Consider the following 72,089-nt stretch of genomic DNA (forward strand, 5'->3'; position numbering starts at 1 on the left):
TTAAATTATATTTGTAAACATTTGTATGTTTTCATTTAATTTATAGAAAAATAGTTCATAACATAATTAAATTTTAATCATAAATTAAACATAAAAGATAAATATATTGTGTCATAATTTTTTTTAAAAAAAATATTAAGTTATCATTTTTAGAAATTTATTTAATAATAATTTTATATTTTTAATTAACACATTAATTTAAAAAAATTATTAAATAAAATTTTAATACAAAATTAAATTATTTTTTAAAAATTTAGATCTTATATTACACTATAAAATTTGATTTCAACTTAAGATTTTAATTCTTTGAGTATGTCAAATATAAAATTATAATTCTAAACCAATTCCAATTCTGAATTTTAGTTCAAATTCTATGTACTAAACAAAGAAGAGATAGAATTATAAATTCCTCAAATAATATCAGTTGTATCCTTGTACATGAATTACTATTTTCTCTCATTATTTATTAATTTCTTCTATTAATCTCTTATTTTCACCTCAAATCACCCCAGGAAAACTTCTTCGTGGTGCAGAAACGCATTAGTGGGAGTGGGAGAGAAATGGATTTTCTGCAGTGATTTTACATTGCATGAGATCCTAACCCTTCAATATATAGAATTAATATGATATATTTTATTTTAAACAAAAATATTTAAAGGAATAAAAGGTGAGATTAAAACAAATGGTAGTGTGGAAGACTTCATTTGAAGTTCTTCGTTCGATCGAACAAGTTGTTAAGCATGGACATGAGTTGCAGAATGTCACAAGGCATAGAAACTTGCAGGTTTTCAAGATAGTAACTAATTAAAAGGAATTACAAGAGAGAATTTTTTAAGTTCAGTGAGTTCCTCTGATGTTTACAATGAGCAGTTTTTAATCAATTTATACAAACTATTATCTTTGATTTTATTCATAAAACACAAGTAACAAATTTTTTTTAGCCTTGGTTTAATTATAAGAAATAAAAATCTTTTTTTAAATTTATTAATTACTTTAGAATATGTTTGTTTGCATTTTTAAAAAGAGTTTTTTTAAAAAAAAAATTAAAATGTGTATTTTTAGTTTTTAAAAATAAAAAACTTTTTAAAAATGCAAACAAAAATGATCTAAATTCTTTTATATCCTTATTCATTATGAAATTTATATTACCAAAAATCCTATTCTTTTTCCATATAAATGGATAATATTTATTTTTTTTAATATATAATTTGTATATAATATAAAATTGTATATAATTTTTTTATTAAAATTATAATATTTAATGATATTAATGTATTTAACTGTATTGAATTTTATAATCTCTAATAAAATTTTTACACGTATAATTTGTAATTTTATGTAATATTCTACATGTTAAAAAATTGAATAAATAATATATTAATTGGATTATTTAATATTATGAATATTTTTAAAATAAAATATAAATTCATGATATACAAGTACGCTTTATTAATTTTAATAAATAGAATAATTATTTTTTATAAATAAGATTAAAAAAATACAAAATGTTTTTTTTAGTGTTGAATTGACTGTTTGATGGTGTCAATTATTTTCCTTGTGCATTTTGCTTTTGATCTGGTTGTTTTTACTGTGGAAGATAGCTGCTTGACCTACGTACTTTTATTATTATACTTCCTTCGTTAATTCTTATCTTGATCGCAACATTCTCTATGTCATTCAAACGTTCTTCTAAGATAAGTCATCCCGTTATCATATTAAACGTATTAGTTGCACCTTTTTTTTTTTAATTCTTCTTAATTTTTACAGTGATTGAGTATAAATTTTTATAAATTTACTGATCCTTTTCATATATATATATATATATTTATTTATTTATTTATTTATGTATTTCTCTTGTAACAGCAGAGTCTCTTTTTTGTTTTGAATTTTTTACTTTAGATTCTTGCAACAAAGAAATTTTTTTAACCTTTATTTCTTTTTTAAATCCATGTTGAGTTTGTCCACCAATTTCTCTAGAAAATTTTACGGATGAGTAATCTCAGGACATGGTCCATATAATCTCTTCTCTAATAACAAAGTATATACGAGTCTATAGTTCGAGATAAAAGTGGTTTTAGTTTTTAAATGTTGATATATATCCTAGTCATCATGTGGAAATATGGATATAGTTAGTCGAAAGTAATTCATAAATTATTTTGAAAACTGTAACTATACTTCTTTTCAAGATTCAAAGGAATCATGTGAAGTATTTGGTTTTAGGCATTTTACAAGAGGGTTTGAAATTACACTAAAAGAGAGAGATTTATAAATTCCTCTCATAATGTGGGTTGTATCCTTGTTACATGAATTACTTTTTTCTTTCATTATTTGTTATTTTCTTCTATTAATCTCTTGTTTTCACTTCAAATCACTACATTAAAGCTTCTTTGTGGATATCCTAACCCTTCGTGGCAAAAGATTCCTTTAGTATTCTTTCGGTGCTGACACTTCTTTTGAAACGGTGATGTCTCCATATATGAATCTCATGCCAGGCTTTCAGGTGAGCAAGAACAACCGCTGGCTGGCCTAAACGGTGATGTTTATATATCATGCGGTCCCAGCCATTGTTGCCAAAATTGTTAAGCACAGGTAAATTATGCACTCTGTCCAAATCAGACTATAAAAGGCACATACCTTATTCTTATTATGACGTGGTGCCAATGGTCCAAGATCCCTCTGCCTATAAAAGGCACCGTGACTCCAAAACTTTCAAGCCACACCAAACACTGCACATCATCCGGTATTTTACTGAAAGTGGGATCAACAAGGTTCGCTCTACAGTTAGGTCTAGGATTATAAGCTTTCAGATTTTAGGAGTATGATGGTTTAAATTTGAATTACTTTTAGTTTTGATTTCATCTTGTTGCTAAAATTTGGTGCAACTGCATGCAGTTTCAAATGGACAAAGCTTTGAAGCTACTGATTTTATGTCTTGCATGGACTTGTTCATTCTCTGCGCTGAGATGTGTGGCAAGAACCGATCCTCCAGTTGCAACAAATGAGGACCGGCCCATTAAATTTACTACTGAAGGTGCCACTTCAAAAAGCTACAAGCAGTTCATTGAAGCGCTTCGAGAGAGACTAAGAGGTGGGCTGATACATGGCATACCTGTGCTTCCAGATCCAACAACATTGCAAGAAAGAAATCAATATATTTCAGTCGAACTCTCAAACTCGGATACGGAATCTATCGAAGCAGGTATCGATGTGAGTAATGCATATGTTGTAGCATACCGAGCAGGAAATCGGTCTTATTTCCTCCGTGATGCCCCAGCATCTGCATCTAGATACCTTTTCACTGGCACGCAGCAGTACTCGCTTCTTTTTAATGGTAGTTATATTGATCTAGAGAGATTGGCTCGTCAGACAAGACAGCAAATACCCCTGGGGTTACAGGCCTTGAGACATGCAATATCGTTTCTGCAGAGTGGGACTAATGATCAAGAAAGAGCGCGTACCCTGATCGTGATAATCCAAATGGCTTCAGAAGCAGCTCGATACAGGTACATATCATACCGGGTTGGTGTCAGCATTCGAACTAATACGGCGTTTCAACCTGATGCTGCCATGATAAGTTTGGAGAACAATTGGGATAATCTGTCAGGAGGCGTTCAACAATCCGTGCAAGATACTTTTCCAAATGCGGTCACCTTAAGAAGCGTTAATAACCAACCTGTTATTGTAGATTCCTTGACACACCAATCAGTTGCAGTTCTAGCATTGATGCTTTTTGTCTGCAATCCGCCAAATGCAAACCAATCACCTCTATTAATAAGATCAATTGTCGAAAAATCAAAGATTTGCAGCTCTCGTTATGAACCAACCGTGCGCATTGGTGGTCGAGATGGGATGTGCGTGGATGTCTATGACGACGGCTATCACAATGGCAATCGTATCATACTGTTTAAATGCAAAGACCGGCTTGAAGAGAACCAGCTGTGGACCTTGAAAAGTGACAAGACGATAAGGTCCAACGGGAAGTGTTTAACCACAGAAGGTTATGCTCCAGGGAATTATGTCATGATATATGATTGTACCTCGGCAGTACCAGAGGCCACTTATTGGGAAATATGGGACAATGGAACCATCATCAATCCAAAGTCTGCCTTGGTCTTGAGTGCTGAATCTAGTAGCATGGGAGGGACACTCACCGTGCAAACGAACGAATATCTAATGCGACAGGGCTGGCGTACAGGGAATAACACAAGCCCTTTCGTAACTTCAATCAGTGGGTATTCAGATCTCTGCATGCAAGCTCAGGGAAGTAATGTGTGGCTGGCTGACTGTGATAACAATAAGAAGGAGCAGCAATGGGCACTTTACACAGATGGGTCTATACGTTCAGTGCAAAATACAAACAACTGTTTAACTTCTAAAGACCACAAACAAGGATCTCCCATTGTCCTGATGGCTTGCAGCAATGGATGGGCTAGTCAAAGATGGTTGTTTAAAAATGACGGTAGCATTTATAATTTACATGACGACATGGTGATGGATGTGAAACGCTCTGATCCAAGTCTTAAAGAGATAATACTTCATCCGTACCATGGTAAAGCTAACCAAATATGGCTTACTTTGTTTTAATGGCTTCATGTCTGAGGAGGCAAATGCTATCTGCCTCTGTAATGTTTAAATAAGTGACGGAATCTATCGATTCCAGAAACAGTCATGAGCTTCATGCTGCCTTGTAATCTTTCCAATGTGCTTAAATAATAAATTTATGTTTTAGCAAGACCCTACGCCATCAAGTGATCAATAAAGAGAAACCAGATTGCTTCAAGTCAAAATATATTTTAGAACCTAACTGGATAAAATCAAAACAATTGGAAAGCTAAATCATAATTAGAGCCCGGGGATTTAGTTCCAAAGCTAGATCTTCATTCCTCCAATTAACAAATTATGTAGCAATTGGATATGCAATATAACAAACTGAATATGACATGAATATATCTAGTTCCTTCCAATTAAAATTTACATAAACCAAAATCAGTAATGAAAATCTACGATCTACGGTATAAATCTTCAATATATATACTAGATAAACCTATTTAACAGAACAACAAATTGGGGAAGGGAGGGTTTTATTCTATCCAGTTACAAAGAAAAATGCTTAATTTTCACTACAACTAATATGTTCTTTTGACAAATGCTTGTCAAGAGATAATTTTTGCATGTCATGTTAATTTACAATCTGTCATTTTTGGGAAGAGGTATAAGTTCCATCTTAAATCAAAAAAAACTTTTGTAACTCATTTATTTTTCTCTTTTACGTATATAGCTTTGATGAATTTTTAGAGTTAGAAATATTACTCTTATAGAGAAAATTTTTATTTAAATTCCTAAGACTTACTCAAAACTCCAATATATAAGATTGTTGAGTGTTAGTAAGTTTTCATTCTTAGAAAACGTGTATTTTAGTGTTTTGAGGATAGATATAAAGATTTTATTATTGAAATTAATTTTAAATACCTATTAAATATTATTGGTATTCAAACTTGTAGGTTTATACTTTTTTCACAGTTTTGGAGTAGTGCTGTAAAACAAATTAATTGGTTTTCATTGTTTATAAGTAATAATGATTATAGTAACTTATTTTTAAATACTATTCTAATTATTCATTATGTTATTATTGTCAAGAAATTTTTAACTTAAGAGAAACAAATCTTAAATTTATTTTTTGATCATGAAAAAATTTATTGGAATGTGCATTTTATCTAATTATATGAATTTATTTTAAAAAGTGTGAAATAAGTAATTTTTTAATTTTATTTTGATGATATCTAATTGTGAGATATATGTGTTGAAACTTTTATTATTGAAAATAAATTTGATTTATGTACGAGAGAGCAACTCTTCGTTATATAAATATTTTTGACAGGAGCTATATTAGAACAATGCGATTGTTAGCAAAAATAATAGCTTAGGTGCACTTAGTTATACTCCAAGAGGAGAGGGCTACCTATTCAATGGAAGAGCCCATCCAACAAGGTAGAGTTGCTCTGGTCAAGATTAATTATGACATAACTTATGACAAGAGAGAACTACTTGTTAGATGGAGCTATTCTTAAGGGATATGCCGCCCTTACGAGGAGAGGACTATCAACAAAGTGGAACTACCTTAAACTTTGGTTATTTTATGAGTGACTCTTATAACATTATATTAATGCCTACTTTGATAATGTTTTGAAAAACTAAGATTATTTAATTTTTGTATATGTTTACTTTATTATAGTACTCTTGATTAAAATATATTTTCTTAACAATATAAATTTATAAATTTTTGAGCATGACCAGTGTTAGGCCTGTGTTGGATACGTACCTATTTTCTTTTAGAATTGATGATGTATTCATGTAACTGCGGCATCTCTGTGCTTTGAATGTGATGTTGTATGTTGGTTGTGGTGTGAAATGACTTAAAAATTATGTATATATAAGCCGTATGGTTGATGTGTAATGGTTTGATGCATGTTGTGTGTGCGTTAGAGCATTTTAGTTGATGTTAAGTTGCAGGATATCTCGCTCTAGTAATATATCTCTTGTTGTAGCAAGAACGAGTTGTCTAGAATAAGACATTTTGTAGTCTTCTCGCTGTAGCGAGAGATTCTCGTTATAGTTAGGAGGTTTTCGCTGCAGCGAGAAAATTCTCGCTGTAGCAAAAATGACAGATAAAAAAAAGCCACTGCCTGGTATATCTTGCTGTAACAAGAATATTGCGAACTAAAAAGTATTTAAGGAGGTTTTGAGCTAAAAACCTTCATTTTTCACCAAACCATTATTTTCTCTCACTTCCCCTCCGTTCTCTCACTCTCTTCAGTAAAAAAACCCTCTTAAAGCAAAGCTTCTCCTAGATCTAAGTGAGAACCTCTACATAGTTTTTATGAATTTTATTTTACAAGACAGACTTGCAACTAATTAAGATGAATTTTTATCGCCGACTATGTTGATCAACTGAGGAAGAGTTATTTCAGTTTTTTACTGAATTTTATTGATAAAAGTTATATATTATTTTTAACACGATTACATTACATTATTTATTAATATAAGGGAACAAATTTATTTCTGGGAGCTCAGTTGCAAGCCCGGGTGGGAAATGAGAGGATGTTTTTTTGAAATAGGAATACAATAAAAGAAGCGAAAAAAATGCACATTTACCCAGTAAAATTTGAGTTTTAGCAGATATGAATTTAAATCCATTTTAACTGTTATTTCACTATATTTGTTTTTTTCGAAGTATCAATTGACATATTATGGTGTTAAATATGCTTAATGACAAATTTGGAGTTATATTGATTGAATTTATTGACAATTTTAAAATCAGGTTAATGACATTGATTTTAAAAGTGAGAGTTGTTTTCTAAATAAAATAAAATCATATTGATTTTATTTTATTTACAAGTTAGAATGTTTAATTTCAATGTATTAAACTTTAAACTTTTTTTATATAAATTCTGTTGCGATAGAAGATAAAATTACAAAACTTTTAATTTTGTTGGAAGTGTATTTTAGCCATCAACAGTGGCATCTCAGAGTGGGCGGTTGCTTGTGTTGTGGCTGCCAGTGTTTGTGTCCCTGCTGCCGGGCTAAGCGTATCTCTGTGTTGTTGATGCAACCACCACTGTTTTAAATTATTTTATTTTATAAATTGAATAATATAAATATTTATTTGGGTAAATGTAATTAGTAATCAGAAATATGTATTATTATTTATTTAAATTTATACTGGTATTTACAAAATTAAATATAATTTTTATTTATTTAAAATTATTTTTGTATTTAGATAGTTGTTAATAATTTTAGGTATGAAATGATTAAAATAAATATTATAGATACTTAAATTACAAATTAAATTAGTAAGAGAGAGTATTTGTAATAATTTTTCAAAACTTAATGTTACTTATATATGCGTGTTTATATTAAAATAAATTTTGAGTTTGTCTTATTATTTGTATGTTTTAATATTTTTTATTTTTATTTTAATGATAAAAATATAAATAGAAAAATTGATGATAATTGTAATAAATTAACATAGATAAATAAATTAAATAAACATAAATATTGATTATATATATTTTTTATATTTAAATTTTATTTTTATTAAAAGATTGTTAATAATTTTAGGAATATAATAATTAAATTAAGAATTAGTAATACTTAAAATTTAAAATTAGTAATGATAAAAAAGGATTAAATTATAAGTAAATATGCATTATAAAATATATTTATTTTAGCTAATTCATTAGTAAATAATGTTGATTTAACTAGAGTCTATAATATTGGAAGTAAAGTTAATAAGTAATGTATTAGTGCAATATTATTTTCATTATATAATTAAATAATAATATGATTACGATATTTAATATATTATTAAACATAATTATAATTATAATACATGTTCACGTGGTATTTTAATTTATTTTAATTATTTGTGGATTTGAATTGATTTTATTTGTATTTTATTGTTGTATAAATGTTATACAAATAAATGGATTTTTTAGTAATCATGTTGTAAAAAATCATTTGAATTAAAAATTAAAATAGTAAAAGATAATAATTGGTCTATTTTTCCATTACCTGAGCGTTCTAATGAAGTATTTCACGTACTATCACAATTTTCTTTCCATTCATTACATGACAGACCACCTATGTATTTCCATTCATCTCAAGCCACCTAACACCCTTCATAGGCTCATTAATCACCATTTAGCAGTACAAAAAGTGTAATATCCTCATTTTTATTCTTTTGTTTTTGCGTAGAAATAGAAGTTTAGGTGTAGGACTTCTCGCTCAAGCGAGCAAGACAGATATTTCAAGACTAGATGTTTTGGAGCATTCTCGCTCAACAAAGGTAAGTCTCGCTCAAGCGAGAAAAGATATAGTTGTCCCAACTGTCCTCTCGACTAGGCAAGGAAGGAGCTTGTCCAAGCGAGGAGTCGTAGGAAAACAGGGTGCTATTTGGACCCGTCCTCGCTCAGGCGAGAACATAAAAAAATCACTATCTAGTTAGCTCGCTCAAGCGAGAGCTTGCTCGCTCAAATGAGAACGCGTGAGTTTGAAGGGCATTTAAGGACTTTTGCATTGAGAAATTTTATTTCTCATCAAAACTACCTCTTCTTCTCTGATCTCTCTGTTCTCTCCCACTCCCATTTGACAGAAAGCCTTATCTTTGTTAGATCTGAGCTCAAACGTCTATTCCACTTGGATCTAAGTAAGTTTCTAGAGCCTAACCTTCAACTCTAGTTCCTATTCTTTGCTATTTCTCCTTCTAATAGTAATCTATTTTGTGACGTTAGAAAGAATTCTAGTTCTTAAGAAGTGTTGCCAGTTGAGACGTGGAGTTTCTCCCTAGAGCCCACGAAGAACCTAGTTTTGAGATCTATTTCCATGTAAGGGAAGTATTCTCAAGCTTTAGTGTTATTTCTATATGTAGTGATCTCAGGAGAATCAAAACAACTACTTTTAGTAATAATCTATAAAATTTTCATGGAACTATATGATAAAAAGTGGATTTTTGGCATAAAGAAGGGTTTTAGGTTTATTTGAAATCACTCAAAATTGAATTTCTACTAATAACAGTCATGAGCTAGAGCAAGATTAGGAAGTGTTGTAAATAAGTTACTCGAGGTAAATATAACCTTCGTAAAAAATTATATGTGTATATTTATGAATTGCGAGATTGGGTTAAGTTCGAGGGTGTCCAACTTTCGGCATATTGTGTTAAATTATATGATAATTTCTTACTGTGTGTGATTATGTGCTAAAATGATGAAATATGGTGATTATATGAATTTGATGAAATCTAGTTGGTATTGGGAAGAATAAACATATTTATTATAGATATGTGAATCAAAACCAGTTGGGATGTGTGAATTATTTAATATGTTTTAATAAATCATGTGTATGACTTTTGAAAAATTGTGTGATATGAAAAGTGATGAATATGTGTGGAGGAAAGAAATAGGGATATTAGTACGTGTGTTACAAATACATCGATTGGTGCGATTATGATATATGTATTGTAATATATCGACAGGTGAGATTATAACCCATATGTTGTAATACATTGATTAATATGTTTACAGCATATATATTAGAATAGTATAAAGTGATGTGCCATGGTTGAGACATGGTAAGGATAGTTTAGGGATACTTTGGGAGTATAGGATTTGGAGTTGATTGTGAATATCTAGGAAAAATGAGAGTGGTAAATACAGTTCAATGACGTGTACACGATGTAAAAGTGGGAAGCATTTATAGGCCTTACACTTATTTCTTGACCGAACTCCTAACTATACCTTTGGTTGGACCTATAATTGAAATTGTAATATGTTAATAGTAAAAATAAACATTACATGAAAGAAATACATTTATAAAAAAATTACCTAATTTTGTAAGATCTTTCTTCAAGTTAATGTTCTTGAACCTATAATTGAAATTGTTTCCAATATGAAAAATGCAATAAATATGATAGGCATTTGGAGATTTCCATCCAATGTGTGTAAATTTGAAACAACACTCTTAATACTTTGATGTTGATAAGATATTAAATATATTCCTATCTTTGAAGTAATGTGCACATGAATTGTAATGTCCCAAATTTTGAAATGATAAGTGCGTTATGAGTTTGATGTGATAATGATGAGAATATACGTGTAAATATGTGTATGTTTGTATAATGTGATGTGGATGCTGATTGTGCATTGAGATTAAATTTATGGATTGTCTGAAATAGGCTAAGTGTATGGTGTAGGGCGTTCTCGTTGTAGCGAAAGGATCCTTGCTGTAGCAAGAAGGCCTTGGGCGAAATGCATAAAATTGTGCCTTCTCGTTGTAGAGAGAAGGCACTGGGAGAGAGGGGTGAAACTGTTGCGTTCTCGCTGCAGCGAGAGGGCGATAGTGAAAGATGCATTTCTAAGTGTTGTCTCACTGTAGCGAGAAGGTCTCGCTATATCGAGATTCTGTAAAAACCAGAGTGCAGTTTCCTTTAAGATTTTTACTGTACTAGGAGAGGGTGTTGCTGCAATGAGGTACCTATAGCGAGAGTGTCGTGACCAGAGGGGTATTTGAGTGGTTTAAGATTTGGAAAAATCATTTTCCCACTTATCCCTTCGAATCCTTTGTCACTTTTCTCAATTCCTAAGTCATTCTTACCGATTAAATTGCCTCCAAAGCCGTTTGGGAGTAAGATTGACGGTTGAAAATGAGTTTGGAGCGTTTGGAAGTAAGTTTGTGAGTTTGGATTTTTGGGTTTTATCTCCTTTTCTTTGATTTCTCGGTTTCTTATAGGATTTTCCCAATATTTAGGACAAAATCCGTTTGAGGAGCACGTTTATTTTGAATTACGTCGTGGGTCTTCATTCGAGGTAAGGGGGGAGACTATACCTTATCTCATTTTTCTTGAAAATCCATTTATATTGTTATTTGTAGAGTTGTGATTGAAATAGCACGTAGAAAGGTGTGCATTTGGATGAAAATGACTTGCTTGTAATAGGGTATAGTGGAAGTCTTGTGTGGAACCTAGTGTTGTTGGCATTGAGAAATGTTGTATGTGATGAAGTAAATAATTGAAGAGAAATTATGATAAAAACTGTATGATTGAACCTTGTGTGGTGGAATATGATCATATGTGCCTTGTGTTATGAATGAATGTGGACTTGTGTGCCGTGTACGAATATAAATACTGGATGTGGCTTAAATGTGTGTGAAAGGGCATGTTAAATGCGGTTGTGAATATGCTGTGAATAGTTCAGCGATAGACTGAAGGTGTGGAAGATGGGGACGGTAGAAATACCTTGGGGAAGAGAGAGTGGTGGTGACACCAACAATGAGCACAAGTAAACCACAGGCCACACACTCTTCTCCTGACTAGACCTCTGACCAACACCTTTGCCGAGCGACTCGTGACCGCACATGTTGTATCGGTGAGGCGGGGGTAACCAGCGACCATCCATGGTGTGAAACTGTGATCACAATGCCACAGTGAGCGTGGCTACGTGCAGTGAGTATACGTGTGCGTGAAACGTTGTTGGTGTAGTGAGCGCACCGATTGTAAATTGAAATGAAATTATGATGAGTGTTGTTTGTAATTATTAATACTTGAGTAGAATATGTTAGAATACATGTGGGGTGTGCAAGGTGAGTCTCTATGTTTGTGTGTGTGTTGGATAGTGTGGAGTACTCATCCTTATATTTATTTTTCAGGTGACTAAGACGATCAATATTGGTTTCACTAAAGGGATGAGATGGATGAAACTACTATAGGACTAGAAATTTATTTGAACTCTGATGTAATTAAATTAATCTTATAGCAATGATTTGATGCAAGTTGTAACCCATCCTTATTTTAAAATATTTTAATCAACTATGCGTGGGAAAAATCATTTTGAATGAAATTTTATTTTCTCCCATTTTGTGAAATTTGATATTTGAAATTAAATTTAAGGTGTTACATGAATCATTGCCAAAAATCATTCTTATGTTGACAAAGTTTTTTCTTCAACAATAACTAAAGCTAGCTGAAGAATACAGTTATTCTCATCTTGTATTCTTGAAATCAATAATGTGTGACAATATTCACCATATAAGAACGTACGATTTACCTACACTACTACAAAATCTGCATATATAGACGGATAGAAACCGTTTATAATATTCTCATCGGTAAAAAATTACAGACAAATTTAACAATCTGTCTGTAATTTAAAGACAAAAATAGCCGTCTGTAACCTGTCTATGATATATTTTACTATTTTTTTATATACATAATTATTCTTGCCTATTCCTGATTATCACAATTTATAAACATAATAAAAATTACAAAGTTAAATTTAAAAATTCAAAAATAATTTATAAAATGTAAAATTTAAATGTCATTACAAATGAAGACAATAACATCCAAATAAATAATGTTAAAAATAAAATACAAATGTTCATCACGAATAATCTATATGATCATCATTCGAAGGAGCATCATCATCAGTAGACAAAAAGTCAAAAAAGGAATGATGGATGGAGTTGAAAACTGGTAGTGCTAGAGCTAGTGAAGGAAGAGGAAGAGGTGTGGAGCTGCTTGCTCTCATGAGCTCAAAATATGCATGCATCTGCTGCATCTGCATATGCTGTTGCTCCATCTGCTGCTGGACCTTCCTTTGCATCCTCGATGCCATCTTCTTCTCTATCTTCTCCATTTTCTTTGCCCATTTCTTCTTCCATGCACTTTCCTTACTCTTCCACATCTCCTCATTCTACTTTTGAAGTTCTTCATTGAAGGCATGGACCTGAGTGCGGACCATGTCCTCCACTTCCTAAGGTGCAAGAGAAGAAGCATCTCCGGTGACAAATGCAGGGGTATAGAGTCTACAAAGCAGTCCCCCATGCCATAAATGCGACCTTTATAAAGGCCATCCACTGTTTGTGACCACATACCATCCTCATCAACTGACTCTGGATCCTGAGAAGATGCCTCTTCAGGCCTTTGAACATAGTTATCCTACAGTTCAGTTTAGATAATTAGATATTAGTCTAGAGAACTATTTAATAAATCACTAATAATAACATATAGTATCAATAAGAATGACTTACATATGTGGCCTGAGATCGTGTATTAACCCATAGGTTTTTGTCTCCCCTGCGAGTGTGTGTCTCCTTGAACAGCTCTCCATGTGTAGGTGGCCTTTTCAATGACTTCTCCTGCAATTCCAATTAAATCACAATCTCAAATATGAAATTATAGATAGAGTAAAATAAATTTTAAAATCACATACGAAGTTTGCCTTAGTGCCAACCAAAGTCGTAGAGCCACCAGTATGCAGTGATCCCTTTTTATTATATGCTCTGTTTGTCTTGTTCTTTACGGAGAGATTTTTAAACTCATGCGTACCCTAATACTCCTGCAAGGCATGAAGAAAGTTGGGTGCTATCCAATTAGCAGTAGAAGGGTCTTGACAAGCCGCTGTGTATATCTGTCTTAGTCGCTTTGTAGTGCGACTCTTCCAGGCCTTGAAAATCATCTTTTCGTCCTGGGAGAAATGAAGAAGTTGCTCTACATAAACACAATTTCATTAGAAGAGGTACAAACAATCATATGTAATTATACTTAGTCAAAGTTAATACACTATTATTACCTTCCAATCTTTGAACCATTCCATCTTTGTATCCTTCAGCACCTTTGCAAAACTTGTGTAAGGCGCATCAAACATCTTCTTAATGGTATCTGTGACCTGGTGGAGACCTTTCTGTGGTGGTATCCAACTGATAACACAATAAAATAAAACAATTATTATAACATTCACATAAAGTACAAAATGTTAGGCATACTTTGAAGGAAACTTACCAAGTGGACCCATCCTATCTCAAAGTTTCTAACGATCTTGATGATGACTGCTGCCCACTTACAGCTGGGACATCAGTGGATCCCTCTCGTGTGCCTTGTGTAGAAGGTGACTGTATGGCTTATGTAGTAGGAGGTGCAGAGTGTGAAACTCACTATAATGGAGGGGAGGAGCAATATACCCAGGATTAGGTACCATGATAAATTGCTCCTGCCCCTTACTTGGGAGGTCTGCACTATAGCTGGTGTGGAAGTCAGAGTGGGAGCAGTAGGTGAAGAAGTGTTACCATGATCGGCATGTTGAACAATACCCTTCTTACCTTTACCTGCCATATCTGAATCAAATACAATATATGTTTAGAGACAAATACCATAATCTTTATAAAATATGGTTAATATTGGTGATAACTCAAACTAAATAATCATAGAAACATAGTAAATTGACAAATCTACTTAATTTACCTCATTTACTCTGATAGTTCAAGACTACCTTCATCATCATTCGATGAAATATCATCCATAAATCCTTCCTCCTCATCTTCAATCTTGTCATCCATTTCATTATCTCTTAAAGCTTGGGTAGGAGAGTCGATTATTTCAATTTCATTCAAAGGAGAAGATAAAATTGGAGGGATAATAGTGTCTATTACTACACGTGAAGGGATTGAGTCATCAATTTGATATGCACCTTCATCATCTACTTTATCACTTTCAATTTGACCCTTTAGTTTAGTTTTTATTACAATCCTCCAACTTTTATTACATGTTTTAGGGTAAGATAAAAAATATACTTGTCTTACATTTTGTGCAATGATGAAGGGGTCAAAGCCTCTGTATCTTTTGGTATGGTTAATCTCAATTATATTGTAATAGTTATGTTTACGTGTCCCTATTAGGCATGTTGGGTCAAACCATTCACACTTGAATAAGACAATCCTTTTTATGGTTTCATTAGTATATTCAAGCTCAACTATTTCATTAAGTTTTCCATACCAATCACAGTCACCATCACTTGAATTTCCTCTCACACTAACCCCACTATTATCTGTTTTTCTCCCTTTATATGATTCAATAGTTTGGAATTTATACTTGTTAACATAGTAAATTGGCCAACAATATGCTTTATTTTTTGCACCTTTGGACAAGTTATATAGGTCAATATCTGTGATACCATTACTGGAATTACGTACCTACAAATATCATTAAATATGTCAATTGATTGAATAAGAATAATATTAAGAAGTTGATAAACTAAAATGTTAGGAAAATTCCATGATGTACATAACTTTTGAACCACAATGGAAATTGATTAAGGCATTCGTGACCATATAACTGTTCAAAATATCTGTAAACATTGCAACATCATTGATTAAATTTGAATAACCATGATCGAAAAAAGTCATTAAAGCAATCATAAGTCACTTACGTTATGAATGGTTGAACTTCATCACAATTTAATAAGATGTGCAAGTATGCGACATCTGATTCATCATTTAAGATCCATCGTTCTTCGCATTTTCCAGTTACACGACCTGATTGGTTGAATATAGATAGAGTTGGCTCATTACTGCTTTCTCCTCCATCATCATTTCAACCAACCTAAGTCCTCTTAGATTAAACATGAGGTTTGAAATAGTATGTGCAAAAATTTGATGTCTCCTTTGATATATATGCCTAGCATATGGATCCTCTCACTTGAGCTCTATTTTTCACAGTCCTTTTGAACTCTCCGATTTCTCGTTCAAATGGATACATCTACCTGTATTGTATTGGTCCACATACATGTGCTTCATACGCTAAGTGTATAGGCAAGTCCTCCATGGAGTCAAAGAAACCAAGGGAAAGTATTCTTTCTATTTTAAATAAAATCACAGGAATATTGTTCTCCATCACTAATAGGTCTTCAACCCAAAGAATAGGTAAAAACAGGTCTTTAAAGTACTCACTTAACTCAGTCAATAACTTTCAAACATGGTCAGGTAGTTCCCTAAATGTAGCAGGTAGAGGACACTATGAATATGTGGCAATCATGACTTTTCATCCCAAAAAATCTTCCTTGTTCAACATTCACATAACGACCGAGGTTTGAAGCATAACTGTCAGGCATTTTCAAGTCCTTTACCCACTTACATATATCTTGTCTTTGTGGTAAAGTCAGAGTGTAACTTGCCTTTGGCTTTGACCATCGACCATCTGCAAATTGTTGAAACCTCAATTCTGGATGCCTACAATATTCTTCTAAATGTTGCCTTGCCTTTACATTATCTTTAGTTCGATCAATGTCCATTACAGTATTCATGATATTGTTAAATATTTTTTTTTCCACATGCATCATATCTAAACAATGACAATCTAAGTTATCCTTCTAATATGGGAACTCCTAGAATATACATTGTTTGGTCCAATTATGTGTCATCCCATAACTAGGAAACCTAATGGATTTTCCTGCTTCTATTATTTTTGGCAAGTGTCTAACTCTATCCCATACTTGATGACCATTTAAACGGACAGGAGGGTCCTCATTCTCAACAGTTGCTTCTCTAAATTTATAGGCTTGATGCCTATAAGGATGTTCCAAGTCTAAAAATCTCCTATGGCAATAAAACCATGAATTTTTCCTCCATGTTTCGAAGTAAATACTTTTGTATCCTCCATACAAATTGGGCATGCTAATTTTCCTTGAGTCATCCATCCAGACATTCCATAAGCAGGAAAATCATTTATCGTCCATATCAGTGCTGCCTTTATATTAAAATTTTGTTTCCTTGATAGGTCATAAGTTACTACACCCTCACATCATAACTCTTTCAACTCATCAATAAAAGGTTGAAGGTATACATCAATTTTAGCCTTTGGATTTTCTGGACTAAGAATTATACAAGTCAAGAATAAATATGGTTTTTCATGCTTATTTCAGGAGGAAGATTAAAAGGTGTAACCACAATAGGCCAACAAGAATATTGTTTATTAAATTGATTATTTGGAGTGAACCCATTAGCATATAACCCTAACCTTACATTCCTAGGATCAGATGCAAACTCAGGATACACTTGATCAAAATGTTGCCAAGCCTCACCATGAGATGGATCAGTCATTATCCTATCACTCCTTTTATTTTCAGCATGCCACGTCATGTAAGGAGCTGAACTCATAGACGTATACAACCTTTTTAATCTAGGAATTAAAGGCAAATAATGCATTCTAGTTTGCAGTACATCTTTATATTTACCATTTCTACCACCTCTTCTTAGTTTAAACCTAGGCTCTCCACAGAATTTGTAATTTGTCAAAACAGCATCATCTTTGTAATACATCATGCAACCTTTCAAACAACAATCAATTTTGACTTCTTTTAATCCAAGTTTGGAAGCTAATTTTTTTGCTTGGTAAAATTTTTTTGGGATTGAGTCAACTTGAGGACTAAGCTCACTAATTAATGTAGCCCATTGATTAAATGAACTCTGACTTTGATTACTTTTTGACTTTATGCTTAACATTCTTATTGCTAAAGATAACTCTGAATGCGCACACCCATCCCATAAAGGCTTGTTTGCTGCCTCTAAAATATTATAAAACTTTGCAACCTCTCCATTAAGTTGTTTAGTTTCAAAATCATAAAAAATTTCAAATTTAGGACCAATAGCATCATAAACCATCTCTTGATAACAACTATTGCTTTCTTCCTAACTTATATTACCTACATCCTCACTTGATTGCAATATATTTGAATTGCCTACTTGATTTTCCATATTAATTACTTCCCCATGCTCAGTCCATATCTAATAATCATGTTTAAATCTAAACTTATATAAATCATACCTAATTGAACCAATATCCAACTTTCTACACTTGCACGTAGAACATGGACACCTAAATTTTTGGTTGGTGATGAATTGCTGCGAATTATAATAAACACGTATGAATTCTTTTACACCGTCAAAGAATTCAGGTTTTGTTTCCCTCCGACTTGGGTGCAACCTATCATATATCCACTAACGATTTCCGAGAAACATCTGGATCAAGAACTATATAAACCTAATATAAATACACAATGTTGTATCAACTTTCTATTATACATTACACAAATTTTTAATATAAATTTTGGCAGAATCTCCCCTAATACATGTTAATTTTCTTACGTTTGTTTACCACTTTTTTACAAAAATCAAAATTTCACCACACATAACTAATATATTATATAACAATATATTAATCAATGCATAAAACATAAACACATCACAATCCTAAACCATTCTAGAGCACATCCCTTTATAATTCCACAACATACATATTCTACAAACTCCACAAACATAAACAATCTCACAACACACAATAATTAGGTTCGGAGAAGGACCTCTACGCCCTTCCTATCAGTCATACAATCTCCAATCCTATAAATCTATCTTAGAAATTTTAAGTCTCTAAAATACATCAAAAATAAAAAAATTAAACTAATTAAAAGCTAGAATATCGTACTAGGAACACAATGATGCAAATTATCTTTCAAATGAATGCTCAATAACTCGCAAAGGCCAAAAAACTGAAGCTCCTAGAGAGAGACAGAGAGAGAGAAAATTATGCAAAATGAGGAAGAATCCGTCTGTAAAGGGTTTAATGAAACGGTACATTTTAAAGGTTCAATTACAGACGGATTTATCCGCCTATGAATTCTTCAAATACAGTTAGAGACAGATTTCTCCATCTGTAAATTGCCAGATGAAAAGTCGGTAAAAAACAACAATATTTATAGACGAATTTTCCTGTCTATAACTCCCGCTCCAAATTTGGCTCCCATTTTCAAATTAGAGACAGAAATTTCTGTCTATAATATTTCGTGCTAAATGGTTATCCGTCTGTAATATAGACGAATTTTTTAGAGATTAAAAAAAAAAAAAATCCAAAAAATCATCTGTAAAGCCATATGTATTACATATCTGCTATAAATAGCGCTTTTCTAATAGTGTTAAATTACTAATTTACAAAAGTTGAAAGCTTCTTTACATTGATTGAGACACTAAAGTAATAGTTCAAAAACTTTAAATTTGTTGTCCACTTGATGCCCAACTACATAATCTTTTGTTTCAATCTTATAAATATATATAGTCAATATGTGATTGCATGTATTTTAACTATCTTGACAATGTAGCATACAATTCTTCTAAGTCACCAAATACACTTACAATCGCCTCTTGTTTCTCTTTCTAAGCTTTTTGTATGAAATTTTATATCCAAATTTAACAACAATCCTTTCTTGAATTGAGTTTTTAATGGTCTAGATATTGTAGGATTGACATATGTTTGTTTTACCACCCCACCTTGCTATTTTACCATTAGTTAAATTTTTAAGCAATGACACTTTTACTTTTCACAGACAACCATTACTACTATTCAAACACTTCACATGCAACTTTGTCAATTTTAACTAAGCCACAAAATAACTCTAATGTATTTTGATAATATGCTACTTTAATGAATTTTTAAGTTTCTCTTTAGAGTCAAATAACAAGCCAACATATAAAGAATCTCTTTGTACTTATGAAATTAACACATTTAATTCTTCTACTTTTACTTGACCTAGGTATTCCTAATTAATATACTTATAGTGTGGACTTACATTCTAAAAAGAAATTTCACCCTCACATGCATTAAAATTTTATCAATATTTATAATTCATAAATTCTAAATTCAAAAATATACCAATCATTAACAATATCTCTAATACTTTGTTGTGGTAAATTTAAGTTTGAACTAAAATCACACCATCTAAATCAGTATAAGACAATTTGTCTAATGAAACATGTCCTTCATCAACATCCTCATTGTCTGTATTGATCTCCTCATTTTCATATTCATATTGATCTTTACTTCCTTCAAATTACAATAACTTAGTAAATATGTGCTCTTTGTATTTGTACCTATTGTAACTTCTATATTCAAGATTTTCAAATTATTAGGCGATGACGTTGATAAATTTAAGTCCAACATATGCAATCTTACTATTTATATATAATTTTTTTTTATAATTGAGTGTAGCTACATGACTTTAACTAGAGGGTAAATATGCGTGTCACAAAAACAATGAATACTATACATGATACAAAATTTGTAGGATCAAGTTACGTGTCAAAATTGCAAAAGTTGTGTCCCTTTCAAAGACAAAACTTGTAGTATTGTGCCATGTGTATAAATCATGCAAGTTTCGTCACTGCAGTAGACAAAACTAAACTTTATGCTATGTGATACTTGTATTTCTTTGCAGGATACAAAACCTGCTCTCATTTTGACGAGTGTCATTTTGCTAAAGGTTTGTCTTCTATTGGGACAAAATTTATAGATGCCATTATTTGTAATTTGTTTTGTAAGAATAAAGCTTGTTGATTGAGGGAGACAATAGAGGCTGATGTTGCTGCTTGGCTAATATAGAAATAAGAACACAAAATGAAAAAGTAAGAACTTCTCTGTCTAGACAAAATTTTTTAATAGGGCAAATAGAAACTCATTACATAATTAATTTATACCAAAAATAAAACCTTCAAAATTTATAATTCAAGACCCTTTTAAGAATCAAAATTAGAAGAACAAATCCACGTGATACAATATTCACAACTAAGAACAACAAATAATAAACAAATTTCACTTTTAAAAAAAGAATTATTAGAAAAGTATTAATATGCCTATTCTTATATTATTATGAGAGATGAGGGTATATATAATATAAGATTCAATAGTAGTAGCATTAGAAAGTAATTTTCATGACGGTTTTACTTTATTTAATTGTCATCTTGATTTTTCAATAAACTTGGATAATGAAAAAATAACAGAAATTATAAAAGTTTTTATAAATTCTCCTACCAATGTTGCGGATGGGTCTATAGATCATTTTCATATAATTTGTAGGGTATGTTATAAAGTCTCAAAAGTAAATTATAATTTTAAAGTTTTAAAACAAACAAAGAAAATTGAATAATAACGGTAAAAATAAATAAAAAAATAAATCTAGTACAAACCTCCAAACAGCTTAATAAAAAAGAACTAAATAGAAAGATTTCAAAAGTACAGGGAATAAAAAAACACAGTAGAAACGTTTAAAGTATATAATCCAAATATAAGAAAAAATATTAAAAAAGCACCAACTATTCGTATTAAAATGGATAGACATAATTCTTAAAATCAAAGAATATGAACTCGTTCTAATTGATCCAACATATTCATTCTGAAAGGATCAGCTGACTTATAGGCAAATGACCCTAGCTTTAGCTAGTTCTATCTGTTTCTTTGGATAATCAGGTGACCAATCATTTTCAGGTGTTTGAGTTTTATTCTCACACGTGAAGGGAATATTGAGATATTGCTTAGAATTGGATCAAATCTCCAATACTGTTTTTTTGCATTAAAATGCAATTTTACTACAAAAGTAATGTAATATAAATAATCATTTTCATATTATTAGAAAATAGGCCTAATTCATTTTCAAAAACTAGTTGATAGGTCATGTATCGTATTAAAAAATCATAAAATTTAGGTGAAATTTCAACTCTAATCGGTGAGCCGTGTCAACTATACTACACTTACGATTTATTTATTGAAAAATTTGGTATCACTCGTTTCTCAAAATTAACTTAAAGGAAAAAATTTAGATATTTTGACACACGATAAAAAAAAATATTGGGTATCCATGTAGTTAATTCTAGCATTACTATGAATTGGTGGTTGATAACTGTTAATTAAACTTAGCTTGGCATCCCAATATTGGAATTCTAAGCAACTTGTAATATTCTTAGTACCTGTAACAAAACTAGTTGTTATGGATTTCGATCATTTATTTTGTTGAATAATATCACGTGGTTATGTTAGATTATTTTAATAATCTTGTTATAGTGGCCTATGTAACTTATAACATAACTCTAATTAATGATTTACTGTGATAGTCGTTAAATATAAAATATAGAGTCATTGAGGGTATAATTGTAAATACAATTATAAGGAAACCCTCCCCTCTCCCTTCATATAAATTAAAGAGCGGTTACCAAATAAAGGTTACGACATTCCCTATTTCTCACTTTCACAGTTTCTGAGTGAGCTCACGGTAAACGCATAAAAGAACTTTCTCTCAACCATCCGAGAGGAGCTAAAAGAAGAAGGAAGAGTTGGGGAAAATACCAAGGAATCAACAATATCAAAGAGAGAGGTAATATCAAGGAACAATGGATTCAGGTTAGTGCTCTCTGAACCCTTAATTGTATGAGAACCATATATTGTATTGTGAGAGTAACGTAATTCAAGATCTCAAAGGGAAAGGTAATTTCATAATAGTCATTACTTAATAGAAATTACATAATGGATTAAAGAAAATCCTAACAGTTGGTATCAGAGCTAGGTTGTGAATTTCGTTGATTCTCCATAAAAGATTGGTTCTCCATTAAAGTTTTCCCCAAATTACATGAACCCTAGGTATTTAATATGATGGATTGGCATTATTTTGATGTTGAATAATTGCTTTGGATTCAATAATTGAAAACCCTAAGATTTTGGAAGTTAGAAACATTGGATTTTGAATCTGTAATATGAGCAGGGCCATGCATCAGGGAGGGAGCAGGGCCACGCATCAGGAACAAGCACGGTCATGCTTCCACGAAGCACGACCTTGCATAATGGAAGCACGACCTTGCATATTGTGAGCACAGCCATGCATCAATTATAAGCACGATCATTCATCAGGAAGCACGGCCATGCTTCAGGAAGCAGGGGCATGCATCAGAGATGAGCATGACCTTGCTTCATCGAAGCACAACCATGCATTAAGTAAAAGCACGGCCGTGCATAGGAATTTTATGGCAGAATAAGGAATATAATTCCTAAAATATATAGATAATTTTAGAATTACATCAAAGTGAATTTTACTCACCAAAGTGATTAAATTCTCAAGTTAATTAATTCTAAATTACATTATCATAATGAGAACTTCACAATTTAGTGCTTAATTTTAAGGGTAACTTGTTAGTCACCAAAGTGGCCTAGTTTTAAAAGTTCTTTAAGCATTTAATTGTGTGTTATAAATTGTTCAAAATTGTTTGATGCTACATAGAAACAAAGAGTGAACAATTTAACTCATTAATTATAATGCTAGGATATCGCCCAAAGGTGGATCATTGCATATGATTAATGACATCAAGGAGACATGTAAGCACTTCATAATATGTTTGTATATCCAAAGATGACTTGCATATTGGTTTGAGTGACTGGTTGTCAATTAAAGTTGTTTATTAGCATCATTATAGATAAATTGTGTATTTAGGCGTTACCCAAAGGTAAACTTAGATGCATAATTGATGACGATTGACTGTCTGAATCTATTAAGTTTATTCAAAGCATAAATGTTTAAGCATGTGTTAAATGATTTAGTCCCTATGAATACGTATGACATGAGTAATGACGTAGTCAAGTTCAATGGGCTCAATTATGATGATTAGGCTGAACAAGTTAGATTCCAACTAGATGTTATGGACTTAGACCTAGCAATCATTATGGAACAAGAGCCCGCAGCCATCACAGATGTCAGGCTAGAGATTTATTATTGAGTAATCTATAATATTTTATACTTGTTCAATGTTAATTGAAGGATTATTTGGTATTGGAATGGATTTAGATGGAGTTTAAAATTATTTAAAAACAAAATAATAATAAAAAAATGAACAGTACCGTATGAACAGTGTCAGATGAACAGTAAAAATACCTATGAACAGTGCAAACTGTGTATGAACAGTAAAAACCGCGTATGTACAGTGACTGCTGACGTCATTCGTGACATCATCATGACGTCATGGCTGACGTCACATACGCGTACAGTGCGTGTACAGTATGCGTGCACAGTATTTTTTTGCGTGAATAGTACCCTGAACAGTGTTTTCGGCGTGAACAGTAAGCGGTGAACAGTGTTTCCGGCGATGAACAGTAAATTCCGCGCTGAACAGTGAATTTTGAAAATTTTCTATAAAAAGGGGGCTTCACACGAAATTTTCATTTCTTCACCCCTATCCAAGGTTCTCAAAGGTTCTAAGGCTAAATACCACCATTTCTCTCATACTAAACCTTCCTAAACTTAGATTTCTTGTCAGATCTGAGATTCTACGTCTATTCTGAAGGATTTGAAGTAAGTTTCTTTATTGAAGCTAGATTTACTGTTCGTTTCTCTTCTCCTTCTCTTTCTCATAGAAGTTCATGGTGTTCTTAGGAGAAACTTCGTTCTAAAGCCGAATCTTCAGTGAATCTTGCATTAAAACAAGTAATATTCGGTAAATTTAGTGTGAATCATCTTTCTAAGGTAAGGGGAGTTTACTTTAACCTATGAACTACATTTTGAACGATTTAATATGCTATTTCAAGATGTTTTGATATGATTTTGTTAGATCTTTTGAATAAAAGCTATTTTCTAAGCTGTAACTGCTGTTAATTGATTTAAAATGCTGAGATTTTGGCTGATCTATTATAAACTTGCCTTAGCTGAATTGTTAAATAATTTTGGCGGTGTGCATCATGCTGAGATTTATATTTTGCATCATTATAGAGCCGAGTTACATGTTTAGGTGGGTAGACATGTAATGGTAAGTTCATGCTGAACTGTTATGCTGTGCTGTCTGGATCCAGATACCGGAATGGGTCGCTCCCGGACCGGCTCGGTTCCTTCTGGATTACTTAGGCTGTGAAACCAGTTGGGAACCGTTTTCATGTTGTGCATTAGATGGGCTGGAAATGCATGGGATTATTGCTGTGAGAAATATTTTGCTCTATATATATGATTTTATTTTAAGTTTGGTAAGCTCACCCTTGCATTTCTTTCTATGTCGTTGTGTTGATACAGCTTTGTCGAACACTTATGAAATGCACAAGGCTTTCGCAATTATTTGTAGAATAATGTCAACCAAGGTCGAATTCTCGAGGACACGTTTGTATCTAATTCTTCTTTGCCGAATTGTTAAAATGAAACAAAAGATTGGGGAATTTTGAGAGTTTAAGTATAATCTGATCAAACGCATAAAATTTTGGAATAAAAGAGAAATCAAATGAGAATTAATTGATCCACAAGTCATAGGTTCATGCAAACAACATCCTTCATTGTTTCCATAATTTGAACATCTAATCCATTAACTAATTCAATCAAATTTGCTAACAAACTAGATTGCGAATTTGACTAATAGATCTATCAATCTAATTCAATTTCATGAATCAAATTACAATCACAATTCAATTCAATTCCTATCCCCAAACGTTATCAATATCTTGAAAAATGAAAGAGAAGAGGAGAAAAGAGAATTCAAACTTGGAGCCACTCTGAATCTTCCTTGCAATTCCCTATTCCTTGTGTATCAATCCAAGAAGCCTAGCCTTCCATTGAATCCAATGCTCAACCAAGTCAAGAAGAGAGAAGAAGAGAGAAGAAAATGAAAAGTCACACCAAGAGAAGAGAGAGAATTTTAGGAGCCAAAATCAAATTTTTAAAAGTGTGTCGAAACAAAAACCAAAAAAACCCCTCTGAAAAGTAGAGCCTCTAACAAATTAATAGGTACCACTAATGATCAGATCCAACACTAAAAAGAAGGGCTCACAAGTGTGATTAAACAGCCCAAATTACAAGCTAATGAAATGTTAATACAAATGAAATGAAATTACAAGAACAAAATTCGAATACAAAAATTCCTGCACAATTTTCCTAACTTCAAAAATTCATAGAAAATATAAAACAACTTCAATTTGGACGATCTGCACAAGAATTTTTAGCCCAGAAAATGAGGAATCCAATGCAACTGGAATCAGACCAAATGGACATCTGTGGAAAAAGTTACGATCAAAACAGTGAGTGGAGGTCTGAAAACAGAATTTAGACATTAATTGAAATTTAGTTCCTATCATCCAACTAACTAGGAAATGTCATAATTTGTGAAATAAGGGAACATGAAAGGTAATTTACACACTCTAAAGGATTGAAAATGTGCACAAATAATGCATGCTATAATGTGTGCGTGTGTACTGCGATGATCGTACGGTGGTACGTGAGCAGATGTAGCAGGTGTTGCATCTACTTCACAGGCTGAGGGGCTAGTGAAGAAATGTTAGAAGCTGGGGTTGAGTAATATTTCATCAAAGTCCTTTTTCCCTTATATTTTGAGACCTCATGTAGAGGGAACTATACAGTATAATTTTGGGTATTTTGAATATTATGAACTAAATGTAATATTATGTTGTTCTGTTGGATATTTGTTGTAAGAAACTTTGTTTTATTTTAATTGAGAAGAGAATTTCATACTTATATTCTCTATTATTTATTTATCTTAAATAAGTATGTGATGTATAAACAATGTTCTCGGTTCCTTACAAAAAGGGGTCGTGACAACAAAGACCAGTACTGAAGAGGAAAAGACTCTTAGTGAGGCTTGGGAAAGGTGGAATAGGCTGAGCTTGAGCTTGCTGAAGATGACTATGGCTGAAAATGTGAAGCCATAAATGCCAAAGACTGAAAATGCTAGGAAATTTATGGCAAAAGTAAAAAAGTATGCACAATCGGACATTACTGATAAGTCCATGACAGGCACCCTGTTGACTGAGCTGACTACTAAGAAGTTTGATTGGTCACATCTCATTCATGACCATGTGACTGACATGATCAATCAAGCAGCAAAGCTAAAATCAATGGGCATGGAGGTAAAGGAATTCTTTCTAGTACAGTTCATTTTGAACTCACTCTTTCCTGAGTTTGGTCAGTTCCAGGTGAATTACAACACTATTAAGGATAAATAGAACATACAAGAAATTAAGACCATGCTAGTTCAGGAGGAAGGGAGGCTAAAAAAGGTGAAAGAACACTCCGTCCATCTCACATTTCACGAAGGGGCTAGTAGTAGCAAGGCTAAGCCAGGTAAGAAGGACAAGAAGGATAAGACCTTATTAAAGGTTCGTGAAGGCCAAATCCAAAAGGGCCAGAGGTGCTTCTTCTGCAAGAAGATTGATCACTTCAAGAAAGATTGTCTGAAGAGAAAGGTTTGGTTCGAAAGGAAAGGTATATATTATGTTTAAGTATGCTTTGAATCAAATCTTATTAAGGTACCTAAAATACCTGGTGGTGAATCTCTGTTTCATGCTGAGAGTGCTATTAGTAGTAATTTGAATGTTTGTAATGAATGTTCTACTTTCTTGTGGCATCAAAGGTTAGGTCACATATCCAAAGAAAGGATGATGAGGTTAATGAAAAGTGAAATTTTACCTCAATTGGATTTTGTTGACTGGGATGTATGTGTGGATTGTATTAAAGGAAAACAAACTAAACACACATTAAAGAATCCAGCCACAAGAAGCAGTCAACTCTTAGAGTTGATACACACTGATATTTATGGTCCGTTTAACATCCCATCTTGGGGTGGTGAAAGATATTTCATTACCTTCATTGATGACTATTCACGTTATTGTTATCTGTATATGTTGCATGAAAAGTCTCAATCAGTGGATGTCTTATAGGTGTTCATTGATAAGGTGGAAAGGCAACTGGATAGAAAGGTAAAGGTTGTGAGGTCAGATAGAGGTGGTGAATATTATGAAAAATCTGATGAAAGTGGACAATGTCCAGGTCCATTTGCGAAACTTCTGGAAAGTCGAGGCACATGTGCACAGTATGCTATGCCTGGTACACCACAACAAAATGGTGTGGCTGAAAGGCAGAATCGTACTATCATAGAAATGGTTAGGAGTATGTTGAGTTTCAGTTCTATACCTATGTCTTTGTGGATGTACGCATTAAAGACCGCTGCGTATCTGCTTAATAGAGTTCCTAGTAAGGCAGTTTCAAAGACTCCTTATGAATTGTGGACAAAAAAGAAACCCAGTTTAAGACATCTTCATGTTTGGGGTTGTCCAGCAGAAGTAAGAGTGTATAATCCACATGAAAAGAAGCTTGATGCTAGAACCATAAGTGGTTATTTTGCGGCTATCCTGAAAAATCAAAGGGGTATAGATTCTACTGTCCTAACCATAGTATGAGAATAGTTGAGTCTAGAAATGCAAGGTTCATTAAAAATGGTCAGTTTAGTAGGAGTGGTGAAACACGAAAGGTGGAAATTAAAGAGACACGTGCGAAAACTCCTGTAGTTGGTGTCTCTTCTCCAGTTGTTGTTCCTCTTGTTGTATCACGGTCACACAACATAAGGAGACAACAAATTAATATTCGAAACCCACAAGAACAACAAATAGAGGATGAACCAGCTGAAAATGCATAAGTCACAAGTGAGCAAGAGGAAGGTGAACTACAAGAGATAGCATTAACGAGGTCTGTAAGGCAGAAAAGACTGACTATTTCGAATAACTATGTGGTTTACTCACTTGAGCATGAATGTGACTTGAGTATTGATGAGGATCCAGTCTCATTTAAGCAAGCTATGGAATGTTACAATCCTGAAAAGTGGTTGAATGCCATGAAAGAAGAGTTAAAATCAATGAGTGACAACAAGGTATGAGATCTAGTCGAATTGCCTGAAGGTTCAAAACGAGTCGGTTGCAAGTGGTCTTTAAGACCAAACGTGACTCAAAAGGCAACGTTGAGAGATACAAGGCTAGACTTGTTGCTAAAGGATACACTCAAAAGGATGGCATAGACTATAAAGAGACATTTTCTTCAGTTTCAAAGAAGGACTCTTTAAGAATTGTTATGGCTTTGGTGGCTCATTATGACTTAGAGCTCCACCAAATGGATGTAAAGACCGCCTTTCTGAATGGTGACTTGGAAGAGGAAGTTTATATGGATCAGCCAGATGGCTTCTTGACTGCAGGTAAAGAAAGTATGGTGTGTAAGTTAAAGAAATCAATATATGGGTTGAAACAGGCTTCCAGACAATGGTATCTTAAGTTCAATGATACCATCACGTCATACAGTTTTGTAGAGAACACTGTTGACTGGTGTATCTATATGAAGGTCAGTGGGAGTAAGTTCATCATTTTAGTCCTGTATGTTGATAACATTCTTCTTGCTACTAATGATGTTGGGCTGTTGCATGATGTAAAGGAATTTCTCTCTAAGAATTTTGAGATGAAAGATATAGGTGAGGCTTTCTATGTGATTGGAATAGAAATATTCTGTAATAGATCACAAGGATTACTGAGATTGTCTCAGAAAGGCTACATCAACAAAGTACTAGAGAGATTCAAAATAGAAAAGTGCTTATCAGGGGTAGTTCCAATTCAAAGGGGAGACAAGTTTAGTGAAATGCAATATCCCAAGAATGAGTTGGAGTAGAAAGCAATGAAATCTATTCCCTATGCATCAGTGGTCGGGAGTTTAATGTATGCTCAGACATGCACTCAGCTTGATATCAGTTTTGCTGTTGGAATGTTAGGCCGATATCAAAGTAATCCCGGAATGGACCACTGGAAGGCTTCAAAGAAAGTCCTTAGGTATTTACAAGGCACCAAGGACTACATGCTTACTTATAGGAGATCTAGTCAACTGGAAGTGGTGAGCTACTTGGATTTAGACTATGCTGGATGTTTAGACTCAAGGAAATCGACCTTTGGCTATATCTTCTTGTTAGCTGGAGGTGCGATTTCATGGAAGAGCGGCAAGGAGTCCATTATTGCTACGTCTACCATGGAAGCGGAATTTGTGGCATGCTTTGAGGCTACTATTCATGCTTTGTGGCTGCGGAACTTTGTCTTAGGGCTTGGTATTGTTGATAATATAGAAAAGCTACTGAGAATGTACTGTGATAATTTTGCAGCCGTCTTCTTCTCTAAGAATGATAAGTATTCAAAGGGAGCAAAGCATATGGACTTAAAATACTTATTAGTGAAAGAAGAAGTGCAGAAACAAAAAGTGTCTATTGAGCATATTGGTACTGATTTAATGATAGCGGATCCGCTAACTAAGGGATTGCCCCCTAAAACGTTTTCTGGCCATGTTGGTAGAATGGGCATTATAGACAAGTCCTTATTAGCATGATTGTGTGATTCACATATATGTGTATAGATTGTTTTGCTCATATTATTGTAGACATTTTGGGGATTCAATAAAAGTATTGTTTCTGCTTGTTTACTTGTTATCTGAATTGTGTTAATGTACATGTATGCATTGAGTTTGATAACAGGTTCAGTGTTAAAAACACATCAGAGTTACAGTCTGTAGTATGACTGATTAAAGCTGTTTTGATTTGAGTTGGTTCTGTGATACTTGGAAGGAATCATGTCGTCAAATGACTTGTGACCGCCATGATTCGATTAACTTAAATCATTAAAAGATGATGACTTGATATTATCAATGATATGCGCACTTACAGTTCATTGAATCTTCAAGTCATCACATAGGCCAAGTGGGAGATTGTTAGATTATTTTAATAATCTTGTTATAGTGGTCTATGTAACTTATAGCATGACTCTAATTAATGATTTAATGTGATGGTGGTTAAATATAAAATATAGAGTCATTGAGGGTATAATTGTAAATACAATTATAAGGAAACCCTCCTCTCTCCCTTCATATAAATTAAAGAGCGGTTACCAAATGAAGGTTACGACATTTCCTATTTCTTACTTTCACAGTTTCTGAGTGAGCTCACGGTAAACGCATAAATGAACTTTCTCTCAAGAAGAAGGAAGAGTTGGGAAAAATACTAAGGAATCAACGACATCAAAGAGAGAGGTAACATCAAGGAACAATAGATTCAGGTTAGTGTTCTTTGAACCCTTAATTGTATGAGAATCATATATTGTATTGTGAGAGCAACGTAATTCAAGATCTCAAAGGGAAAGGTAATTTCATAATAGTCATTACTTAATAGAAATTACATAATAGATTAAAGAAAATCCTAACAGGTTATTATGTAGGAGAAATAAAGATAATTTTTATTAAATTTATTTAGTAGGTTCAAAACTAATTTTAGTGAGTTCTTTTTAATAAAAATATAATTTTTTTTTAACGTGACGATCTTACCTTTTTTAATGAGATAAACTTCTTTATAAAATCTTACATACGATAAAAAGTTATCTAGTAAAATAAAACAAACTCATTTTATAAGTTAAAATTAATTTTTATTTTTTTATTTTTTTAAGTTTATATTATTTAATTTATTTAAAACAATGATAATTATTTTAAAAAAATTATTAATTTTTTATTTTAATTTTTTCGTCTATAAACTTATCTAGAAACTTACCCAAACTAGTGTTACTAACCTAAGAGGAGGCTACAAAATAGTGAATACACCTTTAATATTTGAAGTGTGACCCTTCTATCATTTAGAATATCACATGCAACTGACGCATTTCTTTCTATTGTTAATGTCATATAAAATAGATTTGGACTTCCGGCAACTAGTGAACCGGCTGCCAAAGGGAGCAAGTCTCATGATTCTCTCAGATTCATGCCATAGTGATGGCCTCGTTGACAAAGAGAAGGAACAGATTGGACCATCCTCAATGGTTAACAAAAATGGCGCACTGAAACTCAGCTATACCCCAAAAACAATCCCTTTTGAGTCCATATTGCAACACCTCTCATCATTAACAAAAATAAACACCACAGACATTGGAACCCATATGTTAGAATTCTTTGGCTCAGAAGCCAGTTTGAGGTTTCGGTTACCTTTATTTGATCATGATTTTTTGGAACCATTGAGGCCTGATGAGGGGATTCTGTTGAGTGGTTGCCAAGCTGATGAAACCTCTGCAGACATGAACCCAAATGTGCGTGGTGGAAAGGCCTATGGAACATTAAGCAATGCCATTCAGATGGTGTTAAAGGAGAATCTGTGTCAGCTAAGCAACAAAGAGGTTGTTATGATGGCGAGGAAGATCCTACAAACACAAAGGTTTTGAACAACATCCTTGCCTCTATTGCAGTGACGAGAATGCTAATGCTACCTTCTTGTGGCAACATCAGAACACAGATTTATGAGTGTCGACATTAACAAATCTGAATCAAGAATATCTTCTTGTGTGATGTGTCAGTGTCACTACTTTACTGTACTGTTGCATGAATTTTATATGAAATAAATGGAATAAAGGTATTAATTCTTGAACCAAATCGGTATGTTCACAAATGAGATCTAAACTATACCAGAGGTGCTGAGATCATAGTTAAAGCAAGAATAGCATAGATAAATAGAATTTTGATAAAAAAAAAGCTATATAAAACTGATATAAAATTTTAAATTGGTAAGGAAATTAATAATGATTAGGAGAGCTTTATTTTTTCTATAAATACAAAGAGAAATTTACAGGGAGAATTTTCAAGTTCAGTGAGATATTCTCATGTTCAGTGAGTTCCTCTCAAGTACAAAATATTATTTTTGATTTTATTCATAAAAAAATAACCATCAAAATATTTTTAGCCTTAGCTTTTATTTACAAGTACAAAAATTTTATTAATTAAGTACTAGAGATGCTTAGCCCATATCTATAAGTATTAAACACTAAGTAATAATTCTCACAAATTATCCCAAAACAGTCTCTTCTAAACCTAACATTTTCTTATGCAATAGGAAGGAAAGTATGCTTTCAAGTAATAGCTCTCTGTCATTATGCAAAAAAAAAGCAATTTCATGTTAAGAATGGGTTCAAAACAGTAAAAAATGAATGAGAAACATATTGTTTTAGCTGTAAGTGCTTGTCATGTCTTCAATTTAATCACCTCTATAACTTTTAGGGAATCCAATTCATGATTAGAAAAAATAATTTTATTTTTATGTTTGTAAATACACTACAATGTCAAGTTCCAAATAATTAACCAAAGTGACAACTTTCCATTGTTTTCTACCCGATAGCAACTCAGAAAAATCAATGACATTATATACTAAGGAAGAATAAGAGCATAGTAAACAGTTCAACTAAGCTGAAATATCCTCCTAAATGGACTTTACAAAACTACAATTTATGAATAAATAGACAATATTCTCTATCTTCTTTTTACAAAAAATACATTTATTGTTTTTAAAAATATGATTTAGTCTCCTTCTATAATAAGATTAGCTTTAGAGAAAAGAGAATCACGCTTCACCTGTGGTGTAAATACTTAAACTTTATGTGGAATCCAACTGCACCTAAACCTAGTTCAAAATTTAAATGCTTAAAAAAATTATATTTTTAACCTTAGCTTAATTATAAAAAATATTTTTTTTAAATACATTAATTGCTAAGTTCTTTTATATCTCTATTTATTACAAAATTTATATCCTATCCTTTGTCCAATATAAATGGATAATATTTATTTATTAATATATAATAGTTTTTCTAACATTTACAACATTTTATATAATATAAAATTGTATTTTTATTAAAAATTATAATATTTAATGATATTAAATGCATTTAACTGCATTGAGTTTTATACTTTCAAGTAAAAAATTTTTATTTATAATTTCTTATTTATGTAATTATGTACATGTTAAAAATAGTGAATAAATAATATATTAATTTAACTATTTAATATTATTAATATTTTTAAAATAAAATATAAATTTATGATATACAAGTACGTTTTATTAATTTTAATGAATAGAATAATTATTTTTTCATAAATAAGATTACAAAAAAAAAAAAATACAACTTTTTTAATGTTGAATTGATTGTTTGCTGGTGGCAATTATTGTCCTTGGAACATTTTGTTTTGATATCGTTGTTTGTCGCTACATACTTCCACTGTTAATACTTTCTTTTTTAATTCTTATCTTTATCATAACACTCTTTATGCCATTCAAATATTCTTCTATCACACTAATTCAATCATATTTTTTTTTATTTCTCTTGTAAAAGCAGGGCCTCTTTTTCGACTTGATGTTTTTATTTTAGATTTTGCGATAAAAATAAATTTTTAATCCATTCAATATTTGTTTATTTCATTTTGAAATTCATGTTGAATTTTGTCGACCAATATCTCTAAAGGATGAGTAAACTCAAGACGTGATCCGTGTAATCTCTTGAATAATAGCAAAGTATACGAGTCTATAGTTCGAGATAAAAGTGGTTTTATTTTTTAAATGTAGATATATATCTTAGTCATCATGTGAAAATATGGATATAGTTAGTCCAAAGTCATAAAATTATTTCATAAATTATTTTGAAATCTGTAACTATACTTCTTTTCAAGAGTCAAAGGAATCATGTGGAGTATTTGGTTTTAGGCATTTTACAAGAGAGTTTGAAATTACACTAAAAGAGATAGAATTATAAATTCCTCTCATAATGTGGGTTGTATCCTTGTTACATGAATTACTTTTTTCTTTCATTATTTATTATTTTCTTCTATTAATCTCTTGTTTTCGCTGCAAATCACTCCATTGAAGCTTCTTCGTGGATATCCTAACCCTTTGTGGTAAAAGATTCCTGTTGTATTCTTTCGGTGCTGATTTCTTTCGAAACAGTGATGTCTATATATGTATCTCTTGCCAGGCTTTCAGGTGAGCAAGAGCAACCGCTGGCTGGCCTAAACGGTGATGTTTATATATCATGCGGTCCCAACCATTGCTGCCAAAATTGTTAGGTAAATTATGCACTCTGTCCAAATCAGACTAATGCTCCAAAAACAGGCTTTATTTTTATGCTGAGGTAGTACCAATGGTCCAAGATCCCTCTGCCTATAAAGCGCACAGTGACTCCGCACCTTTCAAGCCACACCAAACATTGCACAGCATCCATTATTTTACTGCAAGTGGGATCAACAAGGTTCGCTCACAGTTAGGTTCAGGTTTAAATTTTGAATTACTTCTTTTAGTTTTCGTTACATATTTTGCTAAAATTTTTTGCAACTGCATGCAGTTTCAAATGGACAAAACTTTGAAGCTACTGATTTTATGTCTTGCATGGACTTGTTCATTCTCTGCACTGAGATGTGCCGCAAGAACCAATCCTCCAGGAGCAACAAATCAGGACCGGCCCATTAAATTTACTACTGAAGGTGCCACTTCACAAAGCTACAAACAGTTCATTGAAGCGCTTCGAGAGAGACTAAGAGGTGGGCTGATACACGACATACCTGTGCTTCGAGATCCAACAACAGTGGATGAAAGAAATCGATATATTACAGTCGAACTCTCAAACTCGGAGAGGGAATCTATTGAAGTAGGTATCGATGTGACCAATGCATATGTGGTAGCATACCGAGCAGGAAGTCAATCCTATTTCCTTCGTGATGCCCCAGCATCTGCATCTACCTACCTTTTCACTGGCACGCAACGGTACTCACTTCGTTTTGATGGTAGTTATGGTGATCTAGAGAGATGGGCTCATCAGACAAGAGAGCAAATAAGTCTAGGTTTACAGGCCTTGACACATGCGATATCGTTTCTACGAAGTGGGGCCAGTAACGATGAAGAAAAAGCTCGTACCCTGATCGTGATAATCCAAATGGTTGCAGAAGCAGCTCGATACAGGTACATATCAAACCGGGTTGGTGTCAGCATCCGAACTGGTACGGCGTTTCAACCAGATCCTGCCATGTTAAGTTTGGAGAACAATTGGGATAATCTGTCACGAGGTGTTCAAGAATCCGTGCAAGATACTTTTCCAAATGCGGTCACCTTAAGACGCGTTAATAACCAACCTGTTATTGTAGATTCCTTGACACACCAATCAGTTGCAGTTCTAGCATTGATGCTTTTTGTCTGCAATCCGCCAAATACAAACCAATCACCTCTATTAATAAGATCAATTGTCGAAGAATCAAAGATTTGCAGCTCTCGTTATGAACCAACCGTGCGCATTGGTGGTCGAGATGGGATGTGCGTGGATGTCTATGACGACGGCTATCACAATGGCAATCGTATCATACTGTTTAAATGCAAAGACCGGCTTGAAGAGAACCAGCTGTGGACCTTGAAAAGTGACAAGACGATAAGGTCCAACGGGAAGTGTTTAACCACAGAAGGTTATGCTCCAGGGAATTATGTCATGATATATGATTGTACCTCGGCAGTACCAGAGGCCACTTATTGGGAAATATGGGACAATGGAACCATCATCAATCCAAAGTCTGCCTTGGTCTTGAGTGCTGAATCTAGTAGCATGGAAGGGACACTCACCGTGCAAACGAACGAATATCTAATGGGACAGGGCTGGCGTACAGGGAATAACACAAGCCCTTTCGTAACTTCAATCAGTGGGTATTCAGATCTCTGCATGCAAGCTCAGGGAAGTAATGTGTGGCTGGCTGACTGTGATAACAATAAGAAGGAGCAGCAATGGGCACTTTACACAGATGGGTCTATACGTTCAGTGCAAAATACAAACAACTGTTTAACTTCTAAAGACCACAAACAAGGATCTCCCATTGTCCTGATGGCTTGCAGCAATGGATGGGCTAGTCAAAGATGGTTGTTTAAAAATGACGGTAGCATTTATAATTTACATGACGACATGGTGATGGATGTGAAACGCTCTGATCCAAGTCTTAAAGAGATAATACTTCATCCGTACCATGGTAAAGCTAACCAAATATGGCTTACTTTGTTTTAATGGCTTCATGTCTGAGGAGGCAAATGCTATCTGCCTCTGTAATGTTTAAATAAGTGACGGAATCTATCGATTCCAGAAACAGTCATGAGCTTCATGCTGCCTTGTAATCTTTCCATCAAGTGATCAATAAACCCTACGCCATCAAGTGATCAATAAAAAGAAACCAGATTGCTTCAAGTCAAAATATATTTTAGAACCTAAGTGGATAAAATCAAAACAATTGGAAAGCTAAATCATAATTAGAGCCCGGGGATTTAGTTCCAAACTTGTAGACTTGCACTTTTCTTACAGTTCCAGAATAGTCCTGTGAAGCAAATTAATTGCTCTTCATTGTTTGTGAGTAATAATATCATAAATTGGTGTTTATTGTTTGTGAGTAATAATGATCATAGTAACTTATTTTTAAATATTATTTTAATTATTCATTATGTTATTATTATCATAAAATTATAACTTAAAGAGAAACAAGTTTTAAATTTATCTCTTGATTATATGAAAATTTAATGGGATGTGTATTTAATCTAATTATATGAATTTATTTTAAAAAGTGTGAAATAAGTGATTGTTTTGATTTTATTTAATGATATCTAATTGTGACTTGTGAGATATATGTGTTGAAACTTTTATTATTAAAAATAAATGTAATTTATGTACGAAAGAGTGACTCTTTGTTATATAAATATTTTTGAGAGGAGTTATGTTAGAACCTTGTGATCGTTAGTAAAAATAATGGCTTAAGTTCACTTAGTTAAACTCTAGGAGAAAGGGCTACCTATTCAATGGAAGAGCCTGTCAAGGTAGAGTTGTCTCGGTCAAGATTAATTACAACATAATATATGTTAACCGAGAGCTACCCATTAAATGGACTTACCCTTAAGGGAGATGACACTCTTAGGAGGAGAGGATTATCAAGAAGGTAAAATTACCTTAGACTTTGGTTATCTTATGAGTGACTCTTATAATAATATTATATTGATGTCTACTTTGATATTTTTAAGTAACTTATCTATGCATCGGTCGTGATTATTTAAGAGTGATGACAATTATAATGCCTCAAATACTAAGGGTGGCATGAATTGGATTTTCAAAAATTCAATCTAAATCTATTTAAAATTCAATTATATGAATTGGATTATAAACCAATCTATTTTAATTTTTTTTAAAATTGGTTTAAAATCAGATTTAAATCTGATAAAAATATACTATAAATATTTTTATATTATTATTAAATTGTTATATTAAAAAAGTTTAAATTTTATAATAACAAATATAACATTATATTTGCATATATATATATATATATATATATATATATTAAGCATTAACATTTTATTAAAAATAATATTTTCTTAACAATATAAATTTATAAAATTTTGAGCATGACCAGTGTCAGGCCTAAGTTGGATACATACCTATTTTCTTTTAGAACTGATGATATATTCATGTAACTGCGGCATCTCTGTGCTTTGAATGTGATGTTGTATGTTGGTTGTGGTGTGAAATGGCTTAAAAATTATGTATATATAAGTCGTGTGGTTGACGTGTAATGGTTTGATGCATGTTGTGTGTGCGTTAGAGCGTTTTAGTTGATGTTGAGTTGCAGGATATCTCGCTCTAGTAATATATCTCTTGTTGTAGCAAGAACGAGTTGTCTAGAATAAGACATTTTGTAGTCTTCTCGCTGTAGCGAGAGATCCTCGTTGTAGTTAGGAGGTTTAGGGTTTAGGGTTTAGTAAGAATATCGCGAACTAAAGGGTATTTAAGGAGATTTTGAGCTAAAAACCTTCATTTTTCACCAAACCATTATTTTCTCTCACTTCCCCTCCGTTCTCTCACTCTCTTCACTAAAAAAAAACCCTCTCAAGGCAAAGCTTCTCCTAGATCTAAGTGAGAACCTCTACATAGTTTTTATGAATTTTATTTTACAAGACAAGACTTACAACTAATTAAGATGAATTTTTATCACCGACCATGTTGATCAACTGAGGAAGAGTTATTTCAGTTTTTTACTGAATTTTATTGATAAAAGTTATATATTATTTTTAACACGATTACATTACATTATTTATTAATATAAGGGAACAAATTTATTTCTGGGAGCTCAGTTGCAAGCCCGGTTGGGAAATGAGAGGATGTTTTTTTGAAATAGGAATACATTAAAAGAAGCGAAAAAAATGCACATTTACCCAGTAAAATTTGAGTTTTTGCATATATGAATTTAAATCCATTTTAACTGTTATTTCAGTATATTTGTTTTTTTCGAAGTATCAATTGACATATTATGGTGTTAAATCTGCTTAATGACAAATTTGGAGTTATATTGATTGAATTTATTGACAATTTTAAAATCAGGTTAATGACATTGATTTTAAAAGTGAGAGTTGTTTTCTAAATAAAATAAAATCATATTGATTTTATTTTATTTACAAGTTAGAATGTTTAATTTCAATGTATTAAACTTTAAACTTTTTTTATATAAATTCTGTTGCGATAGAAGATAAAATTACAAAACTTTTAATTTTGTTGGAAGTGTATTTTAGCCATCAATAGTGGCATCTCAGAGTGGGCGGTTGCTTGTGTTGTGGCTGCCAGTGTTTATGTGTCTCTGCTGTCGGTGTATTTTAGCCCACAAAGAACATAGTTTTGAGATCCATTTCCAAGTAAGAGAAGTATTCTCAAGCTTTAGTGTTATTTCTATATGTAGTGATCTTAGGAGAATCGAAACAACTACTTTTAGTAATAATCTATAAAATTTTCATGAAACTATATGATAAAAAGTGGATTTTTGGCATAAAAAAGGGTTTTGGGTTTATTTGAAATCACTTAGAATTGAATTCTTAGTAACAGTCATGAGCTAGACCAAGATTAGGAAGTGTTGTAAATAAGTTACTTGAGGTAAATACATGTTGTGTGATATAAGGTAGAGAATACTGGACTTTAGGTTAGAAGACTTTATTGAAACTGAGGGAATATAACCTCCGTAAAAACTTATATGTGTATATTTATGAATTACGAGATTGGGTTAAGTCCGAGGGTGTCCAACCTTCATCATATTATGTTAAATTGTATGATAATGTGTTACTGTGTATGATTATGTGCTGAAATGATAGAATATGGTGATTGTATGAATTTGATGAAATCTAGTTGGTATTGGGAAGAATAAACGTATTTATTATAGATATGTGTATCAAAACCAGTTGGGATGTGTGAATTATTGAATATGTTTTAATAAATCATGTGATGGTTAATATGGATGAATGTGTATAACTTTTGGAAAATTGTGTGATATAAAAGGTGATGAATATGTGTGGAGGAAAGAAATAGGGATATTAGTACGTGTGTTACAAATACATCAATTGATGCGATTATGATATATGTATTGTAATACATCGACGGGTGAGATTATAACCAATATGTTGTAATACATCGATTAATGTGTTTGCAACATATGTATTAGAACAATATAAAGTGATGTGCCACGGTTGAGACATGGTATGGATAGTTTAGAGATACACTGGGAGTATAGAATTTGGAGTTGATTGTGAAAATCTAGGGAAAATGAGAGTGGTAAATGCAATTCAATGATGTGTACACGATGTAAAAGTGGGAAGCTTTTATAGGCCTCACACTTATTTCTTGACCGAACTCCTAACTATACTTTTGCTTGGAAGGCTGTGAACATACGCGTTATATCCGTGTGTAGTTTAGCTGACCATCGACTATTTATGCTGCGTAAGCCCTTTGTAACTAGAGAGAATACATTGGTAGCGATTTAGGGGCCCGAGAGTACCTAGAGTACCATTGAATGATGGAATATTCAAATTTGAAATGAATAAAGTGACACAGCATTATGGATTGAATAATGATAGCTGGTCAAGTGTGAATTGATGTGTTTTCTTGTTTTATCATTGTATGTTTGACTGAGAAGTTAAGTATTTGATGGAATCGATGTAAATAGATTAATCTTCAAATGACAAAAGATGTCTTGTCACATATGTGAACTAGATGAAGTAGGAATACATGTATTTTTGGATATAAATGGATGAATATTTTGGAATCAAAATGATTAAACTGACATGAATTAGGGAATTGGATGACCACTATAATAAAGGAGAAATTGATGCCAATTTATTGAGTAATGAATAATGTATATGAATAAATTTATTAAAAATGGAATGTTCCTAACTTACTAGATGTTGCTTTAAAAAAATACTTTCTGCATTGATTTGATTACTTTATAAATTAAAAATTTTAGTGGGCAAGGGATGCTCACCCTTACAAACTTTTCTGATAATGAAGAAGTAAAATGGGGATTTATCAGTTCTAGAATCATGCTCACAAGGAATGGTAGGAAGAAAATTTGTAATGCCTTGGGTTGTATGTGTTGAGAATGATAAGACTTGAGTGTAATGCTTGCCATGAATGAATGTGTTTACCTTGTTTTATTGCGTTGATTGTTGAATTATAACTGAATGTGCTGTGTGTTGAGCTGATGTGGATGTATATATATATATATATATATATATATATATATATATATTGGGTAGTGGTTGAATTTGAAATGAGAAGGAATAGCCTGAGTTCTGGTGCAGGACCTTCTCGCTGTAGCGAGGGGATTCTCGTTGTAGCGAGAGGTCCCAGGGAGAAAGGCATGCGTCTGTCGCCTTCTCGCTGTAGCGAGAGAGCGACAGTCTAGGCTGCATTTTTGGGTGCGGTCTCGCTGTAGCAAGAGGACCTCACTGTAGCAAGATTCTGCAGAAACCAGAGTATAATTTCTTCTGAGTTTTTCGCTGTGGCGAGAGGGCATGTTGCTGCAGCGAGGTCCCCTTGCTGCAGCTAGAACATGTCGCTGTAGCGAGAGTGTCGCGTTTCAGACTGTATTTAAGGGTTCTAAGAGAGCTGTGCGAGGGTTATTTGAAAACCCTCGACCTCTCTCTTCTTCCCTTCGTATTTTCGGCTGATTCCGGCCCCAAATCACTAGAAAACCCCAACCTCTTGCGTGATTCTAGGCCAAGGGGAGTGATTGAAGCCATTTTGGGTAAGTTCTATGGTTTCCTTTGAGATTTCTTGAATTCCTTCAAATCCCCATTTGATTTTCTGAGCTTGGCTGCATTTGTAGGGAAGTTCTTGCGAATTCTAAACTTGAATAACCAAGACCACCTTGAAAATCACCGGATTGAGGTAAGGGGAGCTTGCCCTAGGTCGTTTTGATGATTTGGGAGTGATGAGAGGTGTTGAGAGAGGGCTAGAACTGCGTTTTTGAAATGAAATTGTTGTATTGATGTGATTGATTGTTGTTGAACCCTAGGAGAAGTAATTTGATAGCCGAATGATTGAGTATTGTGGTTGTATGCTGTGAAAAACCCTAGGGAGGATGACCCAATGTGTTGAATATAACATGTAGTAAATTGCTGGGCTGTTTGCTGAGTTAATAATGCTGTATATTGCTGAAAATTTGCTGAATTAGCTGAGCTGTTACATAATTACTATTGCTGAAATTATTAATATGCTGATTGCTGCATCATATTAGAGCTGAATAGGGCTTTCATGATAGGTGCTGTGTCACATGCTAGGTGGGTAGTCATGTGGCTTTAGAAAGTTGAGTTGTACTATCTGAATCCAGATATCGGAATGGGTCGCTCTCAGACCGGCACAGTTCCTCTAGACCTGCTGAATGTGCTGATAAAGGCCAGATGGACACTGTTCCGTATTTCTGCATGAGCATGAGCTGGGTTGGGCTGCATGGGCTGAAAATGGTGTTTCTTACTGATTTGTTGCGATTATTTTACTTGATATGTTGTTTCTTTCGTAAGCTCACCCTTGCATTTGCGGTTGTTGTGATGTTTATGCTGCGATGATCGTACCTCCGTACGTGAGCAGGTCAGGCAGGTGAGGCTTCGGCTTCCCAGGCTGACAGAAGTAGCTGATGGAGAAGCGAAGGTTTAGACCTTAGGCTATGTTAGAACTTCTCGTATATTCGACTTTTGTTGTAAGTATTAATTGTAATGACAAACTAAGTCATATTTTGTAATACTTTTATTGTTTAAGAATTATTCTCAATTCAATACATGTTGATTTCCTTGATGATTATCCATGAATGCCTAATTAATAGTGATTATTATGTATTGCTGAGATTTAGGGGATTATGTTTATGACCTTGCCTTGGGGTCGTGACAGAATTGCTCTTTAAAAAAATGCAGTTTATTTAAGAGGACTGTAATAATATTATTGACTAACTTTCTATTCAAAGTTGACTACAATATGTAATTATTTTAAATAAGAATTTAATGTACATATGTAGTATTTTGAGATAGATCGTTAATATAAAAAAATTCAGTCTTTCTTTAAAATGTGAATAGAGAATCCCGAAATATATATATATATATAAGATTTTAAATGTTACACATTTTCATTGATTTAGAATCTACATACTTAGAAATCTTTTCTACATTCATCTATCTTTCACTTATCTTTCACTTATTTTACTCAAATTGTGTTGATGTTTCTATATTTAAATGAGGAAATTATATAATAAATAAGAGATGTTACAAAGAGTATATTCCATGCGCAGCTTTGTTGATGACTCCACCTTCGTATGATGTATTTATGTTTACACCTTGCACATTGGACTAGATTTTGGGGATGGAACATCGTATGATACAACATTTATGCCTGACATTGATTTGAATGCTGACTTTGGAATCACTTTATATGTTCCACCTCCACAGGTGCATCAAAACTCACATCGTGGAACAAGTGATCGACCTAGAAAGTGCATTTTGATGCCACATCAGGAGCATCAAGAGGACCATCGTTGAGATTAACTAGTGGTCATGTTTTGTAGCGTTATATTTGATACTTTATTTTAACTATGTATTTACATTATATGTTAACTGTGTATTTACATTATATCATATTTTATACTTTTTGTTGATTGTAGTGGTCTATATTTTTTTCTTTAAATGTAATACATATTATATTGAAGGTACTGATAACCACGTCACAATGGTATCAAACAAACTAGATTTTCTTAAAAATTTTGCAATACAAGGAGTAAACCTAGGTCATCTCACAAGGACATAAGATACATTCTGTTTCTGGTTCCATCATGTGATTTCAGATTAGCTTAGAGAAGGATTGTTTTGAATTAAATTGTAAACAACAGAAAAGAAAAGAACAAGGAATAATTATAGCGAAACGAAATATGAAATTCAACCAAATCAAGATCTCAATCACTACAACGCAATTCTCATTGTTACACGAATATAATTCCAATGAATTTCCAATCAACACTAATTCAATACGACATTAATAGCCCAAAATCTAAATCTAGATTATGAATTTCATCAAAACAAGAACTGCAATAGCAAATCCAATGCTCTAACAAAATTCAGAACAATTGATTTATTAAATTAGGTGAATTCATTTATTTCAAATCTAAAATTCTCATTCTCTGTTTAGAATGCAAACAAAAAATAATATCATGAAAAACGTAATTATCCTAATAAAAAAAGAGGAGGAAAAGCGCGAATTCGATAGAACCTAACCCGAAACTCAAACGCAATGTTGTTCTTGAAATCTTGAACCGATTGATGGATTAGCCTTGCTTCATGATCATGTTTGCTTCGGCCAAAACCAGAAAATATGAAAAGATGGAAGGTAGAGAGACGAAAATAAAGGAAAGAATTTAAAACAAAGACTTGTAATTCTAAAAAAAATTGCGGGAAAAGAAAAACAAGGATCCGTACATAGAGTCATAACCTCTATTTAAAGATAAAATAATTGGGCTTAATTAAGGCCCAACTCCCTAATTAGTTTCCTAAACACCTAACTAAGTAAAAGACATAATAATTGGGCTTAATTAAGTCCCAACTCCCTAACTAAGTAAAATCAACAATACAATCAAATTCTGAAAATTTTAGTGCAGGGCCGCAACATTGTGACGCAATTTTGGACTTGAAGATGATCGGATTGGGATTTTTTCCCAACAGAGAAGTTGTAGATCTCTGTCTTATCTTTCCAGGGACACTAATTTTGTCCAATTCCGAGTAGTGTAACTCTAGATATGGTCTTTCCAAGAAAATGTGTCAAAATAAGAAATTATGGCGGGAATTAAGAAAGATTTATATTTAAATCCTAAATTACTTACTAACACAAATCTAAACTAACACATCAAAATAATGCACTAATGAAGCACAATTAAACCAAAAACATGGAGAGAAAGATGTACTAAAATATGACTATCAGGTACCATTGTTGGTGATAACATACAATCTATCAATATTTAAAAATGCATAATCCAATTCAAATGCATGTGTCATTCGCTATGTCACAATCTTATAAAAGATGTACATATTACTCATTTGGGTTTTGTTAAGGATATTGAGGTATATTACAACCATTCTACTGACAATTCTTACATCTTTGCCTAGGCTGTGACTCAACCTAATCCATTTCATTAATAGTATGAGTTGATTTTAGTCTTCTCTTACCTTTTGTCCTTTCTTCATTAAGAATTAACTTCCACTCATATGTTGTAAGAACGTTACTTTCATTTTCCAAGAGATATCACTATGATTAGTATGCATTTATCACATATTGCACTGAATAAACAGGATCAATATATTGTCAAAAATCAATGCTTACAATTGCACAAGTAGCTATAACATCTAAGCATGGAAATAAATATGTCCCACATTTACAATATTTTCTACATAATATCATAGTCCATTTGTTACCACCCTTTTTTGTCACTAGATTAAATGCATCTTTAACCTCAAATCTTGTTCATTAATGTACTTGATGTGAATATGTTTTCTCTTGATTTTTCTGCATTTGTACCATAAATTTATGACAAAACCTTTTTCCATTATTAAGGTCACTCATTGCTTCCTTTCCACACTTGACAAAATATTCAACCATCTATGAATAAGTGATTTTACCAAAACCGTTATAGGTAGGTTTTTGACCACTTTCAAAACTTTGTTGACAGCCTCGAACAAATTTGTGGTAATGCGTCCATAATGATGCCTTTCGTCATTGTAATTCTTTTCCATTTTTCTTTTGATATGTTATTGATCTACCTTTCTATTTTTGGTGACTCATTGTGAAATCTTAACTTATCCTTAAAAATAACTTTTGAAGGTGTATATGTTGCAATATACATTTGTATTAGAGTCGGCAAAATGGGCTAGCCTGATGGATTAGGCCAAAAAAATCAGTTAAATGAGCGGGTTTGAGCTCTAAAAACAAGACCCAAAATTACCTCGGGCCATTTTGGCCTGGTCTAGATAAGCCCGATACCCGATAGGGCTTTAACCGGGTTGGCCTATGCAGGCTCGAGTAGCCTGTATATATATATATATATATATATATATATATATATATAGAGAGAGAGAGAGAGAGAGAGAGAGATTAAACCTGAGTTTAGGGAGTTTGGGAGGGAATATATTTTAGTATTAGAACCCTAAAATTAAAAGTCTCAACTATTTACTTTTGCACCGCTTCTTCACTTCTCTCCCCACATTGGTCGCTGAACACAAATTGCAAATTACATTTGAATTCTAATTTCCACACGTGCTAGTCACTAAATGTGTGACATTTGCAATTGCAAATTGTATTTGCATTTAAGTATTCCATTTCCACACCCAAACACATTGAACAAGCTGCTTTATTTCCATTCCAGTATTCCATTTATGTAACTAAATGTTTATTTATTTTTAGGAAATTGAATTTAGCTTGATGCTCATTGATTTATTTATTTTTAATTAATTCATTATCTTGTTGGTTTCCCATTCTAATATAGAAGATTGTCAAATAGTGGAAAGCAATCTAACACCTAAAACTTAACCAGATTTAGATAGTTCACAAGTAGAAATTAATGACTCAAAGTTAGAAAAACAAACCAAAAATCCTAGGACTCTAACATCTGAAGTTTGGATTTATTTTGTGAAAATTGGTGTTGAAGATCAGAAACTAAAGTGTAAATGCAAGGCATGCGAAAAAAAATTGGGGTGTGACCCTAAGAATGAGACAACTCATTTAAAATGTCATATGAATAGTTGTAAGCTAATTCTTAAATTTCAAGATGTAGGAAAGATGATAATTGATACACAAGAAAGATTGCAGAAAAGAAAATTTGACCCTGTTACTATTCGTCAAATTATCTTTGAGTTGATTATTGAGCATGGTGCTACTTTTAATATTGTTGAGTGGAGAAAGTTTAGAAAGTATTAGAAGTTTTTAAATAAAGATTGTATCCCTATTAGTAGAAACACTGCTAAAGGTGATGTGTTGAAAACTTATGAAGTTGAGAAATCGAAGTTGAAATTATAATTGGCTCATATTCTTGGGATAGTTTGCTTGACTTCTGATGTTTGGACTGCATACACCAATCATGTTTTCATTTCTTTAACAACTCATTATGTTGATTCAACTTGGAATTTGAATAGTAAAATTTTAGCATTTACTCACATGAAACCTCTACACACTGGACACGAATTGGCATTGAAGGTATTGGAATTTTTGAAATATTGGGGCTTAGGAAAAAAATGCCTTTTCTCTCACATTGGACAATGCATATTCAAATGACAACTTGTCCAACAATTTGTTACTTAATGGAGAGTTTTTCCACATAAAATGTTGTGCTCACGTCTTAAACCTAATAGTTCAAGATGGCTTGAAAGTAGCTCATGATGCATTACATAAAATTAGATAAAGTTGAAATTATGTGAGAGCATTGGAGGCTAGAACAAGACAATTTTTTCAATATGTTGAAGATGTTCGTGGGATAAATACAACAATTGGGTTAAAAAGGGATGTGAATACAAGATGGAACTCCACCTATATAATGCTTGAAAGTGCAATTAATTATCATCGTGCCTTTCATAGCTTAGCATTATATGATACTAATTATAGAAAAATTGGACAAGTATTGGAGTGAGTATAGTATAGTTTTGACATTAGCAGCTATTCTTGATTCAACAAAAAAGCTTAATTTCTTGACTTTTACTTACTCCAAAATTGATCCAAACGACTGTGAAAAGAAAGTTGAGGAAGTTAAGATGAAGTTATATAATCTTTATGCTGAGTATGTAAATATTAGAACTCATTCCAATATGGATTGTTCATCATCACAAGTATTATCTGAAAGTTCATCTTCTTTGGGAGGAGGAGATAAAGGAAAGACAATTGTGTCAAATTATTTATATGAGGTAAGTTGTAAAATTCATTTGAGATATTTTTATAATTATTACTTATATAAATATTCATTTGTTGTTTCTTTGGTAGGATTTTGAAGAATTTGAGAGCACAAGAGCTATTAATGCTTAAAAGTCTGAACTTGATATATACTTGGAGGAGCCAAGAGTTTCCATCTTCAAGTGTATTTGACATTTTATCTTATTGGAAGGAACGTAGTTGCAGATGTCCTGATCTTGCAAGATTAGCTTGTGATATATTGAGCATTCCTATAACCACTGTGGCATCAAAATCTGCCTTTAGCATTGGCTCTTAAGTGATAAATAAGTAGAGAAGTTCAATGACAGATGAAATGGTTCAAGCTTTCTTGTGTACACGTAGTTGGTTATATGGCTTTGAAGATATTTTTTTTTCTTTTTCTTAGAATACAAAATTGTCATATCTAAGATTTAAATTTACTTTATATAAATTTACTAACATAGTTAATTTTTTTTTTTTTAGAATAAGATAATGAAGATGATGTTAATGGAAAAGACACTATTACTCTTGATGATTTGAAGCTTTCTCAAGAAGCTTCATGTTCTTAAATTCTAATATTTAAATCTTTGATGGACTTTTTTAATCTTTGTGAACTTTTTTATTTATATTGTGAACTTGTTTTATATTTTTGTGGACTTATTATGTGTATGTACTTTTTGCCTTAAGAACTTTGTTTAATTATGAACTTATTTATATTTTTGTGTACTTATTATGTGTATAAAAATTAAAAAATGGTTGTTACGAAAACAATAAAAAAAGAACCAGTGGGCTTTTACAACTTAAAAAAAAAAAAATCAAATAAATGGTCTAATACAAAAATTGAACAAAAAAAAGAATGGCCTATTAGGCTCTTACATAAATAGCTTAAAATGGCCTGCTACAAACACTGAAAATAGCAAAAAAAATAATGGCTTGTTGTTAAAAAACAATAAAAAAAAAAATGGCATGTTACAAAAATAAGAAAAAGAAAATAAAAAACATTATTCGAGCTGTCGAGCCGACTCGCAGAAGCCCATAGCCCGCATAGGGTAAGGCTTGGAAAGTGAAAATATAAGCCCATTTTTACCTTGGGCTAATTAAGCCTAACCCGTTTGAGCCTACTACCCATATCGGGCTGGGCCGGTCCGCCCGTTTTGATAGCTCTAATTTGTATTATGTTAATAGTAAAAATAAACATTACATGAAAGGAAGACATTTCTAAAAAAATTACCTAATTTTGTAAGATCTTTCTTCAAGTTAATGTTCTTGAACCTATAATTGAAATTGTTTCCAATATGAAAAATGCAATAAATATGATAGGCATTTGGAGGTTTCCATCCAATGTGTGTAAATTTGAAATAAAACTCTTAATACTTTGATGCTGATAAGATATTAAATATATTCCTGTCTTTGAAGTAATGTGCACACGAATTGTAACGTCTCAAATTTTGTAATATTGATTGTTATATATATATATACATACATACATATATATATATATATATATGTATATATATATATATATGGATGTTTAAATGTGCACTTGAGTACGTTATGAGTTTGATGTGATAATGATGAGAATATATGTGTAAATATGTGTATGTTTGTATAATGTGATGTGGATGCTGATTGTGTATCGAGATTAAATTTTTGAGCTGTCTGAAATAGGCTAAGTGTATGGTATACGGTGTTCTCGTTGTAGTGAAAGGATCCTTGTTATAGCAGGAAGTCCCTGGGCAAAATGCATAAAACTGCCCTTCTTGCTGTAGAGAAAAGACACTGGGAGAGAGGGGTGAAACTGTTGAGTTCTCACTGTAGCGAGAATTCCCTCGCTGCAGCGAGAGGGCGATAGTGGAGGGTGCATTTCTGGGTGTTATCTCACTATAGTGAGAGGGTCTCGTTATAGCGAGATTCTGCAGAAACTAGAGTGCAGTTTCCTATGAGATTTTCACTGTAGTGAGAGATGGTGTCACTGCAGCGAGGTCCCTGTAGTGAGAGTGTCGCAACCAGAAGGGTATTTGAGGGGTTTAGGGTTTGGAAAAATCATTTTTCCACTTATCCCTTCAAATCCTTTGTCACTTCTCTCAATTCCTAAGCCATTCTTACCGATTAAATTACCTTTAAAGCCGTTTGGGAGTAAGATTGAAGGTTGAAAATGAGTTTGGGGGCGTTTGGAGGTAAGTTTGTGAGTTAGGGTTTTTGGGTTTTATCCCCTTTTCTTTGATTTCTTAGTTTCTCATGGGATTTTCCCTATATTTAGGATGAAATTCGTTTGGGAAGCATGTTTATTGTTGAATTACGTCGTAGGTCTTCATTTGAGGTAAGGGGGAGACTCTACCCTATCTCATTTTGCTTGAAAATCTGTTTATATTGTTATTTGTAGAGTTGTGATTAAAATAACACGTAGAAAAGTGTGCATTTGGATTAAAATGACTTGATTGTAATAGGGTATAGTGAAAATCTTGTGTGGAACCTAGTGTTGTTGGCATTGAGAAATGTTGTGTGTGATGAAGTAAATGATTGAAGAGAAATTGTGATAAAAATTGTATGATTGAACCTTGTGTGGTGGAATATGAGCATGTGTCGTGTGTTATAAATGAATGCGGGCTGTGTGCCATGTACGAATATAAATACTGTATGTGGCTTAAATGTGTGTGAAAGGGCATGTTAAATGCGCTTATGAATATGTTGTGAATGATTCAGCGATAGACTGGAGGTGTGAAAGATGGGGACAGTAGAAATACCTTGGGGAAGAGAGAGTGGTGGTGACACCAATAGTGAGCGCGGGTGCACCAAAGGCCACACACTCTCCTTCTAACTAGACCTCTGACCAATACTTTTACCGAGTGACTCGTGATTGCACATGTTGTATCCGTGAACCGACGACCATCCATGGTGTGAAATTATGTTCATCGTGCCACAGTAAGCGGGGCTATGTGCAGTGAGTGCACATGTGTATGAAACGTTGTTGGTGCAGTGAGCGCACCGATTGTAAATTGAAATGGAATGTATGATCAGTGTTGTTTATGATTATTAATACTTGAGTATAATATGTTAGAATACATATGGGTGTGCAAGGTGAGTCTCTATGTTTGTGTGTGTGTTGGAAGTGTAGAGTATTCATCCTTACATTTATTTTTTAGGTGACCAAAACGATCAGCATCGGGCTCAGTGAAGGGATGCGATGGATGAATCTGCTATAGGACTAGAAATTTATTTGAACTATGATGTAATTAAATTAATCTTGTAGCAATGATTTGATGCAAGTTGTAACTTATCCTTATTTTGAAATATTTTAATGAACTATGTATGTGAAAAACCATTTTGAATGAAATTTTATGCCAAAAATCATTCTCATGCTGACAAAGTTTTTTCTTCAAAAATAACTAAAGCTAGCTGAAAAATACAATTATTCTCATCTTGTGTTCTTGAAATCAACAATGTGTGACGATACTTACCATATAAGAATGTACAATTTACCTACAATACTACAAAATCTGCATATATAGACAGATTTACAGATGGATTTTTGAATCATTACAGACAAATTTTGAAATTACAGACAGACAGAAACCGTTTGTAATATCCTCATCCGTAAATCTAATTTACAGACGGATATTTTCGTCTGTGATATATTCTACTATTTTTGTTATTTTTTGTTTATATACATAATTATTTCTGCTTGTTCCTAATTATCACAATTTATAAACATAATAAAAATTACAAAATTAAATTTAAAAATTCAAAAATGATTTATAAAATATAAAATTTTTAAATGTCTTTGTAAATGAAGAGAAAAACATCCAAATAAATAAATGTTAAAAATAAAATACAAGTGTTCATCACGAATAATTAGTATAATCATTATCCGAAGGAGCATCATCATCAGTAGACCAGGAGTTGGAAGAGGAATGATGCATGGAGCTGAAAACTGGTGGTCCTGGAGCTGGTGGAGGAAGAGGCAAAAGTGTGGAGCTGCTTGCTCTCATGAGCTCAAAATATGCATGCATATGTTGCATTTGCATATGCTGTTGCTCTATCTGCTATTGGACCTTCCTCTGCATCCTCGATGCCACCTTCTTCTCTATTTTCTTTGCTCACTTTTTCTTCCATGCACTTTCCTTGCTCTTCCACATTTCCTCATTCAGCTTCTAGAGTTCTTTATTGAGGGCATGAACTTGAGTGCGAACCATGTCCTTCACTTCCTCAGGTGCAAGAGAAGGAGCATCTCTGATGATAGATGCAAGGGACATGGAGTCTGCAAAGCGGCCCCTTATGCCATAAATGCGACCTTTATAAAGGCCACCTAATATTTGTGACCATATAGCATCCTCATTAATTGACTCTGGATCCTAAGAAGATGCCTCCTCAAGCCTTTGAACATAGTCATCCTACAGTTTATTTTAGATAAGTAGATATTAGTCTGGAGAACTATTTAATAAATCACTAATAATAACATATAGTATCAATAAGAATGACTTACATATATGGCCTGAGATCGTGTATCAATCCACAGGTTTTGGTCTCCTCTGCAAGTGTGTGTCTCCTTGAACAACTCTCCATGTGTAGGTGGCCTTTTCAACGACTTCTCCTGCAATTCCGATTAAATCACAATCTCAAATATGAAATTATAAATAAAGTAAAATAAATTTTAAAATTACATACCAAGTTCGCTTTAGTGCCAGCCAAAGTCATAGAGCCACCAATATGCAGTAATCCCCCTTTATTAGATGCTTTGTTTATATTGTTCTTTACGGAGAGATTTTTAAACTCATCCATACCCTAATACTCCTGCAAGGCATGAAGAAAGTTGGGTGCTATCCAATTAGCAGTAAAATGGTCCTGACAAACCTCTGTGTACATCTGTCTTAGTCGTTTTGCAGTGCGACTCTTATAAGCCTTGAAAATCATCTTTTCGTCCTAAGGGGAATGGAGAAGTTACTCTACATAAATACAATTTCATTAGAAAAGGTACAAACAATCATATGTAATTATACTTAGTTAAAATTAATACACTATTATTACCTTCCAATCTTTGAACCACTCTATCTTTGTATCCTTCAGCACCTTTGCAAAACTTATGTAAGGCGCATCAAACATCTTCTTAATGGTATTTGTGACTTGGTGGAGATCTTTCTGTGGTGGTATCTAACTGATAACAAAATAAAATAAAATAAGTATTATAACATTCACATAAAGTACACAATGTTAGGCATACTTTGAAGGAAACTTACCAAGTGGACCCATCACATCTCAAAGTTTCTAACGATCTCGATGATGCCTAGGTTTGTGATGACTGCTGCCCACTTACAACTGGGACATCAGTGGATCCCTCTCCTGTGCCCTGAGTAGAAGGTGACTGTATGGCCTGTGTAGTAGGTGGTGCAGAGTGTGAAACTCGCTGTAATAGAGGGCACCATGATAAATTGCTCTTGCCCCTAACTTGGGAGGTTTGCACTATAGCTGGTGTGGAAGTTGAAGTGGAAGTGGTGGGTGAAGGTGTGTTACCATGATTAACATGCTGAGTAACACCCTTCTTACCTTTACCTACCATATCTGAATCAAATATAATATATGTTTAGAGACGAATACCATAATCTTTATACAATATGGTTAATATTGGTGATAACTCAAAATAAATAATTATAAAAACATAGTAAATTGACAATCCTGCTTAATTTACCTCATTAACTCTGATAGTTCAAGACTACCTTCATCATCACTCGATAAAATGTCATCCATAAATCCTTCCTTCACATCTTCAGTCATGTCATCCATTTCATTATTTCTTAAAGCTTGGGTAGAAGGGTTAACTATCTCAATTTCATTCAAAGGAGAAGATAAAATTGGAGGGACAACAGTGTCTATTACTACACGTGAAGAGATTGAGTCATGAATTTGATATGCATCTTCATAATCTACTTCATCACTTTCAATTCGACTGCTTATTTAAGTTTTTATTACAATCCTCTAACTTTTATTATATTTTCCAAGGTAAGATAAGAAATATACTTGTCTTGCATTTTATGCAATGATGAAGGGGTCAAAGCCTATATATCTTTCGGTATGGTTAATCTCAATTATATTGTAATAGTTATGTTTACATGTCCTTGTTGGATGTGTCGGATCAAACCATTCACACTTAAATAAGACAATCCTTTTTATGGTTTCACCAGTATATTCAAGCTCAACTATTTCATTAAGTTTCCCATACCAATCACAGTCACCATCACTTGAATTTTCTCTCACACTAATTTCATTATTATCTATTTTTCTCCTTTTATATGATTTAATGGTTTGGAATTTATACCCGTTAACGTAGTAAATTAGCCAATAATATGCTTTATTGTTTGGACCTTTGGACAGGTTATATAGGTCAATATCTGTGATACCATTACTGGGATTACGCACCTACACATACCATTAAATATGTCAATTGATTGAATAAGAATAATATTAAAAAGTTGATAAACTAAAATGTTAGGAAAATTTCATGACGTACATAACTTTTGAACCATGATGGAAATTGATTAAGGCATTCGTGACCATATAATTGTTCAAAATATTTGTAAACATTGCAATATCATTGATTAGATTTGAATAACCATGATCGGGAAAAGTCATTAAAGCAATCATAAGTCACTTACGTTCTGAATGGTTGAACTTCATCACAATTTAATAAGGTGTGCAACTGTACGACATCTGCTTCATCACCTAAGATCCATCATTCTTCTCATTTCCCAGATACACGACCTGGTTGGTTGATTATAGATAGAGTTGGCTCATTACTGCTTTCTCCCCCATCATCATTTTGACCAACCCAAGTCCTCCTAGATTGAACATGAGGTTTGAAATAGTATATGCAAAAATTTGATGTCTCCTTTGATATATATACCTGGTATATGGATCCTTCCACTTGAACTCTATTTTTCACAATCCTTTTGAACTCTCCGATTTCTCGTTCAAACAGATACATCTACCTGTATTGTACTGGTCCACATACACGTGCTTCATATGCTAAGTGTATAGGCAAGTGCTCCATGGAGTCAAAGAAACCAAGGGGAAGTATTCTTTCTAATTTGAACAAAATCACAGGAATATTGTTCTCCATCACTCATAGGTCTTCAACCCTAAGAGTAGGTGAAAATAGGTCCCTAAAGTATTCACTTAACTCAGTCAATGGCTTCCAAACATGGTCAGGTAGTTCCCTAAATGCAGCAGGTAGAATACACTTGATGAATATGTGACAATCATGACTTTTCATCCCAAAAAACTTCCTTGTTCAACATTCATACAACGACTGAAGTTTGAAGCATAACTGTCAGGCATTTTCAAGTCCTTCACCCACTTACACACGTCTTTGTGGTAAAGTCAGAGTGTAACTTGCCTTTGACTTTGACCATCGACCATCTGCAAGTTGTTGTAACCTCAATTCTAGATGCCTACAATATTCTTATAAATCTTGCCTTGCCTTTACATTATCTATAGTTCGATCAGTGTCCATTACAGTATTCATGATATTGTCAAATACATTTTTTTTCCACATTCATCATATCTAAACAATGGCGAACTAATTTATCCTTCTAATATGGGAACTCCCAGAATATACTTTGTTTGGTCCAATTATGTGTCATCCTATAACTAGGAAACCTAATGGATTTTCCTACTTCTATTATTTTTGGCAAGTGTTTAATTCTATCCCATACTTGATGACCATTTAAATGGACGAGAGGGTCCTCATTCTCAATAGTTACTTTTCTAAATTTGTAGGCTTGACGCCTATAAGGATGTTCCATATCTAAAAATCTCCTATGGGAATCAAACCATGAATTTTTTCCTCCATGTTTCAAAGTAAATGCCTTTGTATCCTCCATACAAATTGGCCATGCTAATTTCCCTTAAGTCATCCATCTAGGAAACATTTCATAAGTAGGAAAATCATTTATCGTCAGCATCAGTGCTGCCTTCATATTAAAATTTTGCTTCCTTGATAGGTCATAAGTTACTACACCCTCACACCATAACTCTTTCAACTCATCAATCAAAGGTTGAAGGTGTACATCAATTTTAGCCTTTGGATTTTCTGGACCAGGAATTATACGAGTCAAGAACAACTATGGATTTTTCATGCTCATTTTAGGAGGAAGATTAAAAGGTGTAACCACAATAGGCCAACAAGAATATGATTTATTAAATTGATTGTTTGGAGTGAACCCATCATCACATAACCCTAACCTTACATTTCTAGGATCAGATGCAAACTCAAGATATACTTGATCAAAATGTTACCAAGCCTCACCATGAGATGGATGAGTCATTATCCCATCACTCCTTTTATTTTCAGCATGCCACATCATGTAAGGAGCTGAACTCATAGACAAATACAACCTTTTTAGCCTAGAAATTAAAGGCAAATAATGCATTGTAGTTTGTGGTACATCTTTATGTTTACCATCTCTACCACCTCTTCTTAGTTTAAACCTAGGCTCTCCACAAAATTTGTAATTTTTCAAAACATCATCTTTGTAATACAGCATGTAGCCTTTCAAACAACAATCAATTTTGAGTTCTTTTAATCTAAGTTTGGAAACCAAGTTTTTTGCTTGGTAAAAGTCTTTCGGGATTGAGTTAGGTTGTGGTCTAAGCTCACTAATTAATGTAGCCCATTGATCAAATGAACTCTGACTTTGATTGCCTTTTGACTTTATGCTTAACATTCTTATTGCGAAAGATAACTCTGAATGCGCATACCCATCCCATAAAGGCTTGTTTGCTGCCTCTAAAACATTATAAAACTTTGCAGCCTTCTATTATACATTACACGAATTTTTAATATAAATTTTTGTATAATCCCCCCTAATACATGTCAGGCTTGTGATTTATCATTGACTAATTTATAATATTTTATACTTATTCAATGTTAATTGAAGGATTATTTGGTATTGGAATAAATTTAGATGGAGTTTAGAATTATTAATTTTTTTTTTAAAAAGTGAACAGTATCGTATGAACAGTGCCGAATGAACAGTAAAACCGCCTATGAACAGTGGAAACCGCGTACAAACCGTTTATGAACAGTAAAAACAACGTATGAACAGTGACTGCTGACGTCACTTACGCGTACAGTGTGTGTACAGTATGCGTGCACAGTATTTTCGGCATGAATAGTGCTCTAAACAGTGTTTCCGGCGTGAACAGTAAGTAGGTGAATAGTATTTTTGGCGATGAACAATGACTGTTGATGTCATCAGTGACATCATCCTGACATCATGGCTGACGTCACATATGCATACAGTGTGTGTACAGTACGCGTGCATAGTATTTTAAGCATGAATAGTGCTCTGAACAGTGTTTCTGGCATGAACAGTAAGGCAATGAACAGTAAATTTCGAAATTTTTCTATAAAAAGGGGGCTTCACACAAAATTTTCATTTCTTCATTCCTCTCCAAGGTTCTCAAAAGGTTCTAAGTCCAAATACCACCATTTTCTCTCATATTAAACCCTCCTAAACTTAGATTTCTCGTCAGATATGAGATTCTACATCTATTCTGAGAGATTTGAAGTAAGTTTCTTTAAGTTTGAAGCTAAATTTACCGTTCGTTTCTCTTCTTCTTCTCTTTCTCATAGAAGTTCATGGTGTTCTTAGGAGAAACTCCGTTCTAAAGCCAAATCTTCGGTGAAACTTGCTATAAAACAAGTAATATTCGGTAGATCTAGTGTGAATCATCGTTCTGAGGTAAGGGGAGTTTGCTTTAACCTATGAACTACGTTTTGAACGGTTTAATATGCTATTTCAAGATGTTTTGATATGATTTTGTTAGATCTATTGAATAAAAGCTATTTTCTAAGCTGTAACTGCTGTTAATTGATTTAAAATGCTGAGATTTTGGCTGATCTATCTTAAACTTGCCTTAGCTGAGCTGTTAAAATAATTTTAGCGGTGTGCATCATGCTGAGATATATGTTTTGCATCATTATAGAGCCGAGTTACATGTTTAGGTGGGTAGACGTGTAACGGTAAGTTCATGCTGAGCTGCTGTGCTGTGCTGTCTGGATCCAAATACCGGAATGGGTCGCTCCCGGACCGGCTCGGTTCCTTCTGGATTACTTAGCTGTGAAACCAGTTAGAAACCGTTTTCATGTTGTGTATTAGATGGGCTGGAAATGCATGGGGTTATTGCTGTGAGAAATATTTTGCTCTACATATATGATTTTATTTTATTTTTATAAGCTCACCTTTGCATTTCTTTCTGTGTCGTTGTGTGTGTGTACTGCGATGATCGTACGGTGGTACGTGAGCAGATGTAGCAAGTGTTGCATATACTTCACAGGCTGAGGAACCAGTGAAGAAATGTTAGAAGCTGAAGTCGAGTAATATTGTATCAAAGTCCTTTTTTCTTATATTTTGAGACCTCATGTAGAGGGAGCTGTATAGTATAATTTTGGGTATTTTGAATATTATGAACTAAATGTAATAATATGTTATTCTGTTGGATATTTGTTGTAAGAAAACTTTGTTTTATTTTGAAGGAGAAGAGAATTTCATACTTATATTCTCTATTATTTATTTATCTTAAATAAGTATGTGATGTACAAACAATGTTCTCGGTTCCTTACAAAAAGGGGTCATGACATTTTAGTGGTATCAGAGCATGGTCTAGGAAAACCTACGAGGTGAGGTTGTTAGGTGTCAGTTGTGCATATTAGACATGTGAATTTTATCTGTGAATCATATATCATAATTTCTAATCATCAGGTTGTGAGGGAACGAGCTTGATCACCTCGGTTCTCAGACACGACAGATGTAGAAAATTTTGGTATATGATACTGGGGTGAGCTATAGGCGATTCATGCTGCGTGAATAATAGGTTGTTAAGCTAAGCTGTAAATGATTGCTGAGATAAGTGTGTTTGCTATGCTGTGTGAATGCTGATATGATGTTATCCTCAGTGCTAAACTGATTAAATTGTTATGATATACTAAATATGAATATATCACTGTAAGCTGAATCTGTGAATATAGCTATGTGGTGGTATTGCTGAATGTGTTAAACGTTAGTAATCTAAGCTAGTCTATATATTAGGATGGCTAAACCAAGAAGATCTGCTACAAACCCTCCTCCTGCTGATGTGAACCAAATGGCTCACGCCATGGAGGACATGGCAGCCACTGTTAGGCCGAGTCTAGATATGATTCAGCAGTAGCAAGCTGCAAATCAAGCCGCTACTGCAGCACAGGCAGCAGCAGCTACTGCCTCAGCTGCACCTCCTCCTGAATACCATGGGTTGTCAGAGTTTAGGAAGAACGATCCTCCTCAATTCATGGGGATAGATGGACCAGATACTGCTGAACTCTGGATCAGGGAGATTGAGAAGCTTTTCTTAACTATGGGTTGCACCGAGGAGAGGAAGGTGTTATATGCTACTTATATGCTGACAGGGGATGCAGAGATGTGGTGGCACGGAGCTCGTGCTATGCTGGAGGTCCGAGGTGAAGTCATCACTTGGGCTATATTTAGAAGTAGTTTTCTGGGAAAGTTTTTCCCTTCCCGTGTTCGTGCTGCCAAAGAGCGGGAGTTTCTAAACTTAGTGCAGGAAAACTCATCAATCTATGAGTATGCAATACAGTTTGAGCGGCTTTACAGATTTTATTCTCACCCGACCTCGGAGGAGTGGAGATGTCAGAGGTTTTCAAACGGGCTGAGAACTGACATAAAGAGGATTTTGATTCCACTCAGGATCACTAAATTTACTGACTTGGTGGATCAAGCCACCATTATAGAGAGTCTTAATGCAGAGGATGTTGGTGGAGTTGGGAAGGCTCCATCTAGTAGAGCTGCTAGTAGCTATCGTAATGGAAGTAAGGGTGCTAAGAAGGGCCCCCCACAGTCGGTCGCTACGCCAACAGCAGTTTCAACCATCTCAGTCGAAAGGGTCGGCAGCATCAGCCCCGGTGCCAGTAGGGACTACTACTTCTACATTTCAGCCTAGGGGAGCAACTTTTTCTGCTCCTAAAGCCTCAGTGCCACAGATTGTCAGATGTTTCAGGTGTGGTGGGCCACACTACCTGAGCCAGTGCCCACAGGTTGATGTCAGGGGTTGCTTCTCGTGCCAGCAGGCAGGGCACCTTGCTAGGGACTGTCCTACGCCTAGTGGGGCAGTTTCATCTTCTGCTAGCGCCTTGCACGCTGTTAGGCCTAAAGTGACTAGGGCTCCGATGACAACCAGATCGAGAGCAGAGGGACGTGTATTCACTACTTCTGCATCAGAGGCAGCTCAGGCAACGGATCTCGTTCAGGGGACAGTGGTAGTGGCAGGTACTTCTCTTTCTGTATTGTTTGATTTTAGAGCCATGCACTCTTTTATTGCAGACATTTATGTGAGAAACTTAGGGTTACCTTGAGCGATCTAGGATGTGAATTGGTAGTATCGACACCTACTTTAAGTTCGATTAAGACTTCAATGGTTTGTGTTAGGTGTCCCATAGTAATTGAGGGACAAAAGTACAAAGTAAATCTTATTTGTATCCCAATGTCAGGGTTAGATGTAATCGTGGGTATGGATTGGCTAATTGCCAATCGTGTGCTAATTGATTGTGGCCGGAGGTATTTAATCTTTCCTGAACAGCAAGGCTGTGTGGAATTAATTTCTACTCGCCAAGTAGAAACATCCTTAAGTGAGGGAGTATCTTGTTTTGTTTTGTTGGGAGTTATGAATGCAGAAGTGGAGCATAGCCTTCAGTCAATACCAGTAGTACGAGAATTCCCTGAGATTTTCCTAGAGGATATTCTTGGAATACCTCCACGTAGAGAGGTGGAGTTTGCTATAGATTTGATTCCTGGAGCTGAGCCAGTGTCTGTAGCACCTTATAGAATGCGCCGAAGGAATTGATGGAGCTTAAGGAGCAGATCGAGGATCTAATGCAGAAACAGATGATTAGGCCGAGTGTATCACCTTGGGAAGCACCAGAGTTCTCTTAGTGAAAAAGAAGGACGAGAGTTCTAGATTATGTGTTGATTATCGCAAGTTGAATAAGTTGACAATTAAGAATAAGTACCTGTTGCCACGAATCGATGATTTGATGGACCAGCTGAGAGGTGCTAAGGTATTCTCTAAGATTGATTTGAAGTCTGGGTACCATCAGATCCGAGTGAAGGATGAAGATATTCCTAAGACTGCTTTCCGCACTAGATATAGCCACTATGAGTATATAGTGATGCCTTTTGGAGTCACAAATGCTATAGCTGTGTTTATGGACTACATGAATCGGATCTTAAAACCTTTCCTGGATCGATTTGTGGTAGTCTTTATTGATGATATTTTGATTTATTCTAGTTCGTCAGAGGAACATGCAGAGCATTTGAGGACTGTACTTAGTGTTTTAAGGGAGAAACAGTTGTATGCTAAATTGTCTAAGTGTGAGAGGAAGTGAAATTCCTTGGTCATGTTATTTTCGTTAAGGGAATTACAGTTGATCCTTCCAAAGTTGAAGCGGTGTTGCAGTGGGAAAGGCCTAAGAACGCCAGAGAGATTCGTAGTTTTGTGGGCCTAGCAGGTTACTACCAGAGATTTATAGAGGGATTTGTGAAGGTAGCTGCACTATTAACACGGTTAACTTGCCGTGATCAACCCTTTGTATGGACTAAGGAATGTGAGCAAAGTTTTAATGAGTTGAAGCAGAGACTAACTTCTTCGCCGGTGTTGATTCTCCCTGATACTAGTCGACTGTTTGAGGTGTACTGTGATGCTTCCCATCAGGGATTTGGATGTGTGTTGATGCAAGATAAGAGAGTGGTAGCTTATGCATCTCGCTAATTATGAACTCATGAGTGAAATTACCCGATTCATGATCTTGAGTTAGCTGCTGTGGTCTTTGCTTTGAAGGTGTGGCGGCACTATCTTTATGGAGCTCAGTTTGATGTGTATAGTGATCACAAGAGTCTGAAGTATTTATTTGATCAGCGAGAGTTAAATATGAGGCAGAGACGTTGGGTGGAATTCCTTAAAGATTATGATTTTCAGCTCCAATACCATCCAGGAAAAGCTAACGTGGTGGCTGATGCATTAAGTAGGAATGTGGTTCAGGCATTCTCCTTAAGAGTTAGTGAAACTCTTTTGGTAGAACAATTCTGAGACCTAAAGATACATGTGGAATTATCACCTGAAAAGATTAGTTGCAGCCGAATTGTGGTGACTAATAATTTCTTACAGGAAATTAAAGACAAACAACTGTGGGATCCGATGTTATGTCGGATTGTATTTCTCTTAGGGACAGATAAAGCAAAGGGTTTTAGTAAAGGTGCTAATGGTATTCTCAAATGCCAAGGTCGAGTTTGTGTCCCTAGAGATACTGAATTAAAGAGAGCAATTCTAGAAGAAGGACATAAGGGTAGTCTCAACATTCATCCTGGTGTTACCAAGATGTATCAAGATTTAAAGCAGATGTTTTGGTGGCCAGGCATGAAGCGAGAGATAGCTGAATTTGTTAAAGCTTGTTTGACTTGCCAGAAGGCAAAGGCAGAGCACCAGAGCCCTCCAAGAGAGTTGCAGACGATGGAAATTCCAGAGTGGAAGTGGGACTATGTGACTATGGACTTTGTGTCTTATCTACCTAGAACAGTTAAAAATACGATGCCGTGTGGGTCATAGTTGATAGGCTAACCAAGAGTGCGCATTTCTTGCCAATTAACATGACCTTTAGCTTGGAGAAATTAGCAGAATTGTACATTAGAGAGATTGTCAGGTTACACGGAGTACCTTTTAGTATTATCTCTGATAGGGATCCTCGATTCACTTCCCAGTTTTGGCAGAGTTTCTAAGAAGCTATGGGCACACAGTTGAGGTTGAGTTCTACATATCATCCGCAGACAGATGGTCAATCTGAGCGTACTATTCAGACCTTAGAGGACTTATTGCGGACTTGTATTGTAGAGCAGAGGAGTAATTGGGAGGATATGCTTCCTTTGGTAGAATTCACTTATAATAATAGCTACCATTCGAGTATAGATATGGCACCATTTGAGGCTCTGTATGGTTGAAGGTGCAAAACCCCTATCTGTTGGTTCCAAGATGGAGTACATTTGATGGTTGGGCCTGAAATGCTGCAAGAAACTAAGGAGAAAGTTGAACTTATTAGAGAAAAGCTGAGAGCCACCCAGAGTCGATAGAAATCTTATGCCGACCGAGGCAGAAGATCTCTAGAATTTGAAGTTGGTGATCACGTATTCTTGAGAGTATCACGCACTACAGGTGTGGGGCGAGCCTTAAAAGCCAAGAAGTTAACACCTAAGTTCGTAGGACCGTATCAGATATTACATCGTAGAGGACCAGTAGCCTATGAATTAGCGTTACCACCTCAGTTGTCAGGACTACATAATGTTTTCCATGTATCGCAGCTAAGAAAGTATGTTTCTGATTCGTCTCATGTAATTGAGCCTGATGTTGTGGAGTTACGAGATGATTTGTCTGTGGAGGTCCCAGCTGCTCGTATCGAGGATACTAGAGTTAAGGAACTTAGTGGCAAGACTATTCGGTTAGTAAAGGTTGTTTGGGACCCAGTAACTGGTGATGCCATAGGGGAGTTAGAGGAAAGAATGAGAGAGTTATACCCTCATCTTTTCTCTGAGCGATGAAATTTTCGAGGACAAAAATTTATTTTCGGGGGGAGAATTGTCAGGCTTGTGATTTATCATTGACTAATTTATAATATTTTATATTTGTTCAATGTTAATTGAAGGATTATTTGGTATTGGAATAAATTTAGATGGAGTTTAGAATTTTTTTTTTAAAAAAAAAAACAAGTGAACAGTATCGTATGAACACTGCCGAATGAACAGTAAAACTGCCTATGAACAGTACAAACCGCGTACAAACCGTGTATGAACAGTAAAAACCGCGTATGAACAGTGACTGTTGATGTCATCAGTGACATCATCCTGACGTCATGGCTGATGTCACATATGCATACAGTGCGTGTACAGTACGCGTGCATAGTATTTTAAGCATGAATAGTGCTCTGAACAGTGTTTCCGGCATGAACAGTAAGGCGGTGAACAGTAAATTTTGAAATTTTTCTATAAAAAGGGGGCTTCACACAAAATTTTCATTTCTTCATTCCTCTCCAAGGTTCTCAAAAAGTTCTAAGTCCAAATACTACCATTTTCTCTCATATTAAACCCTCCTAAACTTAGATTTCTCGTCAGATATGAGATTCTACATCTATTCTGAGAGATTTGAAGTAAGTTTCTTTAAGTTTGAAGCTAAATTTACCGTTCGTTTCTCTTCTTCTTTTCTTTCTCATAGAAGTTCATGGTGTTCTTAGGAGAAACTCTGTTCTAAAGCCAAATCTTCGGTGAAACTTGCTATAAAACAAGTAATATTCGGTAGATCTAGTGTGAATCATCGTTCTGAGGTAAGGGGAGTTTGCTTTAACCTATGAACTACCTTTTGAACGGTTTAATATGCTATTTCAAGATGTTTTGATATGATTTTGTTAGATCTATTGAATAAAAGCTATTTTCTAAGCTGTAACTGCTGTTAATTGATTTAAAATGCTGAGATTTTGGCTGATCTAACTTAAACTTGCCTTAGCTGAGCTGTTAAAATAATTTTAGCGGTGTGCATCATGCTGAGATATATGTTTTGCATCATTATAGAGCCGAGTTACATGTTTAGGTGGGTAGACGTGTAACGGTAAGTTCATGCTGAGCTGCTGTGCTGTGCTGTCTGGATCCAAATACCGGAATGGGTCGCTCCCGGACCGGCTCGGTTCCTTCTGGATTACTTAGCTGTGAAACCAGTTGGAAACCGTTTTCATGCTGTGCATTAGATGGGCTGGAAATGCATGAGGTTATTGCTGTGAGAAATATTTTGCTCTACATATATGATTTTATTTTATTTTTGTAAGCTCACCTTTGCATTTCTTTCTGTGTCGTTGTGTGTGTGTGTACTACGATGATCGTATGGTGGTACGTGAGCAGATGTAGCAAGTGTTGCATATACTTCACAGGCTGAGGAACCAGTGAAGAAATGTTAGAAGCTGAAGTCGAGTAATATTGTATCAAAGTCCTTTTTTCTTATATTTTGAGACCTCATGTAGAGAGAGCTGTATAGTATAATTTTGGGTATTTTGAATATTATGAACTAAATGTAATATTATGTTATTCTGTTGGATATTTGTTGTAAGAAAACTTTGTTTTATTTTGAAGGAGAAGAGAATTTCATACTTATATTCTCTATTATTTATTTATCTTAAATAAGTATGTGATATACAAACAATGTTCTCGGTTCCTTACAAGAAGGGTTGTGACAATACATGTTAATTTCCTTATGTTTGTTTACCACTTTTTTACAAAAGTCAAATTTTCACCACACATAACTAATATATTATATAATAGTATATTAATCAATGCATAAAACACAAACACATCACAATCCTAAACCGTTCTAGAGCACATCCCCTTGTAACTCCACAACATGCATATTCTACAAATTTCGCAAATACAAACAATCCCACAACACCCAATAATCAAGTTCGGAGAAGGACTTCTACGCTTGTCCCCTTAGTCATACAACTTCCAATCCTACAACTCTATCTTAGAAATTTTAAGTCTTTAAAATACATCAAAAATAAAAAAATTAAACCGATTAAAAGTTAAAGTATCATACTGGGAACACAATGATACAAATTATCTTTCAAATGAATGTTCCAATTATTCGCAAAGGCCAAAAACCTGAAGCTCCTGGAGAGAGAGAGAGAGAGGAAATTATGCAAAATGAGAAGAAGAAGAGGGAGACGTAGTTTTATGTGTTTAGCACATTACAGATAGAAATGGAAGCACGACCTTGCATAATGGAAAATTTAAATCCAACATATGCAATCTCACTATTTATATATAATTTTTTTTATAATTGAGTGTAGCTACATGACTTTAACTAGAGGGTAAATATGCGTGTCACAAAAACAATGAATACTATACATGATACAAAATTTGTAGGATCAAGTTACGTGTCAAAATTGCAAAAGTTGTGTCCCTTTAAAAGACAGAACTTGTAGTATTGTGCCATGTGTATAAATCATGCAAGTTTCGTCACTGCAGTAGACAAAACTGAACTTTATGCTATGTGATACTTGTATTTCTTTGCAGGATACAAAACATGCTCTCATTTTGACGAGTGTCATTTTGCTAAAGGTTTGTCTTCTATTGGGACAAAATTTGTAGATGCCATCATTTGTAATTTGTTTTGTAAGAATAAAGCTTGTTGATTGAGGGAGACAATAGAGGCTGATGTTGCTGCTTGGCTAATATAGAAATAAAAACACAAAATGAAAAAGTAAGAACTTCTCTGTCTAGACAAAATTTTTTAATAGGGCAAATAGAAGCTCATTACATAATTAATTTATACCAAAAATAAAACCTTCAAAAATTTATAATTCAAAACCCTTTTAAGAATCAAAATTAGAAGAACAAATCCACGTGATACAATATTCAAAACTAAGAACAACAAATAATAAATAAATTTCACTTTTAAAAAAAGAATTATTAGAAAAGAATTAATATACCTATTCTTATATTATTATGAGAGATGAGGGTATATATAATATAAGATTCAATAGTAGTAGCATTAGAAAGTAATTTTCATGACAGTTTTGCTTTATTTAATTGTCATCTTGATTTTTCAATAAACTTGGATAATGAAAAAATAACAGAAATTATAAAAGCTTTTATAAATTCTTCTACCAATGTTGCGGATGGGTCTATAGATCATTTTCATATAATTTGTAGGGTATGTTATAAAGTCTCAAAAGTAAATTATAATTTTAAAATTTTAAAATAAACAAAGAAAATTGAATAATAACGGTAAAAATAAATAAAAAAATAAATCTAGTACAAACCTCCAAACTGCTTAATAAAAAAAACTAAATAGAAAGATTTCAAAAGTACAGGGAATAAAAAAACACAGTAGAAACGTTTAAAGTATATAATCCAAATATAAGAAAAAATATTAAAAAAGCACCAACTATTTGTATTAAAATGGATAGACATAATTCTTAAAATCAAAGAATATGAACTCGTTCTAATTGATCCAACATATTCATTCTGAAAGGATCAGCTGACTTATAGGCAAATGACCCTAGCTTTAGCTAGTTCTATCTGTTTCTTCGGATAATCAGGTGACCAATCATTTTCAGGTGTTTGAGTTTTATTCTCACACGTGAAGGGAATATTGAGATATTGCTTAGAATTGGATCAAATCTCCAATACTGTTTTTTTTGCATTAAAATGCAATTTTACTACAAAAGTAATGTAATATAAATAATCATTTTCATATTATTAGAAAATAGGCCTAATTCATTTTCAAAAACTAGTTGATAGGTCATGTATCGTATTAAAAAATCATAAAATTTAGGTGAAATTTCAACTCTAATCGGTGAGCCGTGTCAACTATACTACACTTACGATTTATTTATTGAAAAATTTGGTATCACTCGTTTCTCAAAATTAACTTAAAGGAAAAAATTTAGATATTTTGACACACGATAAAAAAAAATATTGGGTATCCATGTAGTTAATTCTAGCATTACTATGAATTAGTGGTTGATAACTATTAATTAAACTTAGCTTGGCATCCTAATATTGGAATTCTAAGCAACTTGTAATATTCTTAGTACCTGTAACAAAACTAGTTGTTATGGATTTTGATCCTTTATTTTGTTGAATAATATCACGTGGTTATGTTAGATTATTTTAAAAATCTTGTTATAGTGGCCTATGTAACTTATAACATAACTCTAATTAATGATTTAATGTGATAGTCGTTAAATATAAAATATAGAGTCATTGAGGGTATAATTGTAAATACAATTATAAGGAAACCCTCCCCTCTCCCTTCATATAAATTAAAAAGCAGTTACCAAATAAAGGTTACGGCATTCCCTATTTCTCACTTTCACGGTTTTTGAGTGAGCTCACGGTAAACGCATAAAAGAACTTTCTCTCAACCATCCGAGAGGAACTGAAAGAAGAAGGAAGAGTTGGGGAAAATACCAAGGAATCAACAATATCAAAGAGAGAGGTAACATCAAGGAACAATGGATTCAGGTTAGTGCTCTCTGAACCCTTAATTGTATGAGAACCATATATTGTATTGTGAGAGTAACGTAATTCAAGATCTCAAAGGGAAAGGTAATTTCATAATAGTCATTACTTAATAGAAATTACATAATGGATTAAAGAAAATCCTAACAGTTGGTATCAGAGCTAAGTTGTGAATTTCGTTGATTCCCCATAAAAGATTGGTTCTCCATTAAAGTTTTCCCCAAATTACATGAACCCTAGGTATTTAATATGATGGATTGGCATTATTTTGATGTTGAATAATTGCTTTGGATTCAATAATTGAAAACCCTAAGATTTTGGAAGTTAGAAACATTGGATTTTGAATCTGTAATATGAGCAGGGTCATGTATCAGTGAGCAGGGCCATATATCAGTGAGCAGGGCCATGCATCAGGGAGCAGGGCCACGCATCAGGAACAAGCACGACCATGCTTCCACGAAGCACGACCTTGCATAATGGAAGCACGACCTTGCATATTGTGAGCACAACCATGCATCAATTATAAGCACGGTCATGCATCAGGAAGTACGGCCATGCTTCAGGACACAGGGGCATGCATCAGAGATAAGCATGGCCTTACTTCATCGAAGCACAACCATGCATTAAGTAAAAGCACGGTCGTGCATAGGAATTTTATGGCAGAATAAGGAATATAATTCCTAAAATATATAGATAATTTTAGAATTACATCAAAGTGAATTTTACTCACCAAAGTGATTAAATTCTCAAGTTAATTAATTCTAAATTACATTATCATAATGAGAACTTCACAATTTAGTGCTTAATTTTAAGGGTAACTTGTTAGTCACCAAAGTGGCCTAGTTTTAAAAGTTCTTTAAGCATTTAATTTTGTGTTATAAATTGTTCAAAATTGTTTGATGCTACATGGAAACAAAGAGTGAACAATTTAGCTCATTAATTATAACGCTAGGATATCGCCCAAAGGTGGATCATTGCATATGATTAATGACATCAAGGAGACATGTAAGCACTTCATAATATGTTTGTATATCCAAAGATGACTTGCATATTGGTTTGAGTGACTAGTTGTCAATTAAAGTTGTTTATTAGCATCATTATAGATAAATTGTGTATTTAGGCGTTACCCAAAGGTAAACTTAGATACATAATTGATGAATCCATTAAGTTTATTGAAAGCATAAATGTTTAAGCATGTGTTAAATGATTCAGTTCCTATGAATACGTATGACATGAGTAATGACGTAGTCAAGTTCAATGGGCTCAATTCTGATGATTAGGCTGAGGAAGTTAGATTCCAACTAGGTGTTATGGACTTAGACCTAGCAATCATTATGGAACAAGAGCCCGCAACCATCACAGAGACCAGTACTGAAGAGGAAAAGACTCTTAGTGAGGCTTAGGAAAGGTTGAATAGGCTGAGCTCAAGCTTGCTGAAGATGACTATGGCTGAAAATGTGAAGCCATCAATGCCAAAGACTGAAAATGCTAGGAAATTTATGGCAAAAGTAAAAGAGTATGCACAATCGGACATTACTGACAAGTCCATTACAGGCACCTTGTTGACTGAGCTGATTACTAAGAAGTTTGATTGGTCACATCTCATTCATGACCATGTGACTGACATGATCAATCAAGCAGCAAAGCTAAAATCAATGGGCATGGAGGTAAAGGAATTCTTTCTAGTACAGTTCGTTGTGAACTCACTCCCTCCTGAGTTTGGTCAGTTCCAGGTGAATTACAACACCATTAAGGATAAATAGAACATACAAGAAATTAAGACCATGTTAGTTCAAGAGGAAGGGAGGCTGAAAAAGGTGAAAGAATACTCCGTCCATCTCACATTTCACGAAGGGGCTAGTAGTAGCAAGGCTAAGCTAGGTAAGAAGGACAAGAAGGATAAGACCTTATTAAAGGTTCATGAAGGCCAAATCCAAAAGGGCCAGAGGTGCTTCTTCTGCAAGAAGATTGATCACTTCAAGAAAGATTGTTTGAAGAGAAAGGTTTGGTTCGAAAGGAAAGGTATATATTATATTTAAGTATGCTTTGAATCAAATCTTATTGAGGTACCTAAAATACCTGGTGGTGAATCTCTGTTTCATGCTGAGAGTGCTATTACTAGTAATTTGATCTAGTCGAATTGCCTGAAGGTTCAAAACGAGTCAGTTGCAAGTGGTCTTAAAGACCAAACGTGACTCAAAAGGCAACTTTGAGAGATACAAGGCTAGACTTGTTGCTAAAGGATACACTCAAAAGGATGACATAGACTATGAAGAGACCTTTTCTTCAGTTTCAAAGAAGGACTCTTTAAGAATTGTTATGGCTTTGGTGGCTCATATTGACTTAGAGTTCCACCAAATGGATGTAAAGACCGCCTTTCTGAATGGTGACTTGGAAGAGGAAGTTTATATGGATCAGCCGAATGGCTTCTTGACCGCAGGTAAAGAAAGTATGGTGTGTAAGTTAAAGAAATCAATATATTGGTTGAAACAAGCTTCCAGACAATGGTATCTTAAGTTCAATGATACCATCACGTCATACGATTTTGTAGAGAACATTGTTGACTGGTGTATCTATATGAAGGTCAGTGGGAGTAAGTTCATCATTTTAGTCCTGTATGTTGATGTCATTCTTCTTGCTACTAATGATGTTGGGCTGTTGCATGATGTAAAGGAATTTCTCTCTAAGAACTGTGAGATGAAAGTTATGGGTGAGGCTTTCTATGTGATTGGAATAGAAATATTCTGTAATAGATCACAAGGATTACTGGGATTGTCTCAGAAAGGCTACATCAACAAAGTACTAGAGAGATTCAAAATGGAAAAGTGCTCATCAAGGGTAGTTCCAATTCAAAAGGGAGACAAGTTTAGTGAAATGCAATGTCCCAAGAATGAGTTGGAGCAGAAAACAATGAAATCTATTCCCTATGCATCAGTGGTCGGGAGTTTAATGTATGCTCAGACATGCACTCGGCCTGATATCAGTTTTGCTGTTGGAATGTTAGGCCGATATCAAAGTAATCCCGAAATGGACCACTGGAAGGCTGCAAAGAAAGTCCTTAGGTATTTACAAGGCACCAAGGACTACATGCTTAATTATAGGAGATCTAGTCAACTGGAAGTGGTTAGCTACTCGGATTTAGACTATGTTGGATGTGTAGACTCAAGGAAATCGACCTTTGGCTACATCTTCTTGTTAGCTGGAGGTGCAATTTCATGGAAGAGCGGAAAGGAGTCCATTAATGCTACGTTTACCATGGAAGTGAAATTTGTGGCATGCTTTGAGGCCACTATTCATGCTTTGTGGTTGCAGAACTTTGTCTTAAGGCTTGGTATTGTTGATAATATAGAAAAGCCGTTGAGAATGTACTGTGATAATTCCGTAGCCGTCTTCTTCTCTAAGAATGATAAGTATTCAAAGGGATCAAAGCATATGGACTTAAAATACTTATTAGTGAAAGAAGAAGTGCGGAAACAGAAAGTGTCTATTGAGCATATTGGTACTGATTTAATGATAGCGGATCCGCTAACTAAGGGATTGCCCCCTAAAACGTTTTCTGGCCATGTTGGTAGAATAGGCATTATAGACAAGTCCTTGTTAGCATGATTGTGTGATTCACATATATGTGTATATATTGTTTTGCTCATATTATTGTAGACATTTTAGGAATTCAGTAAAAGTATTGTTTCTGCTTGTTTACTTGTTATCTGAATTGTGTTAATGCACATGTATGGTTTGAGTTTGATAACAGGTTGAGTGTTTAAAACACATCAGAGTTACAGTCTGTAGTATGACTGATTAAAGCTGTTTTGATTTGAGTTGGTTCTGTGATACATGGAAGGAATCATGTCGTCAAATGACTTGTGACCGCCATGATCCGATTAACTTAAATCATTAAAAGATGATGACTTGATATTATCAATGATATGCGCACTTACAGTTCATTGAATCTTCAAGTCGTCACATAGGCC

General features: G+C 33.8%; 1 protein-coding gene and 1 pseudogene across 3 annotated transcripts; both read left to right on the top strand.

The window, feature by feature from the left end:
* Positions 1 to 2,737: 2,737 nt before the first annotated feature.
* Positions 2,738 to 36,802, top strand: LOC113862703 (abrin-b). 3 transcript variants are annotated; one of them, XM_027495835.1, is made up of 2 exons: positions 2,738 to 2,816; positions 35,108 to 36,802. In XM_027495835.1, the coding sequence occupies exon 2, from the start codon at positions 35,114 to 35,116 to the stop codon at positions 36,800 to 36,802; it is 1,689 nt and encodes a 562-aa protein (XP_027351636.1). In that variant the 5' UTR covers positions 2,738 to 2,816; positions 35,108 to 35,113. The 3 variants fall into 3 exon arrangements, with proteins under 3 accessions (XP_027351636.1, XP_027351637.1, XP_027351635.1); XM_027495836.1 differs by lacking the exon at positions 35,108 to 36,802 and adding an exon at positions 2,893 to 4,584 and having other exon boundaries at positions 2,784 to 2,816; XM_027495834.1 differs by lacking the exon at positions 2,738 to 2,816 and adding an exon at positions 34,966 to 35,036.
* Positions 31,634 to 32,249, top strand: LOC113863172 (annotated as a pseudogene).
* Positions 36,803 to 72,089: the final 35,287 nt, after the last annotated feature.

The sequence above is a fragment of the Abrus precatorius genome, unplaced genomic scaffold (genome assembly GCF_003935025.1).
Source record: "Abrus precatorius isolate BTA unplaced genomic scaffold, Abrus_2018 Scaffold3, whole genome shotgun sequence".
In the NCBI taxonomy this organism is placed as follows: domain Eukaryota; kingdom Viridiplantae; phylum Streptophyta; class Magnoliopsida; order Fabales; family Fabaceae; genus Abrus; species Abrus precatorius.

What these genes read in the sequence shown, in the direction of transcription:
- LOC113862703 (XM_027495835.1), top strand. Translation starts at nt 35,114, where the DNA reads ATGGACAAAACTTTGAAGCTACTGATTTTATGTCTTGCATGGACTTGT.